This window comes from Adiantum capillus-veneris, chromosome 13 (genome assembly GCF_014529385.1).
Source record: "Adiantum capillus-veneris isolate H3 chromosome 13, ASM1452938v2, whole genome shotgun sequence".
Classification (NCBI taxonomy): Eukaryota; Viridiplantae; Streptophyta; class Polypodiopsida; order Polypodiales; family Pteridaceae; genus Adiantum; species Adiantum capillus-veneris.
The window spans coordinates 102425664-102497569 of record NC_140943.1 but is presented as its reverse complement, the minus strand read 5'-3'; the positions used below and the strand labels follow the sequence as shown (position 1 = coordinate 102497569).

Here is a 71906-nt window from a genome sequence, read left to right as displayed (position 1 = left end):
ATACACTGGGTTTTTATAACCCCCAGCGTCGCTAAAACCGTCGCTACGAGCGTCGCTATGAGAGCGTCGCTATATGCGACGCTATTAGCGTCGCTATATGCGTCGCTATGAGCGTCTCTATATAGAGACGCTCATAGCGACGCTCATAGCGACGGTTATAGCGACGTTTACACTGAAGACTATAGCGACGCTCATAGCGACGCTACAGAGCCATAAATAGCGACGGTTATAGCGACGCCCGAGAGAAATTTTTTTTGGTGGCAGGGCATTGAATGCCCTGCCACCCATCAACCATATTGTACTTGATTCACTTTTTAAAAAAAGTGCAAGGGTAGATAATAGACCCAAAATAGTCACCCACAAGACGCATTGTTTGCAAAATTGACAATTGTACACATCATAGGCAAAATGAATTGATTGGCAAATGTAATAATGACAATTGTACAACATCATAGGCATAAAGAATTGATTGGCAAAAGGAACTGCGGTGACAAATGTAATAATATACATGGTTCAAAAAGACGTATAAAATCCGTCTCATGATACATAAGCTATGAGAAACCCTAAACTATTGCTATCTAGCTACGGCTAAACTGACGTCGTCTAGTCAGACATCTCATCGCGTCCAAGTGGCGTATCTGTCGGATTCTGCAAAAAAAGACAATAAGACAGCTTTCAGTAAGTATAAACATATAACGACATTTATAAAACAATACAAAAAATTAAAAAAAGTAAACCCTAATATTAACCATGCCGCCGCGAGAACTGAGAATGTCCATCAGGGCGTTTAAGCCCTTCCTGCCTGCGTACTCGCGCTCGTTCGGTGTGGGATCACGTCCTGTCATCGACCACTGTCAAAACATACAAAGATTTCATTACGTTAGAATTAAAAAACTCATAAACCCTAAACTATCGAACATAAAGAGCAATGTGAAAACACTTACAAAATCGGCCTCAAATGATGCCCATCCACCGCTCCCCAAGTGGTGCGAGCTCCCTGCCTCTACTCGCGCTCTGGCTGCATCCTTTTGTTGCTTCCACTTGTCGGGATTCTCGCGCGCTGCTTTCTTCGCATTCTTCCAATCTTCTTTGGCCAGCCAATCTGGCTTGTTCCACCCATTCTTGATTGCTTTTTGCACTTCGGAACGCTTGTGTTTGCAATATTCGCGCATTCGAATCTTCATCAGGTCTTCATTGAAGCGTTGATCCCGTGTTGGAACGGGAAACTCATCATGAAGTATGCTGATGACTCTGTTTTTTAAATCACTTGGTACTTCACTCCATTTGTTTAGTATGTAGTGTCTAAACAGCTGAGAGCAAAGACCACGCATGCGCGAGATCACCTTCTTGCCGTCATCATCCATGATGATACCGCCGCTAAAGTCGATGGAGTAAGACAAGCCCTCTGGCCGGTGACGCGTAAACCTGGGTGTCCCGGCAGGGGTCTCTAGTGGCGTGTCGATGGGGGTACGGACGTCAGGTGTCTCCACCGACGTCTGGGCCCCGAAGCGAGGAGTGTCGAGTGGGGTGGCTCTTGGCGGAGTAGGTAGAGGTGTGTAGCTTCTAGGAACAGTCAGCCGTGCAAAACCTGGCGTAGATGGCGATGATGTGGCTGGTGTGGGGGCGGGCAAAGAAGGGGAGGGTAAAGAGCCTCGTCGAACACGAGGCGGTGTGGAGGCATCGGTGGCGGAATCCCCACAACAACCGCCACCGCCACCGCCACCACTAGAGCGCCGGTGTCTAGACGAGTGTGAAGCTCGTCTCGTCGACGCCGAAGCTTCGGAGCGCGCCGAATGCTCCGAAAGAGAGGGAGATGCGGATGGAGTAGGAACGCGCGATGATGCGCCAGAGCGATGACGCTCCACGTACCACTGTCTCTGCTGCGGTGACAAAGAAGAAAGAAACTCCTCATCATCCATACCTGCATTAAACACACGAATATTTAAACTTAATATTGAATGAATAGAGTAGACAATGACGCAAAGACCATTAAATACAATGACGTAATGACGCATATAAATAGAATGACGCAATGAATTGAGTGATAGAAGAGGCAAGTCGAAAACTCAGAATTTTCAATCAAAAGATGTGAGCGCAAGTAGAAAAGAGCGTTATACACCATGGAAGGTACTTAGAGAGCCACAGCTTTTACAACACGGAGCAAAATTGTTCAAATACAATATTTGTGGCTTTAAGAGATCTCTCTCTCATCCTCGCACAACTCAGCATAACTTCCTATATCTATATAGAGCTCTCCGTTTAAACACATATCCTCTGTTTCATTTTGTAGCTCCTCTGCATGCACCCCATATAGAGTAGTAGCATCTTGATGCTCGTCTGGCACCACCGCAGCGGCTTCTGATTGAGCATCTTCTCTGATCTCCTCCATTGATGCCGTTGTGATTGGCACATGGTAGCCTTCATACGTCCTTGCACTACGAGGGGCTACCTCTATGACGTACCACCAGTTTGATGTAGACTTTGTAGGATGAAATATTACCTGCCAGAGCCACATAACTTACATGAGAGCTTTCAAGCACATAACTTGTAAAAGGGGGATGTTAACTATTTACATACTTACTTGTTCACAATGCTCGGGTAGTACGAAAGTGTCTCTTAGGTCAGTCCATTTCTTAGTAGAATCCACCTCAAGAAAACCAGACTCTCCTCTACGCACAGTAGCGTTGCGACCCTCCATGATTATCTTGAACCATTGCACGTCGAACAAGTCGACAAAAAATCCTCTGTAATCGATCCTCAAAATCTCTTGCAGCGTGCCGAAGTAAGTGAGTTCCGCCACCACAGGATCTGCATCAGAGGAACGTCGTCGACTAAACTGTTCAAATTTTGCCATGATTCCACAATCTTGAGTAAAACACTTTTTGTCGATTCGTTCCACCCTAAAATGTTGACCTTTACACCATGCTGCTGTGTATGACTTATACTACAACGAACAAAGATTATGAGTGGCCGTTCAAACGTTTATAAATAAAGTCACTTGCTAGTCGTACATTGCAAACTTACCTTGGTCGCGCAACCCCGAGAGTACTCCCACTCTTCCTCAGTCACTTCGTCACCGCATTGTTGTGCGCTTTTCAATTGGTTGTGCAACCATCTTAAGCTCATGAAGGTTGGTAGGCTCTCCAGAACCGCTGGATAGTGCATCGGTGGTCGTCTTCCCCGTCTCCACTCGATTCGTGCCCTTTGTTGCTCTTGCTTTGCATCCTCATATTGTGAAATCCACTTTTGCATCACTGGATTGTGAAGCATGCAAAATCGGTTGATTTTAGCCTCTAGATCTTCCGTCATCTTCTTCTCAACACCGAGATTGCACATGACAATCCCAGATATGCACTCATCATCTATGGTTCGCCATAGCGTGTCCCGGGCTTTATCAAATCCGTCTAGCCACTCTCCAATGTACACTAGGGACTTTGATACCAACCAACCTTCTGCCATGCTACCCTCCGGACGTGCCTTTTGACGCACATATCCCTTAAGCGTTTTCATGAAACATTCTAAGAAGAACATCCATCTGGAATGAACTGTGCCAGCTATTTCCACCTCATCAACTATGTGAACAAGAAGATGCACCTGAATGGTTAGCATTGTAGTAGGAAAATGTTTCTCAAACATTCACACAAGCTCCGCAGCATTTAGTTTGGCGAATGGTATGGAGTACTCTACGTTGATCTCCTTTTGTGAGATCCATTGCACCAGCTTTGCAAGTTTGTAGATTGTGTTACGGATGTCGAGAGACAAACATCCCTCAATGGCAACCGGTAAAATAAACTGTAAAGTATGTGCAGCAATGATATTAAAGTCCACATTTTATGCAATGATATTAAAGTTCACTATGAACGTACCTGACACATTTTATGCCAATCGTGTGACTTCAAACCGGTAATCTTTCCTTCTTTAGTAAAACACGTTCGGAGCGAGTGCATTACGCCAGTGGGGGTCCGCAAAGATCGAATGGTCTCTTTTACTTTGCGTTCTTGGGCTCCTGTGAAAATCCATGGTGCTTTAGGGAGTTTTATCGATCCATCAGACGCCGTTTGCGGCCAATATTGCTCCATACGATCCACATTTCTAAGGTCAACTCTGGCTCCCAAAGTATCTTTCTTGCCGGTCAGATGGTCCCATAGTAGATTACCAACATTCTTGAATATGTGCATTGGATCGAGCAAGTGATTGATCATGAGTCGGGGCCAGTATGGTAACTCGTACCATAGAGATAGTCTCTTCATCCCTGGAGGCAATCCGTCATCGCACATCTCCTTCTGCTCTAACCATGCTTGTGCAGACATCCTTGGTGGCTCTCTTCCCAAAAAGCCGTCGCGTAACACATGATTCTCTGGAAGATACGCTTGATCACCTTCATAGATTTGCTTCTTTAGTGAGGGTGCCCTACGTGCATTCAGTCTAGGTCCACATGTGACACATGCTCTGTATCCGCTTGTTTGAAGCCCTGCATGTATACACATGATAATAGATCAACTATGGGAAAAAACAAGATTTACAGTGTCTGAGTGAGGAGTGTCAATAGATCACCTGAGCATTCTGTTAGCCCGGGATAGTCATGCGTGGTCCACATTAGAATGCCTCTGATCAAAGCATTCTGTCATCCTGTGTGTCGGCTCATATCCACCACCTCTATGCCAATCCACAATTGTTGTAGCTCTTCCAATAGTGGACGAAGATACACATCCATATTCCCCACTTTATATCGCCCTGGCACAATCAAGCTTAGCCATAGGTGCCCCTTCTTCGTAGTCAACCACGGGGGAATGTTGTAGTTGACGATGACAACGGGCCATACACTGTAAGATGTTGATCTTTGACCAAATGGATTTACGCCATCCATAGCCAGGCCTAAGCGCAAATTTCGAGCTTCCCTGGCAAAATCCGACCATGTTCCATCTATATGTTTCCAGGCTACGCAATCTGCAGGAATTCGTAGCACACCATCCGAAGATTTATTCTCCTCATGCCATGATGCTAGGGCGGCCATGGACTTACATTCAAAGAAATGCTTGATGCAAGGAAGCATAGGGAAATGTCGCAAAACCTTTTGTGGAATTTTTGTCCCGTGGAGATCTACTCGATATCTTTCGGAATCACATTTCGGACACTTCTCCATTTCTATGTATTCCCCTCTGAAAAGAATGCAGTCATTAGGACAAGCGTGGATAGAATTGTGATCCATCCCCAAGTTTCGCAAAATCTTTCTTGCTTCATCTCGGGAATCTGGCATCACATTGTCAGCTGGTAGTATGTGCTCTTTCAGCAACCTACACAACATAAAAATATGATACAGTCGTGTAAAAATCTATCAGATCATTGTACATTTAGAGTTCTATTAAAGTAAACTAATTGTAATAGATCACCTGAAAAGCGCTGTGACGCTAGTGTCACTCCATCCAAACTTTGCCTGCATGTTGAGAAGAACCAGGAGTGCTTTCAATCTAGACATACGTGCTCCATTATACAATGGCGTATCGGCTTCACTTTTCATATCATCATAGATAAGCCTTTCTGAATCCATGATCGTCTCGATCATTTCATCAATCTCGGGCTCAAACATTGCCTCGTTGGGAATGTGCTCTGCATGATCATCCCCCGAGCTGTCAGAGGCTACATCTTGTGGCCTCACATATGCTGCTTGACCAAAGCGCCTGCGAACACGTCTATTGGGTTGCAAGATTGCTGCTTGTTGGCCAGCGTCAGAGTCCGACGAGTTATAATTGGCAACAACTCGATCTATAATAGATGGATCAAACTCGCCAAATTCACGAACGTGCTGCAAAGAAACACGTCTTGTCCGTCGCACAGCATGCTTGCATTGATTACAAGGACATAAGACCCTCGTTGAGAGATAGGTGTTTCGGTTGGACGGTCCCACATCCTCGTCGCTACTCATAATGAGGATAAAAAACTTATAACCTAGACAACAAATTTAATATTCTATTGGCATTCTTCGTCTTATCTCTCTCTCTCTCTCTCTCTCTCTCTCTCTCTCTCTCTCTCTCTCTCTCTCTCTCTCTCTCTTTACCTCACATTCTCTAGTCATGTCCAATCCCCGCACACCTCGGTCTAGAGGTGCACGGAGATCAGAACCACCGGGTTATAATCTCGTCTTTATTGGTCAATACCTATATTTGTGGGTACAAAAAATCTACACACCCACGTCTACATGATACTGCATGTAGTGGACAAAACCCCTTTGCCTCTTCTCTAGCTGTAGCACTTCACTTCATCTTAACATCTTTTCACAGTAGATCTTTTCACTGTTCGTCTAACTCTAAACCCTAAACCGTAAGTAATTCTTGCGTGGACTCGATCTAACGTAAATAAGCGTAAATCTAAATAAACGTAAATCTAACTAAAAATAAAGCTAAATCTAATTTAACGTAAGTCTAATGACTAGAGGTTGTCTAGATGGTCATTGTGTCGGGGATGTAGTGACTCTTGCCGCCCTGAAGATCCACCTTCTTCCCTATCTTCTGAAGACATTTCACCAGTACTTTTGGATCGACGGAGCCCACCATGAGTGAAGGCAGCAATACCCTATATTCCATTGAGGGCTTTCTTCACCCGCTTCATGCAGGCATCGCAGTCTATGGAGACCTAAATCTAATCTAATATAACGTAAATCTAAATCTAGCTTAAATAAACGTAAATCTAGTTAAAAATAAACCTAAATCTAATTTAATGTAAGTCTACATATAACCTAATCTTTAACGTCTTTTAAGATAGTTTCCTACGACGTTATAACTCTCTTCTTCTTGTGTGTGTGCGCGTGTGCCAATAAAAAGAGATAAATGGTATAACCTTTCTATCACCCATGCCAAGTATGATAGATTGATTATGCCATTTCCCTCTTGAATAATAGGTCTTGAGTTCAACTCCTTGTCGGCTAGATCTTTAGGTCTTTTAATTTTAATTAGTTTCCTACGACGTTAAATTAGTTTCTCTCTCTTTCTCTCTCAATGTGTGTGCGTTTTTTTGGATCGTATGCATGTTTTCTCTCTCTTTTCCTCTCTCAATGTGTGCGTTTTTTGTTTATGCATGTTCTCTCTCTCTTTTCCTCTTTCAATGCGTGCGTTTTTTGTTTATGCATGCTCTCTCTCTCTTTTTCTCTCTCAATGTGTGTGTGCATTCTTTGTTTATGTATGTGTGTGTGCGTTTTTGTTTTTGTTTGTACTCTCTCTCTCTCTCTCTCTCTCTCTCTCTCTCTCTCTCTCTCAAAAACACTGTGTGTGTGTGTATGTGTGTGTGTGTGAGAGAGAGAGAGGGAGAGAGAAAGAGGGGAAGGGAACATGAGAATGAGGAGAGGGAAGGAGCATACCTGGCTCTCCTTCCTCTCCTCGTGTGTGTGTGTGTGTGTGTGTGTGTGTGGAGAAGAAAGAGAGAGAGAGAGAGAGAGAGAGAGAGTGAGGGAGAGCGTTACCTGCTCCTTGCTTGAGGGCGCCGAAAAACTCAGATCTGAGATCTGAGTTTTTGGGCGCGCTCGGTTATTTTTTTACCCCAGCCGGCGTCGCTATAGGCGTCGCTATAAGCGTCGCTGTGTGAGCATCGCTAATATGAAGAGCCTCTTGTAGTGAGATTTTGCTGAATGAATGTGAGGAACAATGGTGCGCTTCACAGATAATGCAATCAATGCATGAGCATGCGCATCCTTTACATCCCAACGAGATCGTTCTGCCGTAGGCAAAACAACTCTTATAGCAGCAATTCTTGCAGCAAGACTTGCAACATCCTCAACATCACCTACATCCTCAGAACAAGGACGTACATCAATGCCCTACACAATATTCTAGACGCCCTTTGACACAAGAACATGTTGCGTCATGTAAGCCCACATAGGGTTATTGTCCCCATCCAACCTGTCCTCAGCAGCAAACATCTTGAACACATCTGTGTTGTTGTCAGCCATGGTAAATGCTGCACCTGATGTTAAAATTGCCCAAAAAGAGCGGAAATGAAGTGGGAAGAACATGTGCTATATAGCACAAACCGTAAAAGACTGTAAGGCACCTATTATGCAGAAAACGGCACTGACAGAAATTCTGCACAAAATGACAAAATTGTCTATACAGACCTGCCGGTAGTGGAAACGGAGGCTGAAATGAGCAAGAATCACTATAAACGGAGACAGTGAGCAGGCGTGTGCTGGAGCAGCTGGCGACTAAGCCCGGGAGGACGTAACTTGCTCTGATATCAATTGTTGGAATTAGGGTTGCAGAGAAATGCACACAACTTGGAGAAGATGAAGGAAGCTCAAGACACACAATAGAGAGTGTGTTACTTAGTGTGCAATGGAAAGATAGGTAGCCCTAGAGTGATGGGCGTATATACAATGCTCGGGGAAAAAACCTCCTAAAGGGGGAAAAAATGCCCTGGCGGTCCTTGTGTGTTCACAAACATCACTGCCACATGTATATGGTAACAAAAACATTAAAATATTTTATTGTTTTGATCTTTTTTCCAAGAAACTTACAAAAAATTATAGAGTTTTTTTTGTCAAACTCAAATTGTCAGTAGATGTATTGTATTAAACATTAAAAACTGTACACTAGCCTCAAGCTCATGTCAAGCTTTGAGGGGTCATTTGAGACATCAGAAGTCTTACACAATGCCAAGTAACATTGAACCATTATCCACGCACCCTTACTCGTTGCAAGAGGTCATGATCGTTAGAGATGCCTGGCTCCACTCGTTCAAATTCTTCTTTTTTCCCTTGGCAATAATCAGTTCACTGCTTCCGTGGATAATGTCCTTGAAGCTAGCTGCCATGGTGTCATTCTCAAAAATCCGACGGTTCTTGGCTTTCCACAAGTGCTGAAAATAGCAGAATCTGACAATTTGCGTCCATATCAGCAACGCTTGGCTTTCAATTGCAAGTGAGAGTCTGAGTTTTTACCTTTTTAAAATAGATTTTTAACTCTTATGACCCCTCAATAGTCAAATTTTTACCTTTTGAAGCCCCCCTACGAAGACTTCAACTTGTTTTCACAAATAAGGTTTCTCTACTCGAAGGACCTTCATCAATTTACATATTTTGGACAATCTTAGGCATTCATACTATGATTGTTATTTTACACATGTAAATATTCATTTGATTCTTTGAAACAATTGTAATAGTGTAAGTATGTGATGTACACTCTTCATGCAAGTAGAAACATATTTTAGCTACTATTTTTGGAGTTCAAGTAAAAAACAAGGTACTTTTTCTATTTGGGAAGAAAATCCACAAGGTAAATCACTCATCTTGTACGTGGATTTCTAATGTCAATCCGGCTCCGAGAACTCCATGAGGAAAACTATAAATTCGTCTCTTTTGCAAAGTAAAAACGAGGACACTCTAGGCAGCTTGTCCTTTACAATTAGCACAACTCAATACTACTGCTTGGTACTAACTTTGTTTTTGGTAAAAGTTACATTGAAGAGGTAGCAATGGAGGAGCCTCTTCTCTAGTGAGAAACATACCTAAGACTGGGTTTAGACGAGGCAATGTTAGAGAGAAAGGGAGGCGCATGAGTCCTAACTAGCTCGTGTAGATTGGGCATAAAAATCAAGCATCCTTTCCCAATCCACCTCCCTACCTCGACAGAGAGCCAATGGTGTGCACTTTATCAACGCGAAACGTGAAGTCAGGTTGAAAGGGTTGGACTGGTTCCAACGTTAGGATTTGACAGCCATCCACCATGCCAAAGGCTTTCAAATTTTCATGAGAACGGCAAAGAAGGAACCAAGATGTCCATAGCATGGTGGAATGGAAAATCGCACATCCACGCGGATTGGGAGGATTTTGTGTATATTGTCTACGGAATGGCATCCACAAAAATCACTTGTCCAAAACAAATTTTGATAAATATATTTATATATATGTTAAATAGTTACTACAGACTTCAAATTTTAAGGCTAAAGCTCACTGCTCTAGTGCTCATATGTCCAACCTTGGTCCTTAGTCCCTCAAAGAGTCAAACGCTAAGCTCAATGGGGCCTGGGTCCAAAATGGGGACGAGAAAATCGATTTAGGGGTAAGGAGTCAGGATCAAGGACCGCTCATCGAAAATCAATTTGAATTTTGAAACCCGCTTAAGCCTTACACCCAAATTCCAGAAAATGTCTTGTGAGATGAATGCTTTGAGGCTTGGAAGGGCATGAAGAATAGGAGGAGTGGAGATGTAAAGACAACATGATCTGAAGATGATGTATCTTTTTATTGGGCTTTCTCGTTGTGAGATTATGGTTTTCTCACTTACATGGTGTTGCCAAAGCTGTTCAAGCGCTTTTCTTTAGCTTTTTGTTTTCAAGTTTTGGGTCACATGTGGACTACTTGACTAATGACGCCATATCTAATCAAGTCTTGTCAAATTTTAAAACTTTTTGCTAGTTTGATCTTTTGCAATTAACCCTAGAGTATAATTGTCATGAAAAATTTTGTATCATACAGATTTTTGGAATGGTGTCTTGTGTCTCAAAGAGGCTTTGGAATGGCCTTTTGAAAATTTGTCATGCCATGCGGAATGGCAATCGTAAAATGAGGTTGTCCATTGCAAATAAGGGGTGCTTAGCAAATCCTAACGCTGACTGGTTCCAACCCAATACAAGCCTATTGCATCCCCGCTAAGATGCAGTCCATTGGCCGCAAGCTTATGTTGCCTTATCTTAGGCCCCTATGACACTGGGGCACCTGCCCCTCTCCTGCTTTGACCATGGCCTCAACGATGGCGTCACAATGGACTGATGACCAAGAGAAATGCATAAAATTTTAGCGAGTCTATGACAGTCGAGTGGTTAGGCCTTTGTGTTCTATGCTGGCTATCAGAGATCAATGCCTATAAAATTGTCTCCCGCGTTATCTTTTTGCAGACGGCCATCGTTGGGAAAAGATGGCCGGGGGGGGGGGGGTTTGCCCACCTCTCTGACAAAGGTGCAAGGCCATGTTGCACTTTTTGGTGGGCAAATGGTTGCCCGCCACCTCAGCATGGCCAGCCATTGCCCGCCCCAATGTGTGCCATGCATGGGCTTTAGTGTGAATGAAGGAAGTGGAGGTAGCAATCATTGAGGGCTCGTATGAACCTACCTTAAGGATGGGTTCAGATAGGCTGATGACATGGAGGAAGGAAGGTGCGTGCTGTTTGCATGGCGTGCAATGATTGGGTAAAATGGAAGACATTTCTCTCGGGACCCACCATCTCTTGGGCGAGCCCCCCGAAAGAAACACACTACCGGGCACTTTTTCAGCGTAAAATGCGAAGACATAGAGTCGAGCTCAAGGCGCCAGGACTGTAGCCAATGGTAAATCTGCTGAGCTGCTCAGATCTGATTGACGTAACTCCTGCCATTACCAATATGTTCCAAAATACCGTCCTGTGTGACACCATGAGCGGAGGTAGGAAAAAGCACCTCAACCTGCCACTGTGCTCATCTGAACCCGACCTAAGAGTCGATTTAGTGGTGGGCTCGTGTTGTCAAGGTGGCATAAAGCCATTCGCTCCAAAAAAGAGATGCAATGTTTGGACCCGCCTCATCAACGAGCGGCCTCACACCCTCGAAAGAAGGGAATATCCATGCACTTTGTGGCGCAAGTCACGCACGAGTGTCGATCTCCAGACCTTAAAGGTTTGGAGTGGTTCATCTTAACCAGGAGCTCACTTCCTTTTGGATGCAATCGGCACTGCAGCTTTACAACATATTGAATGTCGATGAATCACAGAGGGATGGACGAACCATGCCCAAGGTTCTGAACCATGGATAGTCTGAATGCACCCTTAGTTTGCTCTCTAGACCAATGTTCTTGCTGGCAAGGACCGCCAGTGCAAAAGGGGCCGAGCCCCGTCTTGTCACTATATGGCACGAATCTGGCTCAAAGGGGATCTAGGGCCCAAATTTGGGAGGGCGAGGCGGCTTTAATCTCAGCCGTCGGGATCATGCAGTGAATTGGGGATGAACTAGGGATGGGTGAACTGGGGTGAACTAAGGGTGGGTGAACTGGCGGTGAACGAGGGGCACGTAAACTAGGGTGTGATTATGTGCCATGCCAACATGGGCATCGACGCACGTTAACGTGATGATAGGGGATTTGTGTGGCAACGGAGACGTCCTGGATTCGACCCACACCCCGCGAGGTGAGTGAACTAGGGGCAAAAATGTTTGCCTCGAGTTCACCCCATAGTTCACCCCTGGTTCACCAAGTCTACGTACAACTGAGATTGCATTGCGATATAGCCGTGCCATATAGGGTAAAGGGGCCAATTAAAAGCCGCCCCCCTTTACAAGGACATGACCACCCCCAAAATAAAACTCAATTTTATCCAGCTGTGGGACATCGAGCGATGGATGATGAGCTGGTTACGTGAGCTTTGCATTGAACCTGGGTCGCACGATCTGCGCTCGATCCTTGCTGGCAGCATTGGCACATAGTACCCCACTGATATGGCTTGCCTCACAAGGCCGATTTTGTTACACAGAAAATCTTCGTCGTTGTTGTGTGTCGCCTTCAGATCTCCGACAACGCTGATCCTTTTACTGCACGTGCGCCTTGCAAAGAGCTTCTGATTGCATTCCTCCAAGACGAAAACAGTGCAACACAAATGCGACACTCCTCGCAGCGCTTAAGGCGCGTGTCACACTGGGACGGGCGATCGAGTGCCAAGCTGAAGTGGCGGTAGATTATTCGTCGCAGACGTGGGAAGAGCGTACACTGGCCTTGAAGTCTGACGCTCAGTGTGGAGTGAGGATGCTTTACCTCTTGGCTATCACCGATTCGCTGCAAACTGCGTTCCACTGAAGCTTCATATTCTAATGTGACATGAAATGGAAGGCCACATCTCAAAAATGGAGATGGGCGCCCGTCCCAGTGTGACAGGGGCCTAAGTGGCCTTAACTTGGCCCTTTACCCTAGCCCGGGAAGGTAGCCGTCACATCTCGATACATGCTCAGTTAAGGAAGGTACATTTTGTCGCGGTGTCTCTCTCTCTCTCTCTCGCGCGCGCGCGCGCGCGCGCTCGACGCACAACCAGCTGCACACATGCACGCACTCAGTCGCGCACACAGGCGTGCAATTGTCACATCTGCTCATGTGTCTCTTATGGTCTGATGGCTGGCCACACTGAGTGGCAGCATCGTTGCTCTTGTTTCGGCTATGGAGGAGGGGAGTTCTAGCAGCCAGGGTAGCCCAGTAGGTGGCTCTGCTGAACAAGATGACACAGATAGAAGTGGAGCCAGAGAACTTCTCCAGAATGTTCCCGCTCGCGAGCCAGAAATGTTCCTACCTATCGCTAACATCAGTCGCATCATGAGGCGGATTCTTCCTGCAAATGCAAAAGTTGCTAAGGAGGCTAAAGAATGTGTACAGGAGTGTGTCACAGAATTTATCAGTTTCATCACAAGCGAGTATCCGTCGTCTATTATTGAATCTTGTGCAGCATACATCATTTACTGTTGGGTCATTTGTTGGATGCTTTCATGCAAATGCTTTTGAAAGGTAGCTCACAAATAACCATAGCCGCATATGGGTTCGGAAGTTTGCCATCTATATCTTAGTTTTTTCAAGGTTTTGTTGGGCATACCTCTTTCTGTTTGTATCTTTTAATGTGGTTTAAGTACTTCCCTAATCCTAGAGGGCCACGTCTAGTTTTTTACTTCTTGTGTTTCATTATATCTTGTGCCTTGAATGCCCACATGAATTATTGTGTTTGATGTTTTTCATGTCCAATTGCGACCAATATGTTGTTTGCATGAGTTCTAAGCAGCTAATACTTGGTTAGATGGCAAGATTAGGTTTAGAAATGCATGCACCGACCAATAACGAAACACAGCCTTGGCAAAAACATTCAAGCCTTACCACAGTGTACTTGCAAGACCATTTGCACGTCTGCAACCTTGTGAGCATATGGGTGTGCTAGATAGATCTTGCAAATTATTTGTTTACTTGACTCCTGATTCTAGAGCTAGCGATAGATGTCTTGAAGAAAAACGTAAAACCATTAATGGCGACGATGTGATTGGTGCTATGACAACCCTTGGTTTTGACAATTATGTTGAGCTTTTGAAGGTGTATCTCCAACGGTACAGAGAGGTATGGAATTTCAATGCTAAGATGTAATATTCGCCCACCAACTTACTGACATATTCTGTTTAATTTGTCATGGATGCTTATTTTGTTGCTTTGGACCCCCTTTGGCAGTTAGAGGTAAACCTTTACATCGCTTCAATTTATTATACAGTGCCTATTTTGCTGTTTTGAAAGCCACGTTTATGACTTTAATTGTCTTGTTTGGGTTAATAAGGGTGACTTTAGAAGTGCACGTGGGACTAGAAGTCTGCTAGAACCTCATAAGGATGATGAAGAAAATTCTGAAAGTATGCCGAAATTGCAGGTAATACTCCATTTGTAGTATCTTATGGTAGTATTCAGATAGTAAAAGATATCGTTTGCTTAGAAGCTACTGAAATTTGGTTGTGCATGGGTTCCTTGAGTTAGCTCAAGTCGTTGGAATTGTGTTCTGTTAGTTTTTGGCAGGCCTTTTAGTAACAACCATAGAATTATGCTAGTCAAATTTATGATAATTTTGTGAAAATATGTATTTGGCATACTGTCCCTTTCTTACCTTGTCTTGGAAGAGGCATTGAGTGTCCACATGCTTTTGGTGGTCTCTTTGAGGGTTAAAGTGGGTGCTAGGGAACCCGGTGGGAAATTGCACCGCAATTTATAGGATGCTGTCACGTGCACAGTGTGCTTTGCGCCACGTGGAAAAGCTTCTGCTTCCGTCTAGTAACAGTCTTATTCTAGCGTAGGATCTAGCCCGCCACTTTGTGAGCCTCTAACAGGACGTGCATGCCCAGGCAGGTCATAGTTGCATACCCTCTCTTGGATAGTACAGTCATTTCAGCATTTAGGCATGTGAGTGTGTGAACAATCTCTTAAGCATTATCAATAAGTGACCCTTTAGTTCATTTTTTTAAATCGATCGTAGAGGCTTAAAGGTCACTGCTCGACCCATCAAAGATTTGCATATATAGGTGGGCTCTGGGCATTTCTCTGAAGGTAAGGAGGAAGATGCAGAAGAACCATAAGAAGTAAGTACCGTAGCACCAGTATCTCAGCTCCTCAGTGTCACAAATCAGTGACGTGGCATAACCCTAGACACATGCAAACTGGACACACACACACACCCTCTTTGGGCTGGCAGCAGTTCCGAAAAACGCGAAAATTCCTTGCAGTGCCACGTGGCAGCAACGTATGGATATCTCCGGATTTTGCGGGATTGATGACATGGCAGCAGCGTACGGAACAAGGTTGTTTCCGTACGTACGTACGGTACGGTTCCGTACCGCACGATACGTCCGTAAGGTATCTGTACGCACCGTACAATTCCGTACGTACCAAAAAAAAAAAAAAACCCCTCTGGAAAAAAAAAATCGCCAACGGTGCCTATTCCCCGTGGTCGGATTAGGTGGGCGAGGCCTTTAATAAGTCCACCTATCCTATACTTGTTATTATCACAACAGAGAATCAGAGAGTAGAACAGAGTCTCTGCACAGAGACAAAGGAAGGATTTGCCGCCACCGATAAGGTTCTTTCTCCCTCCCTCCCTCCCTCTCTTTGTGTTTGGAGTCTGCAAGGAGGCACTCTAGAGTTCTGACCTCGCGAAAGATTGTAAGTTTTGTATTCAACTTGGAAGTGTGCGTTAATTGTGTTGCAGAGTTATCTAGCGGTTACTTAACTTGTGGGGTGATTTTAAGTGTTTTTTGAAAGTTGTGGCTATATTTAAGTATTGTGCAGTGTTTTTAAACTAAATAGGTTGTATATAAATTTGAAATTCTTTGTATTTTTAGCTTTTAAAAAATATACTACGAATTTTACGTACCTTATGGCCCAATCCATACGGTACAACGTACAGTACGTACCGAACACGTACCAAATACTACGTACCTTACAACCTTGGTACGGAATGGGGAGCTTTATTCTACGTAATAGCAAGCTGAATTCTACGCAAAAGAGCGAGAGGGCTTTTTGGGAAAAATTGCTTTAATTTTTGATTTGCTTTATTCCCAAGAGATAACTTGTGAGAGAAAGCTTTTGCTTTATTTTAAAAGCTTTTGATTTTCAGCTTTTGAAGCTTTTGGGAGCTCTGCTTTTTTAGCATCCCTTTGTAACCTTTAAATATGTGAGCAAGCCTCTCACAACTCAGAGCATTTGGATGCAGAGTCTGAGTGTGAGCGCCTGCCCGCACTCTTGTACTTTGAACTCAGATTAATACAAAAAGAAATACCGAAAGGGGCGCCAGTCTTTGGGGCCAATATCTCTAGGCACCGAACTCTGTCGGTCCAGTATCGAATAAATTGTGAACTGTGAAATGTGAACGGTTTTGAAGTGGTTATTTGGTGCTGTCGCAGTAGATTCTTGATTTGGAATCTCCAAGTCTGTTACAGTGGTATCAAAGCACGGCCGATTTCTCTTCTACGCGAAATCCGATCCCAATTTTTTTTCCGCGGCACCTATGGCTTCAGGCAAGGATTAGTCGTCTCTCCCTGCATCCGGAGATGCGAGAAGGGATCACAACGAAGATTCAGGTAAGGAGTATGGCCCGCCTCGGCCTACTTCGGCGGAGCGTTGAGAGATGGAGCGTCAACGATTGATCGGCGACGCAACAAAGATGATGCTTAATTTTTACCAAGGACCCGAAAATGGCAAAATATATGAGCAAGACCTCTTTGGAGGAGGTGCACACGCAGTGGGAGAAAACCACACCACCACCCCCAAAACCCGCTCTCAAGAAACCTCCTACTCCCAAGAAGTATACAGAGAAGGAATTAGAAGAGGTGGTGGATGCACAAATTGCTCAGCTTTTTGACGCGCAAAACAAAGCTGAAAAGCACGGCAAAAAGCAAAAGAAAGGCATTGACTTCCCGGGCTATTTGGGTCGTCAGTCGACACTTGAAAAGGCAAAGAAACAGAAGAAGCGTGTTCGATTTGAAGGAGTACCGAGTTCTTCTTCTTCTTCTTTTGACAGTTCTTCTAGCTCATCTGACTCGAGCGAAGAAGATAGAAAAGGCAAAAAGCGAAGCAAGAAGCAACCCTTCAGAAAGGGCAAGAAAAAGACAAAGAAGTCTAAATCTCGCCTCGTGAGTGACAGTTCTATTGAGGACTTGTCTATAGACAGTTCAGACTCTGATGAGAGCAACTTTTATGCAAAGAAGAAGAATTTTTACAAAGCCAACCAGTATGACTTTCTCGAAGACAAAAGCAAGAAAGTCCGAGAGTTTAAGGAAGGTGGACAGTCAATTATATTTGACACGCTTTCTAGATATAGAGATGCTTCGAAGGCTTTGTCTTTTGTACAGCAGTTTGACGTCGCTTTCGCGAGAGGGCGTTACTCAGAGCACTCTAAGATTCGAAGAGCTGCCTCTTACTCTTAAGGGGAATGCTCGAACTTGGTGGTCCACGCTTCTATTAAGCAAGACTGCGCCAATTAAATGGCTGAAATTCAAAAGGCTTTTTATTTCTTCTTGGTTGACTCGCGAGTATGAACGTGATATATGAACTGCTTGGAACCATCTTCGGATGACCAAGAAAGATGTAAGGTGCAGCGGAATGAATGTTGTATTTTCTCAAGATTAGTGATCTTTATTTGCTCAAGGTTCCTTTTAGTTCTTAGGGAAGGAGAGAGCCTTCTGTCTTTATGTAGAGTGCTATGATCACGAACAAAGTGAGTGGATATTGTGTGTGCAAGTGAATGAGTCTGAGAGAAGGAGAGAGAAGAGATACGACACCCGAGAGGTTGTAAAACCCTCCTCCGAAGGCCCCACTCTCGTCGGCGAGAGTGGTCTAACTTTGATTGACAAAGGTGTACAATGATGATGCATGGACTGATGCAAACGGGGACTATGTCGACGACGACGACGATGACTTTAGGGCTGAATTCGATGCTCTTGTATTTGCTGTCCACAAAGGGGAAAATGCTGAGGATTTGGGTGATCTTGGGGCTGCTTTATATGGCTGAAAATCCCTGGTTTTGGGAAGGGAAGAGGGCTGATAAAAAAGGAATGAGGGCTGATAAAAAACGCAGGTGAAGCTAGGCTTTGGCTGCGTTTTTGCTGTTGCTATCGTAGGCTGCAGACGCTGATGAATTGCAAGTCAAAGCTGCGTTTTAGGGGCTGAATTCCCTGCCGTAAAACACTGTCAAGGGCTGCGTTTTTCAAGGCTGAAGGGCTGATGTAAAACGCTGAGTTCTGCTGAGTGTTGGCGATCTAAAAACGCCAAGGTTTGGGCTGCCTGAAGCGCCAGGGAAAGGAGCTTGATGGCGATGGCTGCCGTGAGGAATTGCCAAGGGGAGAGGGAGGCTTGATGGTGATCCAAACGCTGATGGGCTGAAGGTGGAGTGGCCTCACCAAGGTGGCTTGGGGAGGATCTTGCTGAGAGAGGGAGGGAACACCTGTTGCTTGGAAGCCTGCTGTGCTCCTTGCCCATCTGCCCTATTGTGCTATCTTGGGTTTGCTAATATATTAACTTACCCAATTTACCCTACTGAGTTCCCAACAAAAGTCACTTTATAAATAAGTGAAATGTTAAAAATAGGATAAAGTCACTTGAAAAAATCCCCAAACTGACTCTGATGGAAATGCTAATGCTTATGCAGTGTGCAACCAGAGGATATGCATCTACACTGAGTGACTTGGCATGCACGGTCTACGAATAGACTCACAAAAGTGTCAGATCACTTCTAATCTAAACCGACTGGACTTGACGGAAACCTTGTTATGGTGTAGCTTGTCCACGGACACATAGGGTTGGATGTGTCACGCGACATCCTCTCCTTTTTAAAGTGAGGTATTGGTACCGAACTGTATGGCGTCGAGGGAGATCGCCAACAGCATCGGGAATCCTGGAAGGGACTCTTCGTCGGCCCACTCTGATGTGTGGGTCGTGCGGTACTTGAACTTCATAAAGGTCTGCAACGCTTGCTTCTTTAGGCCGTGCCAAAAGCGACAGTCTTCTGTGGCTCCTTCGATGCTTCAACTTCGTCTAGAGTCCTGCTTCTTCCGTCTTCAAGAATCTCCATGGCTGAAAATTCCTGAAACCATCTCCAAAACCATGAACATACCCGGTCCATGTAAAGTGAAGGAAAAAAATCTTGTCTTCGTTAAAGACTGTGTATGCAATGTAGATGAACATAGAGACGGAGTGACAACCAGTTCATCAAACACATGCAAACAATGAGATCGAATCTTTCTCTTATGATCTAGAGCAATCAACTGTGGCAAAACACAATGGAAATGCCCACACTTGGTGCTCACACTTTCATGTGCTCGTTCGGAAACTGTGTCATTCCAAGAAAGAGACATGGAATGTGACTTCCTGACATACAAACTTTTCAGCTTTTCATGAACAGTCCGCATACATTCGTGCTCATCCATGAGAGAAACGTGCTCAACATACAATATGTCGTGCCTAAGAAAAGGGATCACATAATGATGCTGACTAAAATACAAGAAACGATCACGAATGAAATATTCGAACAATGCGTGCGTATCAATCATGCGAACACATAATACTTCCTGTGAGGGTTCTTTGGACCTAGGCTCGAGAGCCAAGATCGATCCTTCGTGATTGATCGAATCTGCAACGAGGTTAGCTTTGCTAGAAAAAGCATTTACTAATACCTCATCCTTGTGAACAATCACATCATCTTCATGCAACTCAGCATGCTGGTGAGAAATCACATCTTGATCATGCAAATCATCATGCTTGTCATTGTCATCCAAACCATCATGCGAATCATTATCATTCAAATCATCATGCTTCTCATAATCATGCAAGTTCTGTGTGTCATGTTGTGGAGAAAAAGAGACTGAGAGAGTCTCCTTATCTCGAATCCTTTCAATCTTGTCCTGCATATTAGCAATGAGAGATGGAGAATGAGCAATATCCTCTCCATGAATGACAGTAGGAGAATCTCTTTTGGCATTGAGAGTTAAATTGTTAGCCTCAAAATCAATGAGATTGTTAGTCTCACGAAACCATCGAATGCCCAAAATCATATCACATTCTAAGAGAGGAGAAACAACAAATCTTCTAATGAAGGCAGTCTGTTGAATTGCAAAAAACGCATCGAGGCACTCTTCCGTGATGAGAGCAGAGCGTCCATACCGGGACGAAAGCCAGAGACCTCGATAGGAGATCTCGGACTAACTTCGAGGCGGGCTCTCTCAACAAGAGAGGAACTGATCACATCATGCATACTACCTGGGTCAAACAATATGACAAAAGGTGCCCCGACGTATGACCATAACATATAATGAGAGAATCATCAATGGGAGGGTCTTGAGAAACTTGGGGCACACTCCTGTTATCATTCATTGCATTGACACAGGAAGTGGGTGCTGTGGGTTCTTTAGATTCATTCGATTCAAGCTTAGGACATGTTCTTTTTATGTGACCCTTAATGTGACAATGAAAACAACGACCTTCCTTAGAATAAGTGCTTTGTTCTTCCGACGTGATGTATCATCCTACAATTCCTTGTGCTACCTTTTCATATGGAGTAAGCTTAGGTTTAGCAATTGTGTTAGCCTTACCCTTAGATTCATTGGAAGAATTCTTTGATGAGAGACTGTTGGAAGATTGGTTAGAAGAGTTATCATTCTTACCATTCTTACCGTTCTTACTGTTCTGAGGATTCTGAGAAGTCTGTGAGGTACTTGTGGAAGTCTTGTTCTCCTTAGGCTTTCCCTTGTTGTGCTTCATCTCCTGTGCGAGAGCAATTGCTACTGCCTTGTTGAGATCTATTGGATCGAGTACCTCGACATCGTACTTGATATACTCGTCCAATCCAAAGAGAAAAGCCTCTTTGCGCTCATCGTCCGATTTTCGTAATTGAGTGCCTAGCTGCAAAACACGATTAGAAAAAGACATGATTGGCATACCATTTTGCTTGAGAGAGCGCCAATCGTCTTTCAATCGTGCGAGGTACTGAGGTGGAATAAACCGCGCCTTGAGCTTGTCTTGGAAATTAGCCCAATCGAAGGAAAGGGGTGTGAATCCGTCGCCTGCCTCTAGGTGCGCGGCTAGCTGTGCCTCTTGCCATGCGTGGTACCAATTGATGGCATCACCGGCAAGGTACATAGCTCCATAGGTACTTGACCATCATCTCCATAGGAGTTAGAACAACTCGTGGTGTAGATGGCGAAGGGGGAGGGTTGGAAAAATCTCCTGGTGGGGAGAATCCTTCGTCGCTTCTCTCATGCTCATCACCTGTATGCGAAGTATCCATTCCGCTTCGGGTGACGACCATGCACTAGGATCTTTGGTTCTTAAGTTCACGAGGAACTTGGGTTCTTGAGGGTCTTGGTTCTTGGGTTCTTGACGATCTTGAGGTTCTTGAGGTGTTCTTTCGCTTGCAAATCGCGTTGGAGAAGGATCTTCCCTTCACTTGAGTTCTACTCCTTCTGCGGGCGCACCCCTTGGCGGCCTTGCACTCACACCAAGGTTGCTTTTTCCCACCTCACGTCGATTGGCCGGCCGCTAAGTGCACGGTCTGCTCTCAACGAGTGAAAAAAGATACAAGGGGAGGTTGGACAAGCCCTTCTTTCTTGGGATTCTTGTCACTCTTCAACAAAACACGATTAGGAATCGACACGCCCAAGCGAACTTGGGTTCCTACGACCGCAACAAGCAAAAAAAAAATCTTGTGGTTCTTTCCTTGAGTAATGCAGAACCCTTCCAAAGCTCTGATACCAATGTAAGGTGCAGCGGAATGAATGTTGTATTTTCTCAAGGTTAGTGATCTTTATTTGCTCAAGGTTCCTTTTAGTTCTTAGGGAAGGAGAGAGCCTTTCGTCTTTATGTAGAGTGCTATGATCACGAACAAAGTGAGTGGATATTGTGCGTGCAAGTGAATGAGACTGAGAGAAGGAGAGAGAAGAGATACGACACCCGAGAGGTTGTAAAACCCTCCTCCGAAGGCCCCACTCTCGTAGGCGAGAGTGGTCTAACTTTGATTGCACAAAGGTGGACAATGATGATGCATGGACTGATGCAAACGGGGACTATGTCTATGACGACGATGATGACTTTAGGGCTGAATTCGATGCTCTTGTATCTGCTGTCCACAAAGGGGAAAATGCTGAAGATCTGGGTGATCTTGGGGCTGCCTTATATGGCTGAAAATCCCTGGTTTTGGCAAGGGAAGAGGGCTGATAAAAAAGGAACGAGGGCTGATAAAAAGCGCTGGTGAAGCTAGGCTTTGGCTGCGTTTTTACTGTTGCTATCGTAGGCTGCAAACACTAATGAATTGCAAGTCAAAGCTGCGTTTTAGGGGCTGAATTCCCTGCTGTAAAACACTGTCAAGGGCTGCGTTTTTCAAGGCTGAAGGGCTGATGTAAAACGTTGAGTTCTGCTGAGTGTTGGCGATCCAAAAACGCCAGGGTTTGGGCTGCCTGAAGAGGGGAAAAACGACAGGGAAAGGAGCTTGATGGCGATGGCTGCCGTGAGGAAAACGCCAAGGGGAGAGGGAGGCTTGATGGTGATCCAAACGCTGATGGGCTGAAGGTGGAGTGGCCTCACCAAGGTGGCTTGGGGAGGATCTTGCTGAGAGGGAGGGAACACCTGTTGCTTGGAAGCCTGCTGTGCTCCTTGCTCATCTGCCCTAGTGTGCTAACTTGGGTTTGCTTATATATTAACTTACCCAATTTGCCCTACTGAGTTCCCAACAAAAGTCACTTAATAAATAAGTGAAAAATGTTAAAAATAGGGAAAAATAGGATAAAGTCACCTGAAAAATCCCCAAACTGACTCTGATGAAATCTGATGGAAATGCTAATGCTTATGCAATGTGCAACCAGAGGATATGCATCTACACTGAGTGACTGGGCATGCACGGTCTACGAATAGACTCACAAAAGTGTCAGATCACTTCTAATCTAAACCGACTGGATTTGACGGAAACCTTGTTATGGTGTAGCTTGTCCACGGACACATAGGGTTGGATGTGTCACGTGACAAAAGATATAGTGGACGCTTATTGCGAGAGATTCTGGAGCTCTTTTCTACCCGCCTCTTCATTTAAGAAGACCTCGTTGAAGGAACAGATTGAGCGGTTTACCTCGGGTCTTCCTACAGAGATCCGAGATTATTGCTTACAACAAAAGTCAGCTTCCATTTAGGGGTTGATGAGTCATGAGAAACGGGGTTTCGCCATTCACGCTAGCAGTCTGACCTACCCACAGATGAGATCATGACATAAAGAGCCGAACAGACTTCGACAAATGAAAGTAGAAAGAGAACGAGCAACTCAGAAAAGAAAGATGCACGACCCAAGCTTACTCCTCAGGAGCGGGCTCGCTTCATCAGGGAGGGGAAGTGCTTTGGATGCGGGGAAACTGGACATATCTCCGCGAAGTGCTCTAAAAAGGCATAGAAAGAACAAAATGACAAGGATGACGAAAGGCATGAGAGTTCAAGAGCAACCGAGGAACGTGGAAGAAAAAGCAAGATGAAAATTGGACTGGTTCCAGATTGTGTGGGTACCGATCTCAGCACGATGGACGAGAGTACAGAACTTTGCCGATCTGGGGCAAAGTGAAAGACCAAGAAGCCCTAATCTTCTTTGATGGAGGAGCCAAGGCCAACTTCATTTCACTGGAATTGGCAGCGCGGCTCGAGATCACTCCCAATTGGATGTGACCACTTGCGGAGGCAGTTCTAGCGGCACCCGACAGGGACGTAGCCATTACACCTGTCGGTTGCATTGTCAGGGGTATTTGGGGCATGAGGACTTTTACATTATGCCTTTGGACGTAGCCATTACTCCTGTCATTGGCAAACTTCGGTTGCATTGTCAGGGGTATTTGGGGCATGAGGACTTTTACATTATGCCTTTGGAACGTTGTGATGTCCTCTTGAGAATTCCCTGGTACCACAAGAACAACGCCGTGGTCGACTATCGGGCGAGGAAAGCGACATTGACTACAGAGAAGGGCAGAACAATTGTACTTCATATTAAACTTAAGGGCGAGTTTGTCCCTATTGTATCGGCTTCGGCCATTTCAAAGTTGATGAAATCCAATCCATTTGTTTACTCGATCTTTTTGAAAGAATTGAGTGATGAGGATAGGACAAATATGTCTAAACTTGATAAAGAACGTCAAGATTTTCTCCACTCTCATGCCGATTGCTTCTCAGAGGGCCTGCCAGGAGAGTTACCACCTGCTCGTCCTGAAGATCATACCATTGATCTGATTCCTGGAACCTCGCCACCGAAACGGCCACCTTATCGTGTGAGCCGAGCCCAGAACGAAGAGATTATGAACGAAGTGAAAGACCTCTTGGAAAAGGGTCTTGTCCAGCCTAGTACTTCACCGTATTGCTCTCTAGTGTTGTTGGTTTTGAAGAAAGACGGGATCTTGGAGAATGTGCATCGATTATAGAGCTCTCAACAAAATCACTGTCACGAAGTGATGACGTGGTTATGGACAGCAGAAACCCTAAAATTCCTGCAAACCCTAAAATCTGCCAAAAACCCTAATTTTCAGCAAACCCTAATTTCTGGCTGAAACCCTAATTTCAGAAAACCCTAAATTGCCGGGGAGATGACATGTGGCAGTTGGTACGGATTTTCGTGAATTGTGGCGCGTTTTGCGGCTAGTCGTACGGCAACTTGCTTTTTCTTCTCTACGCAATGAGAAAGAGAGAGAGAGAACATCATTGCTTTTTTTTACTCACTGAGAGAGAGAGAGAGAGAGAGAGAGAGAGAGAGAGAGAGAGAGAGAGAGAGAGAGAGAGAGAGAGAGAGAGAGAGAGAGAGAAGCTTTTAGGCTTTTGCTTTCAGGCTTTTGCTTTCAGGCTTTTGGGGCTCTGCTTTTGGGCATCCCTTGTAAACATTTAAATAAGTGGTTTGGGCCTTCACTTCTCAGAGCATCTGGACGCAGAGTCTGAGAGTGAATCCAGACCCACTCTTTTGTACTTTGAACTGATTAATACAAAAAAAAATATCGGAAGGGGCGCCAGTCTTTGGGGCCAGTATGTCTAGGCACGGAACTCTGCCGGGCTAGTGCAAATCTATTGTGTTCTGTGAATTGTTTGAAGTGGTTATTTGGTGTTGTCGCGGTTGATTCTTGACTTGGAGTGTCCAAGTCTATTATAATGGTATCAGAGCACGGCTGATGTCTCTTCTACGGGAAATCCGATCCCCAATTTTTCTTGCGGCACCTATGGCTTCACTCAAGGACCAGTCGACTCCCTTTGCATCTGGAGATGAGGGCAGGGATCACAACGAAGATTTCGGCAGAGTAAGGCCCACCTCGGCCTACTCAGGCGGAGCGGCGAGAGATGGAGCGTCGCCAGTTGATCGGCGATGCAACGAAGATGATGCTCAATTTTGCGAAGGACCCAAAATTTGCAAAATATATGAGGGAGACTTCTTTTCAGGAAGTGCATGAGCAGTGTGGCAGAAAACCACAACACCACCCCCGAAACCCACTCTCAAGAAACCTTCTGCCCACAAGAAATATTCAGAGAAGGAATTAGAAGAGGTGGTTGATGTACGGATCGCCCAGCTTTTTGACGCGCAAAAGAAAGCCAAAAAGCACGGCAAAAAGCAGAAGAAAAGCACTGAATTACCGCGATATCTGGGTCGTCAATCGACTTTTGATAAGGCAAAGAAACAGAAGTAGCGTGTTCGATTTGAAGGAGTACCCAGTTCTTCTTCTTCTTCTGACAGTTCTTCTAGCTCTTCAGATTCGAGCGAAGAAGACAGAAAAGGTAAAAAGCGAAGCAAGAAACAAAGCTTCGGAAAGGGCAAGAAAAAGGCAAAGAAGGCTAAATCTCGTCTAGAGCCTAATAGTTCTACTGAGGACTCGTCTACAAACAGCTCAGATTCTGATGATGGAAACTTCTATGTGAATAAGAAGAATTTTTACAAAGCCAACCAGTATGACTTTCTCGAAGATAAAAGCAAGAAAGTTCGAGAGTTTAAGGAAGGTGGCCACTCGATCAAGTTTGATACCTTTTCAGGATACTCAGATGCTTCGAAGGCTTTGTCGTTTATACAGCAGTTTGACATTGCTTTCCCGGGAGGACACTATTCAAAGCACTCCAAGATTCGGAGAGCTACCTCTTACCTTAAGGGGAATGCTCGTACTTGGTGGTCCACGCTTCTTTTAAACAAGACTGCGCCAGTTAAATGGCTGAAATTCAAAAAGCTTTTTATTTCTTCTTGGTTGACGCAAGACTATGAACGAGATATACGAGCTGCTTGGAACCATCTTCGGATGACCAAGAAAGATACAATCAATGCTTATTGTGAAAGATTCTGGAGCTCTTTCCTACCCGCCTCTTCATTCAAGAAGATCACATGCAGAGAACAGATTGAGCGGTTCACCTTGGGTCTACCTACAGAGATCCGAGATCACTGCTTGGAGTAGAAGTCAGCTTCTATTCAGGAGTTGATGACTCATGCGAAGCGGGGCTTTGCCATTCAATCTGGCAGTCTGACTTACCCCAGAGATGAGAACATGACATAGTGAGCCGAACAGACTTCTGGAAATGAAAGTAGAAAGAAAAAGAGCAACCCAGAGAAAAACGATGCACGACCCAAGCTTACTCCTTAGGAGCGAGCTTGATTCATCAAAGAGGGGAAGTGCTTTGGATGCAGGGAACAAGGACATATCTCCGCGAAGTGCCCTAAAAAGGCACAGAAAGAACAGAATGATAAGGACGACAACAGGCCTGAGAGTTCGAGAGTAGCCGAGGAACGTGGACGAAAAGGCAAGATGAAAACAGGGTTGGTTCCAGATTGTGTGGGTACCGATCCCGACACCATGGATGAGAGTACAGAACTTTACCGAGCTTGGGGCAAAGTGAAAGATCAAGAGGCCTTGATTTTCTTTGATGGAGGAGCCAAGGCCTAACTTCATTTCACCGGAATTGGCGGCACGGCTCGAGATTACTCCCGATCGGATGGGACCTGAGGCGTTTTCCCCACTTGCAACCATCGCCAGAAAGGTCAGCATCGTTGGCGTTTTACACACCTGCAGCAGCCTCAACCTTCAGCGTTTTTGGTCACCAGCAAAGCAGCATGTCCAGCGTTTTGTACTTCAGTTTTCAGCCTTGAAAAACGCAGCACAACAGCGTTTTTGTAGCAGATACAGCAGTGCTCAATTGCAGCCCTAAACCCTGCAAAGCTTCAGCGTTTTCAGCCTACGACAGCAGCATAAAAACGCAGCCCTGACCCCTTCCCTTGTCTTCAGCGTTTTTATCAAGCCCTAATACCCTCGACAAAACCAGGGATTTTCAGCCATATGAAGCAGCCCCAAGATCACCCAGATTCTCAGCCATTATCCCCTTGTGGACAACAGATAGAAGAGAACCAAATTCAGCCCTAAAGTCATCATCGTCGTCATGGACATAGTCCCCGTTTGCATCAGTCCATGCATGATCATTGTACACCTTTGTGCAATCAAAAGTAGACCACTCTCGCCGACGAGAGTGGGGCCTTCGGAGAAGGGTTTTACAACCTCTCGGGTGTCGTATCTCTTTTCTCTCCTTTCTCTCAGTCTCATACACTTGCACGCACAATATCCACTCACTTTGTTCGTGATCATAGCACTCTCCATAAGACGGAAGGCTCTCTCCGTCCCTAAGAACTAAAAGGAACCTTGAGCAAATATAGATCACTAATCTTGAGAAAATATAACATTCATTCCGCTTTTTAGTCGTATAGCGGACATGCAGACTTCACATTGTGAAGTTTTCGTCCGAGTTACGACCAATTGATATTGTGCTAATTCTTTCTATCTTTTGTGGTGCGTATGCCCTATCAACTTCCTCATTTTTGTGCTAATTTTTTCGATTTAATGCTTCTTTAGTGCTAGGCTTCATTATGGCTGAGTCTGCCCTTGATCTCCGGAGTCATGACAGAAACTCAGTACGTTGAACTTTGTGTTGATGTATGCTCATGTGTGTGTGTGTGTGTGGTGTTGTGTTTGGGAGCATGTGTTAGTACCTAGTTCTACACCCACTATTGGGCACTGACGACGTTAGTGGGGATGTCATGGTATTTAGTCAATACTATGCTTGATGAAGCTGATGGTTATATTGTCTTGTGGGTGACTACCATGGGTCTATACCTTACACTTTCCTTTATGGGTGAATCTGGGCTTATCCTGGATTCATCTAGGTATATTACATTGGTATCAGAGCTTTGGAAGTGTTCTGTACTACTCAAGGGAAGAACCACAAAGAACCACAAGAAATTTTTTTGTTTGTTGCGGTCGCACGAACCCAAGTTTGCTTGGACGTGTCGATTCCTAATTGTGTGTTGTTGAAGAGTGAGAGGAATCCCAAGAAAGAAGGGCTTGTCCAGCCTACCCTTGTGTCTCTTTTCACTCATTGAGAGCGGACCGTGCACTTAGCGACCGGCCAATTGACGTGAGGTGGGAAAAAGCAACCTTGGTGTGAGCGCAAGGTCGCCAAGGGGTGCGCCCGTAGAAAGGAGTAGAACTCGGGTGAAGAGAAGATCCTTCTCCAACGTGATTTGCAAGCAAAAGAAAACCTCAAGAACCTCAAGAACCAAGTTCCTCTTGAACTTAAGAACCAAAATTCCTAGTGCATGGTCGTCATCCGAAGCAGCATGGATACTTCGCATTCAGGTGATGAGCATGAGAGAGGCGACGAAGAATTCTCCCCACCAGGAGATTTTTCCAACTCTCCCCCTTCGCCATCTATGCCACGAGTTGTCCTAACTCCTATGGAGATGATGGTCAAGTCGATGTTGGACATGATGGCACAACAACAAGAAACGAATCGAGTTGCATTGGCACAACTCGCAAGCAAAGCTGAACAACAAGAATTGCAAGAATTGCTGCAGAACAAGCAGCTAAGGACCGTGAACAAGAAGCCAAGGACCGCGAGTGCAACCACAGAATTGCAAGAATTGCTGCAGAACAAGCAGCTAAGGACCGTGAACAAGAAGCCAAGGACCGCGAGCGCGACGAAAGAAACGCCGGACTTGCCGCACAACAAGAAGACAAGCGCCTTGCTTTAGAACGTGAACGCGACGCAAGAAAAGAAAGAAAAGAACTAAGAAAGGAGGAAGCGGCAGCACGAAGCGCGGCCTTGGAGGCCGAGCGTGAAGCTCAAAGGAAGCTACGCACTCAAGAATTTATTTCTCAAGTGCTAGCCTCCAAGACCGAACCACCCAAAGATCGTGGGAGTTCCTCAAGTGGTGCAAGCCACGACGCGGATTCCAACCATCCATTCACTGAGAAGTTGACTTTCAGTAAGTATGACGGTAAGATGGATGCTACTGTTATTCATTCTTGCTTGTATCAATTTAATGCTTATTTTGCGACAACTAAGAAGACAGGAAATAGCAAAGTTTTGACGGCAGCTATGTGCCTTGCCGGTGATGCCATCAATTGGTACCATGCATGGCAAGAGGCACAGCTAGCCGCGCACCTAGAGGAAGCCGACGAACTCAGGTCCCTTTCCTTCAATTGGGTTGATTTCCAAGCCAAACTCAAAGGCGCGGTTTATGTCACCTCAGTACCTCGCACGATTGAAGGACGATTGGCGCTCTCTTAAGCAAAATGGTATGCCGGTTGTCTTTTTCTAATCGTGTTCTACAGCTAGGTACTCAATTACGCAAATCGGATTCGGAGCGCAAGGAGGCATTTCTTTACGGATTGGACGAGTATATCAAGTATGATGTCGAGGTACTAGATCCAATCGATCTCAACAAAGCGGTAGCGATTGCTCTCGTACACGAGATGAAGCACAACAAAGGAAAGCCTAAGGAAAACAAGACTTCTCAAGGAAACCCGCAGAATTCTCAGAACACACAGAATGGTAAGAACGATAAGAATGGTAAGAATGGTAATTCTTCTAGCCCTTCTTCCTCTAATTCTCTAACAATGAATCTAAAGGTAAAGCTAAAGCACACTCCAAACCTAAGCTAACCCCTCATGAAAAAGCTTCACAAGGAATTATAGGAGAATACATCACGGCTGAAGAACAAGTGATTTATGCTAAAGAAGGTAGATGTTTTCAATGTCACGTCAAGGGTCACATTAAGAAGGCCTGTCCTAAGACAGTCCCACCTAAAGAACCAAAGGCACCCACAGCTACCACAAGCACTGTCACAACACAACCCGCATCTTCTCCCGACTCTGACACACACATTGATGAATCTCTCTTGAAGTGTTATGGTCATGTAAAGGGGCAACGTTTTATCATATTGTTTGATCCAAGCAATATGCATGATGTGATTAGTCCCCTTCTTGTTGACAGAGCCCGCCTAGAGGTTAGTTAGAAAACTCCTCTCGAGGTTTTTGGCTTTGTCCTGGTATGGACTCTCATATCACGAAGAAGTGCCTTGATGTGATGTTTACCGTTCAACAAGCTTCTTTTCGTAGGAAATTTCTTGTATCTCCTCTCTCAGGATGTGATATGATTTTGGGCATTAAATGGTTTCGTGAACTTGACGCTCACATTAAATTTGGTGCTAACACGATCACTTTACATTCCGACATTGATTCCCCCCTCATCATTCGTGCTGAGGAGGGCTTGCATTCTTTGTCTCTCATCTCGCGTGTACAGGGAAAGAGTGAATTACGAAGAGGAGCACAAGTGGCATTCATCTATTTTGCTCCAGTTTCCCAGAGCATTCAGGCTCCAGGTAAGTATTCGGAGTTGTTTACGAAGTTTAAACATCTCTTTTTGCAGAATGATCTTCCACCTCGTCTCCCATCCGAGCGGCCGGAGGACCATCGCATCGAACTTATGGAGGGAGCGCAGCCTGTCAGTAAGGCTCCCTACCGTTTGAATAAGTCACAGGAGGAAGAGTTAGAGCGGCAACTCACGGAGTTGGTGGCTAGAGGATTCATATGTCCTAGTGTAAGTCCTTTTGCTGCTCCTATTTTGTTCGTTCGCAAGAAGGATGGTTCGTCTCGTTTGTGTGTTGATTACAAGGCCTTAAACAAAATAACCGTCAATAACAAATTTTCGATGCCTCGCATTGAGTATATCGTTGATAGGCTCAATGGGGCAAAGGTTTTCAATAAAGTCGATCTCAAAAGTGGATACCATCAGGTACGGGTATTCAAAGGCGACATTTTCAAGACCGCCTTTCGCACCGAGCGAGGGCAATGGGAGTATATTGTTATTCCTTTTGGATTGACAGGAGCCGTGGGTACGTTCAATCGTCTCATGGTAGGTCGTTTCGGCGATATGGTAGGTGTATGTGTGTTCATCTTTTTAGATGATATTCTCATTTTTTCTGCATCGTGGGAATAACATGAAAGAGATGTTGAAAGGGTACTAACTCGTTTGGATGAGCGTCAGTTGTACATTGCAGCTTAGAAGTCTGAATTTTTTCTTACTGAAGTCACTCATCTGGGTTATATCATTTCTGCAGAAGGCGTTGAGCTAGACCCCGCGAAGGTGGAACAGGTTCGTAATTGGGATTTGCCCAAATCTGCATATGATGTGCGTTCTTTTCTTGGTCTATGTCAAGCATATAGTTCACACATAAAGAATTTTGCACGCATTGCTGCACCTATGACTGATGTTTTGAAAGGGATAAAGACTCGCCATCAGTGCGTAGACTTGGCAGAGGCAGCCATTGAGGCTTTCGTAGCTCTCAAGGTTGTAGTCACAGAAGCACCGTGTCTTATCCTTGCCTCTTGGGATGATCCCTTTGAGGTATGGACGGATGTGAGCAATGTCGCCATAGGCGTTGTGCTCCAGCAGCATGGTCGCCCAGTAGCTTTCCTTAGCCGAAAGCTCAATAGTGCGGAAAAGAATTATTTAGTTTATGATAAAGAACTGTTGTCTGTCATTCCCTCTTTTAAGCATTGGAAGCATTCTTTGTATGGTAGAGAGTTTACAGTGCGCACAGACCATCAAGCCCTCAAGTGGCTCCAGTCTATGCCTAGTGCACATTGGAGTGATCGCCAAGCGCGGTGGTCACAATTTTTTGAGCAATTTGACGGTTTGATTGAGTTAAGTTCACGTCCAACTTTTGGCGTGCACTTCTTGAAAATTTTGGCACAAAGTTGAATTTTTTATCCGCTTTTCATCCACAGTCAGATGGTCAAACCGAAATTTATAATCACTTGGCTTTTGATCTGTTAAAATCTTATGTTCATGATCAACAGTCTCAATGGGAGCTCTATCTCCCATTGGTTCAGGCTATTCTAAATGATTCCTTTTCTTCTGCTATTGGTCGAACTCCGTATTAGGCAGCTTTTGGCCGTCCGTTCCAGTCACTTTTGACTAGATCGGTCAGTCAAATGCCTGATGCTTGTTGAGAGTCAGTCATTTGATGAGATTTCTGAGAGTGTGAAGCTTCGGCTAAGCAAGGCTCAGGAATCTTATTCTCGACAGGCTAACAAGCATCGTCAGGAGGTCTCGATCAAGGAAGGAGGTTGGGTGTATCTACGAATCATGAAACAATGTCTTAAGCAAGTTGGAAAGAAATGTTCTAAGTTGTCTTTTCGTATGTATGGTCCATTTCCAGTCATCAAAAAGATTAACGAGGTTTCAATGAAATTGCAGTTGCCTAACTCATGGTCAATGTACAACGTTTTCCATGTTTCTTGGTTGAAAGTGTTTCAGGGAACACCTCCAAAGGACGTTTGGGAAGAAGAAGAACCGGAGATCATCGATGAAGCAGAAGTCATGTCTTGTTGCATCGGTTTCGCCATGGTTCAAAGAAACAAGTACGACAATATTTTTTGAAGTTCAAAGATCGATAATCCATGAAGCGTTGTGGATAGACGAAGAGTTCTTCAAGGATTATCCACAGTTGTTGGCAGACTACAAGGAAGCCATGTAGCTCGGTACCAGTACCTCACTTTAAAAAGGAGGGGATGTCACGTGACACATCCAACCCTAGACAAGCTACACCATAGCAGGGTTCCCGTGAGTCCAGTCAATTTAGATTAGAATTGATCTGGCACTTTTGTGAGTCTATTCGTAGACCGTGCATACCCAGTCACTTAGTGTAGATGCATATCCTCTGGTTGCACATCGCATAAGCATAAGCATTTCCGTCAGATTCCATCAGATTCCATCAGAGTCAGTTTGGGGATTTTTCAAGTGACTTTATCCTATTTTCCCTATTTTTAACATTTTTCACTTATTTATTAAGTGACTTTTGTTGGGAACTAAGTAGGGCAAATTGGGTAAGTTAATATATAAGCAAACCCAAGTTAGCACAATAGGGCAGATGAGCAAGGAGCACAGCAGGCTTTCCAAGCAACAGGTGTTCCCTCCCTCTCTCAGCAAGAACCTCGTCAAGCTCGCTTGGTGAGGCCACCTCCCTTCAGCCCTAGCGTTTTCTGGGATCGCCATCAAGCCTCGCTCCCCCTTGGCGTTTTCCCCACTTGCAACCATCGCCAGAAAGGTCAGCATCGTTGGCGTTTTACACACCTGCAGCAGCCTCAACCTTCAGCGTTTTTGGTCGCCAGCAAAGCAGCATATCCAGTGTTTTGTACTTAAGTTTTCAGCCTTGAAAAACGCAGCACAACAGTGTTTTTGTAGCAGATACAGCAGTGCTCAATTGCAGCCCTAAACCCTGCAAAGCTTCAGTGTTTTCAGCCTACGACAGCAGCATAAAAACGCAGCCCTGACCCCTTCCCTTATCTTCAACGTTTTCATCAAGCCCTAATACCTCGACAAAACCAGGGATTTTCAGCCATATGAAGCAGCCCCAAGATCACCCAGATCCTCAGCATTTTCCCCTTTGTGGACAGCAGATACAAGAGCATCGAATTCAGCCCTAAAGTCATCATCGTCGTCATCGACATAGTCCCCGTTTGCATCAGTCCATGCATCATCATTGTCCACCTTTGTGCAATCAAAGTTAGACCACTCTCGCCTATGAGAGTGGGGCCTTCGGAGGAGGGTTTTACAACCTCTCGGGTGTCGTATCTCTTCTCTCTCCTTCTCTCAGTCTCATTCACTTGCACGCACAATATCCACTCACTTTGTTCGTGATCATAGCACTCTACATAAAGACGAAAGGCTCTCTCCTTCCCTAAGAACTAAAAGGAACCTTGAGAAAATATAGATCACTAATCTTGAGAAAATACAACATTCATTCCGCTGCACCTTACAAGATTCAGCCGTCGGGATGGGTGTCTTGTGTCCGGGTGGACGTAGTGTGAAACCGGCCAATGTGGCCGGCCATTATTATAAAAGGGAGGCCAAGGCCTCATTTGTAGTTATCTGCCAGTGCCAGTGTTTAGCCCGTGAGGCTAGGAGTGCACGAGGTCACCTTGAGGAGGTGACCTCGGGTGGTATGAGACGCTCGGTCTTACATGTGCACGCCTACGTCCTTGGACACTGGCCCAACACGAGGGTGCTACCGGATGGTGGGTAAGGTTGGGTGGTTCGTCAGACGTGTGTCTATAGGCGGTCCGTGTAGCCGGGAGATCCTCTCCTCATGTTCATTTCAGACGCCAAACTTTGGGGCCAATACCTCTAGGCACGGAACTATGCGGGGCCGTGTCGACTCTATTTTTTTTTCTCTTTTTTTTTTTGGGGAATCAGAACCGTGTCGACTCTATTAATTGTGATAAAGTTTGTAAAGTGTTTTTACTGATTCTCTTGTGTGTCGTATCAGATTAACGACTTGGGGTGCCCAAGTCTGTTTGTTTAGTACGCCAGAAGGTCGAATTTGGCAGGATTAAGACACTAGGTCTTTTACAACCTGGGGCCAATACCTCTAGGCACGGAACTATGCCGGGCCGTGTCGACTCTATTTAACTGTGATAAAGTTTGTAAAGTGTTTTTACTGATTCTCTTGTGTGTCGTATCAGATTAATGACTTGGGGTGCCCAAGTCTGTTACATTATCCGTAGTTGTTTAGTATGCCAGAAGGTCGAATTTGATAAGATTAAGACACCAGGTCTTTTACAACCTTTACCTATACCAACCGACCTTGGGAAAGTGTAGCGATGGATTTTATTTTTGATCTTCCCAAGACTCAGAGTGGGCACGATGACATCTGGATCATAGTTACCCGGAACGCGGAACGGGAACGGCGACGGGATCCCCACGGAACGGGGGAACGGCTGGGGGTTCGGAACGGGAACGGCGCGGAACGGGAGGTATAAAAAACACCCAAATAGTGCATTTTTTAGCTTCTTGTGTTTAAATACAAGGAGTATTAGAGTGCTTTGACTCTAATACTCACAAAAAACTGGTTTCGAAGACCATTCAATCTTGCTATGACTAGATGATGTGAGAGAGAGAGAGAGAGAGAGAGAGAGAGAGAGAGAGAGAGTGAGAGGGAGAGGGAGAGATTTGAGAGAGTGGGAGGGAGAGGAAGAGAGCTTGAAGGCTTAAAGCCTTGAGCCTTGAGAGAGTGAGTCTTGAGAGGGAGAGATCTTGAGAGTGTGAGAGGGAGAGAGCTTGAGCCTTGAGGATTAGCTTGTGGAGAGAAAGGGGGAGGGGGGTGCATTTTATGAGTCCTTGAGGCCTTGCACACTTCAAAAAGAAGCCCAAACATTTACTTCAATTTTTTCAATTTTTGCTAAATTTGTTTGTAGCCGTTGGCCGTTCCAGGGGCATTCCGGAACGTTTTGGGGGCGTTCGGAACGTTCTGGAACGGCCGTTCCGGTTTGCACTGGCCACCCGGAACGTCAAACGTTTCGGGACGTTTCGGAACGTTCGGGAAGGGAACTGCCCCCCCGGAACGCCGGAACGGGGGCTAGGGGGCGTTCCCCGGTAAGTATGATCTGGATAGTCATTGACAGATTTAGGAAGCAGGCTCATTTTGTTTTGGTCAAGAAGATGGTTAAGCCAAATCATTTGGCTAGACTGTTTGTTTCACAAATATATCAACTACATTGTATGCCTCAAATCTTACATTTTTGATCAAAAGGCTCAGTAGGAGAAGTATTTTTCCTTGGTGGAGTTTGCCTATAGCAACACAATACATACGTCTACGGAGAAGGCTGTCACGTGCATATCTAACTCTATGTGCATTTGGACTTCAAGTCCAGGGTTTAGGTCAACTTAGGAAGTGTTCTGGCACCTTTGTGAGCCTGTGCGCAGGCCGTGCATGTTCAGGCACTTAGAGTAGTTGCATATCCTCTAGTTGCACAGAGCATGATCATCAGCATGAAAATCAGTACCCATCATGAGCATTTTACAGTGCGCAGAACCCATTTTCCCTACTTTATCCATTTCCACTTATTATTAATAAGTGACTTTGTTGGGAAACTGAGTAGGGCAAATTTGTTAAGCTGGTATAAATAAAACCTAGCGCTAGCATTTTTGGCAGAAGAGGCAGCAAAATTTCCAGCAACTTGCAGTGCACCTTCTTAGCAAGACCGGCAGGTGGCCTAGCGTTTCCAGCCAACAGCAGAGCAGATAGCGTTTTTGGCTACAGTTTCAGCCTAGTGTTTTCAGCAGTACCAGATCACCCATGGGGCTAGCAGATAGTAGATCAAGACCAACGTTTTTGCTACAGTGCCTTTGGCGTTGTCGGTTGCAGCTCTTGACCGAGCGTTTTGCAGATTTCTGGCGTCAGATCAGCCCCTAGCATCAGTGTTTTCAGTTTTCAGCACTTAGACGCGCCGTAGAATCAGCCCCTAGCCTCGTAGATCTCACCCACCCGCAGTAGATCCTCACCGGATCGTCAGATCAACTAGCGTTTTCAGATTCAGCCCGATGTCCGCAGATTTCAGCATCTGCATTTTCAGCGCATCATCGTCGCGTCGTCACCATCGCCGTCCTCGCCGACAGAGTGTCAGAAGTCAGCGTTTTGCAGATTTCAGCCCGTCTTCGTCATTGTCATCATTGTGGTCGACATTGTCGGCAAGTCCATTGCATCTAGACCATTGTACCAGATTTGTGCGATCAATAGCATAGACCTCTCTCACCATAGAGAGGGGGGTCCTTGGAGGAGGGTTTGAGAACCGTCTGGTGTCGTCGTCTTCTCTCTCTCTCTCTCTCTCTCTCTCTCTTTCTCTCTCTCAGTCTTAGCACCTTCATTCACTGTGTCGTTCACTTTGTTTGTGATCATTGCACTCTCTCACTAAAGAACGGAAGGCTCTCCCTTCCGCAAGTAAAAGGAAGCCTTGAGCACAGTTCGGAGCACTCATCTTGAGCAAAGTTCAACATTTACTTCCACTGCACCTTACATTGGTATCAGAGCTTTGATATTGTTCTGTATCACTCAAGAAAAGAACCACAAGAAATCTTTTGCTTCTTGAGGCCGCACGTAACCCAAGTCCAGTTGGGCGTGTCGATTTCTAATCGTGTTTTTGAAGAGTGACTGGTAACCCAAGAAAGAAGGGCTATAGTCCGGCCTCCCCTTGTTCCTTTTTCACTCATTGAGAGCAGACCGTGCACTTAGCGGCCGGCCAATTGACGTGAGGTGGGAAAAAGCAACTTTGGTGTGAGCGCAAGGCTGCCAAAGGGTGCGCCCTCAGGGAAGAGTCGAGCTCGGGTAAGAGAAAAGCCTTCTCTAACAAAGATTGCTAGCTAAAGAAAGAACTCAAGAACCTCAAGAACCCAAGAACCCAAGAACCTCAAGAACCCAAGTTCCTTGCAAACTTAAGTACCCAAGATCTCAGTGTATGGTCATCACCCGGAGCGGAATGGATACTTTGCGTAAAAGTGATGAGCATGAAGGTGGTGAAGAAGAATTTTCCCCACCAGGAGGTTTTTCCGACCCTCCCCCTTTCCTATCTACGCCACGGGTTGTACCAAATCGTATGGAGGCTTTGGTCAAGACGATGATGAACATGATGCTACAACAAGAGGCGCAACGCGCCACCTTTGATCGCGAGCCCGAGCAAGCGCGCTTGGCGATCGAAGAAAAAATGGTAGCCTTGGAGTGTGAGCGTAAGCACGCACACATGGCGGCCGAAGAAAGACAAGCGGCCTTGGAATTAGAACGTGAGGCGCAGAGAGACCAACGCATGCAAGAGTTTGTCCTACAGGTACTCACCTCGATGTCCGAGCCACACTCTCAGAAATCTCATCCAACGACTAACTTTCAGCATTGGCATCAGGCATTCGACTGACCGAGCGAGTCAAAAATGACTAGAACGGACGTCCAAAAGATGCCTCATACGGAGTTCGACCAATGGCAGAGGAATAAGAGTCATTCAAAATAGCCTGAACCAATGGGAGATAGAGCTCCCAATGAGATTGCTAATCATGCACGTAGGACTTCAAAACATCAAAAGCCAATTGATTGTAAATTTATGTTTGACCATTTGACTGTGGATGAAAAGCCGATGAAAAATTAAACTTCGTGCCAAATTTTCCAAAGAGTGTGTACCAAAAATTGGACGTGAACTCGCTACTGCTGCTCGCCCCCCCCTTGCTGCTCCATCGCCACCCTCCCCCCCCCCCCCCCCCCCCCCCCACACACACACACACCCGCTGCCCCTGCATTGTCCCCCCACCCCCTTCAGCCCCTGCGCGTTGCCCCTCAGCCCACCCGCTGCCCCCCCCTATCTGCGCGTTGCCCCAAAGGCTGCCCGCAGCCCTTTGCCCTCCTCTCGCTTTGCCTTCCCCTCTCCTTCCTCCGCTCGCTGCTGCTTGTGCACCTGCACATTGCACGGCTGCCCTCTTCGTCCTCGCCGTCCCCCCATCCCCCCCCCTCCTCCCCTCCTATCCTCTTCGCTCCCGAAGGCCCTCTGCACCTGGCTCGACAGCACTTTCTCTTCTGAAAAAGTGCCTGGCTGACTTGTTTGCAGGTTTTTTCTTCACCGCCCGCTTCTTCGACTCAGAAGTAGACACAGATGGAGGCTCCAGCTTCACCACAGAGGGACTCGCCTGAAGCCCCCTCGCCCGACCCCGTTGAGCCCACCATTCGACTTGCTCTTTCGCCGACAGAGCAAGCGAGCCTTGCCGCAGAGGTAGAACGCTTGCAGGCGACTTCTGTCATTTGCAAGGTTCTCGGCACTCGTCTTAGCAGAGGAGAGCTGCGAGATCTTCTCCTGGCCCGCCTCCTCGCAGAGGTGGGTAAGATCTTGGATGTCCAGATTCTCGGGCGGGGGTACTACCAGATTGAGTTCGAGACTTCCGAGATGGCCTCCAAGGTTATAGCTATGAGTCCATTGGCCATCCGAGCATCACGCGCCCACTTTTGACGGTGGCGACATGGTTTTGACCCGACTTCGGATGTGCTAGTAGAGGAGGCGGACATCCCCATCTCAGTCTGCTTTCCGGGTGTACGGAGGGAGCACCTTCCTCTTCTCTCCAGGATTGGCTCCACCATCGGGATTGTCCTGGAGACACCTCGTACGGCAACCTCAGTAGCTGCCAAGGCGGCTGGCATCCCTTCAGTTCGAGTTTTGGTCAAAGATACCCACACGCTCACGAAGGTCATCCTTCTGCCTCGGGTGAGTGGGGGTTGGTTTAGACAGAGTGTGGAGTACTCGGGTCTCCCGAACCAGTGCTTCATTTGCAGACAGATGGGCCACCTAGCGAAGGCCTGTCCACGAAGGAGACCACGACCCGCACCTCAGCCTCAACCCCAGCCTGCCAAGGCTGGGCCGCAGCCAGAGCCAGCGACAGCGCACAGATTCAGCGCCACCCTCCGAGCCTGGGGCTCCAGCGGAGGAGGGGTGGCAGCAGGCCCGTGGCCGTCGACGCCAGGGGCCACAACGACAGCCTGGCACTCAGAGTGGCCCTCAGGTGCCTACTCAGCAGCAGTGGGTTCCCACGGGGAACCGCTTTGGTTCTCTTGAGCAGGAGGAGCCCCCTACGCTAGCCTCCACCTCCGCTTCACCCTCGCCAGCCGCTTCGCCTTTCGATCTCCCCTCCTCCTCCTCATCCCCTCCCCCGCCCTCTGCTCCCGTCCACTCCCCACCTCGCCCCCCCCATGTCTCTGTCGCCCCACCCCGTTTCTCTTCTCCATTGCCCCCCCCCCCCCCCCCCCCCCCCCCTTCTCCCCCTCCTCTTGCTTCAGTACCACAGTCGGCTCAGGAGACTGGTCCCTCGTCGGCGGCTAGGAGATCTCTTGGCAGCGCCTTTGCCACGAGTCGCCTAGCGAGAGAGGGTCAGCCCTTCATGCGGCCCCCTCTGCAGATTCAGACATCTTCTCTTGCAGCTATCCCTCGTGGTTTGACGAGCATTGACCTCCGACGCCGCTGAAATTTCTTCGATTACGGGTTCACTCGCTTTCTCGGCGATTCCGCAGCAGACCACGAGGCAGCCTGCTTCAGAGTCCACACTTTGTTCCTCGCCGCTAGGGGGACAGAGGCCTTGGACTAAGCAGTTGGTTTCTCCTTCCCCCTCTGTGGTAGGACTGAGACAGAGTGGTCCCTCGACTTAGTGGTGGGATGGTTGCATACACAGGTTCTTGAGTTCTCTCACCACATGGGAGAACTTGGCGTTACAGACTTACTGCAGACTTTGTGGCCACTGGCCAAGTTTGCGGTGACACCCCCAGACTCAGCAGGATGTAGACACATTGTGGTGTACATTTTTGCTGATACGCAGTGTTTGCATTGCTATGTATACATCCATGAGGACTCCTGGACAGAGGAGGTTGCTTTACGCACGGCTCGCTTTGCTTGGGCTTGGACCAGGCACTCACTGCAGTCTCGCCTATCTAGAGGACGCTCGGATGCGGATTACTCCCCATCCAAGCCAGCCTCGAAGATAGCTCGTCTTGCTGCTGCGGTAGCATCTGTTCGCTCTCGCTCCCCATGAGGATCGTCTCGTGGAACGTGCAGGGACTAGGTGGGCCCCAGTTTCAGCGACAGCGGGGCCGATTGCGTCAGGAGCTTCAGCGTTGCCTTGTGGGAGGAGAGATTGATCTCCTTATGCTTCAGGAGCACCATTTGTCTGAGAGCCGCATTCGGCGATGTGGTCAGATTTTGCGTGGACGCTATGATACCTTTTGGTCAGTTGCTTTTGGACCTGGAGGCATCCAGGGAGGGGTATGTATGACTATTGCGGACTCATTGCAGCAGGCCATTGTGGGCAGAGGGATTATTGTGCCAGGCAGGGCTCAGTGGATTACTATGCAGGTTTAGGGTGGCCATGTGGGTTTCCTGAACATCTATGCGCCCAATGTGGCGAGTGCTCGTGCAGAGTTTTGGTCACAGATTGTTGAGTCTTTGCCACAGGCTGACCAGTGGTGTGTAGGAGGGGACTTCAACATGTTGGAGGACCCTTCTGACAGGATCGGAGGCAGCCATGCTACTGTGCATGGAGTCGAGTTAGCAACTTGGGAGAGGTTGTGTATGACTTTGAGGGTCTCGGATACATGGCAACATTCTGGCTTTGTGAGGCCTCCAGAGAGTCTTGCCTTCTCTAGATCGGACCGCAGAGTGGGAGGAGTGAATCTATCGCGCATAGATCGCTTCTACACTAGTGACCACTTCAGTGACTTGGGGGGATCAGTGGGCATCCTGGCAGGGACATCCCTCTCGGACCATGCACCAGTGATCCTCACAGTGGGAGACAGGCAGAGGAGTGGGAGCACGATGCTTCGCATCCCAGAGCGGGTCTTGTTGGACTCAGCACTCAGAGAGAGGGTCGAGGCTCTATGGACAGAGGGCAAGGACAGCCAGGCTCCACGTGCAGACAGAGTGGCCTCAGGCCTAGCTCGGCTTAGCCACTTCTTTCTCCAGGAGTCTCTGGCTCGACGGGCTACAGCGAGAGAGGAGGAGCAGTGTCTCAGACGAGGCATTGCTTCACTACAGAGGATGCAGGAGCAGCATCCAGACAGTCCATGGTTGGAGGAGCAGTTACAGCAGGCTTGACAGGAGCTTGCTTGCATGGAGGAGAGGCGCTATGAGTTTGCCTTTCACCGACAGGCATCTCAGTGGACTCAGGTGGGTGACAGAGTGACAGGTGCTTTTTTTGAGACAGTGGGACCTCGGCTCTCGCATGTCAAGGTCAATCAGTTGAGGAGACCAGATGGATCAGTTGTTTGAGCCAGAGGATATGCGTGCAGTTGCTATTGACTTTTACCGTGAGCTACTGTCGGCTGAGCCCGAGTCAGATAGACAGGTTGCATGCAGGGAGCAGGTTTGGGCACAAATGCCTTGTCTTGTGACTGAGGAGATGCGCCAGAGGCTAGAGATACCTCTTCAGCTTGAGGAGCTGCACACGGCTCTTAGGGCCCTCCCTCGCGGTAGCTGTCCAGGTGAGGATGGGCTGACTCCCAGCTTCTTCTTAGGGTACTGGGACCTGCTTGGCCCAGATCTTTGTAGTGCCTTTCAGTACATTCTGCACACAGGAGTGATGCCGGATAGCATGAGTGAGGGTTTGATTTACCTCATTCCAAAGGAGGGTGGCTCCTTGGATGAGATTCGACAGTGGTGCCCCATCACCATTCTCAACTCAGCCTACAAAATTCTTGCCAAGGCTCTGAGTTTGAGGATTCAGCCACTTTTGGAGAGCCTTATACATGGGACTCAGACATGTTTTGTCAAGGAACGCAGTATCCTTGACAACATCTTCACTTTTTGGGAGGCTTCTGCCCTTGCACGGCTCCGTGGGGAGGACCTTGTGATTCTTCTTCTTGATTTTGAGAAGGCATACGACAGAGTTGACTGGGACTTTCTAGAGGGCACTCTACGCAGGATGGGCTTCTCAGATGCTTGGATCAGAGGGGTGTCAGCTTTGTACAGACAGGCTCACAGTCAGGTGCTGTTGGCAGGAGCGCTTCATGCTCACACGTTCGGTCAGACAGGGCTGTCCTCTTGTCCGAACGTGTGAGCGCTTCATGCTCACACGTTCAGTCAGACAGGGCTGTCCTCTTGCCCCTTTTCTCTTTCTGTTCTATGCGGAGGCGATGAGCAGATTTTTGGTGTCACAACAGGTTGGTTTGAGAGGCTTAGCACTCCCTATACGGGGAGATGAGCTTCTGGACGCTGAGTTTGCCGACGACTCAGCCTTGTACTTAGAGGGCCAGGAGGCCAATCTACACATATGTGATCAGGCTTTGGAGACCACCTGCTGTGCATCGGGCGCATTGATCAACTGGAGAAAGACAGTGGCTTTCTCGGTTGGCAGTGCTCCTGTGCCAGATTGGATGCCAGGAGTGGGTTTCAGGTGGATTCCTCCAGGGACTGCAGTTCGGTACTTGGGTTGTCAGGTTGGTCTGGACTTGTCCCCCGAGCAGCAGATTGCTCCTCTTCTCCTCTCCATCAGGAGAAAGCTGTCACATTGGAGCTCAGCACGACTTTCGCTGGCTGGTAGAGTAGTAGTTGCCAACCAGGTGTTGTTGGCGACTATGTGGTACATCACTTCTTGCTGGATCTTCTCGAGTTCTTGTATCAGCCAGGTAGAGAGGCTGATCAGGAACTTCCTTTGGTCAGGTCGCGATACTCAGATTGCCCGAGCCAAGGTGGCTTGGTCGGTCATCACACTTCCTTGTTCTCAGGGAGGGCTTGGGATCATTGATCCTGCACAGCAGAGCAGAGCCCTTCTTGGGAAGTTTGTCGTCAGAGGACTTCTTCCAGGCGAGGAGCCGTGGAGAGAATTCTTGTTGCAGAGGCTTCGTGCCAGGGTGCCTCAGTCAGGAGGTCCTTGGCAATCTTCGACCAGATGGATCTTTTCAGAGCTGCGCCGAGTTGGTTTGAGCAGGAGACTGGAGGACAGATTCGCTGTGAGTTTACTTCGATCTTGGGAGCTCTTACGGCGTGGCCTAGAGCAGAGACAGTCGACGTGCACGGAGGAGCGCCTACTGCAGCCCCTTGTCTGGAACCCCATGGTTAGCACTCAGAGAGGCCACTTGGTTGGGAGTCGGCCTCATGTTTCTTGGGGTCCCATGGCGGCAGGTCCAGCGCGCTCTCTAGGTGACTGGCTAGAGTTCACAGGTTTGTCAGAGGAGGTACAGGCTGTCCAGCTGCAGGGCATGAGAGGGGTGCAGAGCATGTGTCAGGACATCTCAGAGTCAGTTCCAGCTGAGTGGCTCACGCCTCTCGAGCCAGTAGCACCGCGGTGGATGGGAGCCTTCACACGACTGGAGGTTCTCATTTCAGTCAGGGCTTGCTCAGAGACTGTCCCAGCCCTGTTCTTCGAGCTTCAGGGTAGGGGACGATTACAACGAGTTGCAGTAGATGCCCCGCAGGTAGCAGAGTGTTGTTTTCAGAGGATCCGAGTTGTGGGCTTCTGTGGGAGGACTTGCGTCATAGACCCTGACCCAGCAGCTCTTGAGACTGGACACTGGAGGCTATGGGCTTGGGAGTGTTGTCCATTGGCATGAGTACAGTGGGATCCTGGTGAGTGGCTATGGAGGGACCCCTTCTCTTTTGCCGACCGCCCAGGAGTCCCCTTCTTTCAGTACACTATTCAGCTTGGACGTCATATACTTGCAGCTCAGAGAGAGGCCCGCCCCGCTGCAGCACGTCATTGGCAGGAGGAGGGCCTCACAGTCGAGTTCTTGGCAGCTTTTTGACAGAGGCTGTGGGACTCCAGACAGCTGAGGCGAGTCACCTTGTTCTAGTGGCTGGTTGCACACAGAGCCACAACAGTAGGGAGCTGGCTGGTGCATAGTGGTCTCTCGGCCGCATGTGCAGCCTGTGACCAGTTGGTGGAGAGTCAACGTCACTGTCTTTGGGACTGTCCCTCGGCCCAACAGGTGTGGCTACGTGTTCTTCGGCTGATGCCTGCCCTCTCCACGGCTCGACAGTACACTTGGGGGGCAGCGGCCTGGTCCACCCTCACGGGCCCAGCACTTCAGTTTGAGCTATCTTCCACCAGCAGGATGATAGTGATACAGGGGGGGCGACCTACACTACAGCCTGCTACAGAGATTACTCCACAGGAGTGGTGCAGTGAGAGAGAGGAGTGTTGGGAGCTCATCAGCGGCCTAGCTCTCTGGTTCATCTGGCGGACCCACTGTTTCCGCATCTTTGAGGCTCGTCCTGTGCCACCAGCAGAGACTATTCGTGACTTTTGGCTAAAGCTGATCCATACTCTCAGAGGACAGTTTGAGGGACTACAGGGCAGCTCCGACCGCATGCGGGAGCGCCGCGAGGCTTTTCTTCGATTGTGGCGCCCTGGGCCTTTCTACACCATAGTCTAGGGGGTGCTCAGATGGCACTACTGTCCACCTGTGTGGCTCTTCCCTCCTCCCATCTCTTGATTTAGGCTCATTGTATATACGCTGTTTTTTCATTGGGAGAGTCTCCCCATCATGCTTGTTGTAGCCCTCTCTTGCAGAGGTGGATGTAGCCCTATGGGTAGTTTTCATTAACTCATAGAAGGATCTTTTTCTCGAAAAAAAAATTAAAATGGACGTGAACTTAACATCCCTATCTGAAACAATCGACTTTGGCAAACCACAGAGAGGATACCAATGCTTTATGAACAATCGTGCTACATCTTGTGCGTTTGCTTTGGCCTTACAAGGAATCAACATGCAAAACTTGCTAAAACGGTTAACAATTGTCAAACATTGGGTGTTTCTTGAATGCAAACTAGGTGAAGATTAGTCACAAAATCCATGGAAATATCTGGAAAAGGTCCATCAGGAATAGGCAACGGAAGCAAGATGCCTTGCTGCTTACCCCGAGGAGCTTTTACCTTTGACAAATGGTGCATTGTGTGACATAACGAAACACATCCTTTCGCATTTTGGCCAATAAAAGAATCCTTCTATTTTTCACTGAGTGGTGTTTATTTCCCTGTGGCCACCCGTGAGAGAGTCATGTGCATCATGCAATATGGTTGTCCTGAGAGAGGGCAACACACATAGAAGGTGACAAAAATACAACAAATCTTCACGAATGTGATAGATGCTAGGCCCTTGGGAAGCAAGAGCCTGCAACCATTGCTTACCAAACTCGGAATCTGCGTACTGGTTCTTCATGCTGTCGAAAGACACACCTTGAAGAGAAACTGTGGATCTTGACTTTAGAGCCAAGATTTGTCCTTTGCGACTTAACACATCTGCAACAGGGTTAGCTTTTCTAGGCACATACTCAATGAAACTTCCAAATTGCTCAAAAAATTGTGACTACCGTGCTTGGCGATCACTCCAATGTGCAGTAGGCATAGACTGGAGCCACTTGAGGGCTTGGTGATCTGTGCGAACTATGAACTCTCTACCATACAGAAAATGCTTCTAATGCTTGAGAGAGTGAATGACAGACATTCAGTTCTTTTCTGCACTATTGAGCTTCCGACTAAGGAAGGCAACTAGACGGCCATGCTGCTAAAGCACAGCGCCTATGGCGACATTGCTCGCATCTGTCCATATCTCAAAGGGGTCATCCCGAGAGGCAAGGATAAGACACAGTGCTTTTGTCACCAAGCTGCGAAAGCCTTAATGATTGCCTCGAGCAAATCCACACGTTGTCGGCAAGTCTTTACCGCTTTCAAAACATCTAACATGGGTGCGGCAATGCATGCAAAATTTTCTATGTGCGAACTATATGCTTGACATAAACCAAGAAAAGAACGCACATCATATGCGGTTTTGGGAAAATCCTAATTACGTACTTGTTCCACCTTTGTGGGATCTAGCTTGACGCCTTCTGCAAAAATGATATAACCCAGATAAGTAACTTCAGTGAGAAAAAACTCTGATTTCTTAGTTGCAATGTACAACTGACACTCATCCAAACAGGTTAATACCTTTCTACATCCTTTTCATGTTGTTCCCACGATGCAGAAAAAATGAGAATATCATCAAGAAAGATGAACAGACATACACCAACCATATCGAGACTGTTAAATGTACCCACGACACCTGTCAATCCAAAAGGCATGATCACATACTCCCATTGCCCTTCCTCTGTGCGAAAAGCGGTCTTGTAGATGTCGCCTTTGAATACCCTTACTTGATGGTATTCACTTTTGAGATCGGCCTTACTCAAAACCTTTGCCCCATTGAGCCTATCGAGGATATACTCAATGCGAGGCATCGGAAACTTGTTCTTCGGTCATCTTGCTCAATGTCCTATAATCAACACACAAACGAGACGAACCATTCTTCTTGCAAACAAATAAAATAGGAGCAGCAAAAGGACTTATACTAGGACGTATGAATCCTTTTTGGCTACCAACTCCGTGGGTTGCCGCTCTAACTCTTCTTCGTGAGTCTTGTTCAAACTGTAGGGAGCTTTACTGACTGGCTGTGCCCCCTTCGTGAGTTCGATGCGATGGTCCTTCGGCCGCTCGAGAGGGAGACGGGGTGGAAGATTATCCTGCAAAAAGAGGCGCTTAAACTTGGTAAACAAAGCTGAATACCTATCTGGAGCCTGAATGCTCTGGGTAACTGGAGAGGCATAAATGAATGGTGATTGTGCTCCTCGTTGTAATTCACGCTTCGCCTGCACATGAGAATTGAGAGGCAAAGAATGCAGACCCTCACCACGAATGATCATGGGAGGATCACTTTTGGCATTTAGACTCTAGAGTGAGAGTATTGTCCGCCCAATCAATTAGAGGGTTATGCTCACGAAACCATCTAATGCTCTAAATCATATCACATCCTGAGAGAGGAAACATGACAAATTTTCTACGGAAGGCAGCTTGTTGAACAATGAAAAACACATCAAGGCACTCTTGCGTAATGAGAGAGTCCATACCGCGAGCGAAGCCTGACACCTCGAGAGGAGTTGTCTAGCTAACCTCTAGGCAGGCCCTCTCTACAAGAGGGGCACCAATCACATCATGCATACTGCTTGAATCAAACAATATGACAAAACGTTGACCCTTCACATGACCATAACATTTAAAGAGACTCATCAATGTGTGTGCCAGAAACATGTGGAGAATTTGATTGGTTCATTAAAGTGCTTGTGGTAGCTGTTGATGCTTTGAGTTCTTTAGGTGGTGCTGTCTTAGGACAAGCCTTCTTAATGTGACCCTTGACGTGACATTGATAACATCTACCTTTCTTAGCATAAATGACTTGTTCTTTAGCCGTTATGTATCCACCTATAATTCCTTGTGCGGCTTTTTTATCCAGGCTTAGCTTAGGTTTAGTAGGTGCTTTAGCTTTACCCTTAGATTCATTTTGAGAATTCTTTTGCGAAGGATTAGAGGAAGATTGGCTAGAAGAGTTACCATTCTTACCGTTCTTACCGTTACGTGGGTTCTGAGGAGTCTGAGAGGTACTGTGAGAAGACTTGTTCTCCTTAGGCTTTCCCTTGTTGTGCTTCATCTCCTGTGCGAGAGCAATTGCTACTGCCTTGTTGAGATCAATGGAGTCGAAGACTTCGACATCAAACCTGATATAGTCGTCCAACCCGAAAATAAAACCCTCTTTGCGCTCGCATCCGATTTGCGTAATTGGGTGCCAAGTTGCAAAACACGATTAGAAAAACACATAATTGGGTATCATTTTTCTTGAGATTCCGCCAATCTTTCTTTAACTACGCTAGGTACTGAGGTGGCAAGAACCATGCCTTCCTCGGCTTCCTCTAGGTGCACGACCAACCCTGCCTTTTGCCACGCTTGATACCAATTAATGGCATCATCGGCAAGATACATGGCTGTTGTCTAAACTTTGCTATTTCATGTCTTCTTAGTTGTGGCAAAATTGATGCAACCAAGAATGAATAACATTAGCATCCATCTTACCGTCATTCTTACTGAATGTCAACCTCTCAGTGACCGGGTTGTTGGAATTTGCTCCTCGACTTGTGCTACGCTTCGGCTAAGCAAGGCTCAGGAATCTTACTCACAACAGGCAAACAAGCATCGTCAGACTGTTTCTATCAAGGAAGGGGATTGGGTTTATTTAAGAATCATGAAGCAATGTCGTAAACAAGTTGGAAAGAAATGTCCTAAGTTGTCTTTCAGGAATGTATGGTCCATTTCCAGTCATTAAAAAGATCAATGAGGTTTTGATGAAATTGCAATTGCCTAACTCATGGTCAATGCACAACGTTTTTCATGTTTCTTGCTCGAAAGCGTTTCAGGGAACACCTCCGAAGGACATTCCCGAAGAAGAAGAAGAGCCCGAGATCATCGATGAAGCTGAAGTCATGGAGCCGGAGCAAGTGTTGTTGCATCGGTTTCGCCATGGCTCAAAGAAGCAAGTCCGATAGTACTTTTTGAAGTTCAAGGATCGAGGAACCCACGAGGCAATGTGGTTCGATGAAGAGTTTTTCAAAGATTACCCAGAGCGTTTTCAACCAGCAGCGTTTTTGCTCATCGTTGGCGTACCGCCGCTGCACCTCATCAGATCAGCCTTGCCTCGCCGCGGTCAGTCTTCCCATCGCAACAAGGCCAGCATTTCTAGTTTTCAGCCAGCTTTTTTCAGTTTTCAGCCATCATCGGCGTCACCGGCGACAGATCAGTCCATTAGCTTCACCGCATGATTGAGATCCCATTAGCATCCTTAGCATTTTCAAGTTTCAACAGAATCAGCCCTTAGCCTCGACCTCGTCATCGTCATCGACATCATCACTAAGGTACCATGCAGCTATCAGCGCTAGAGAGGCTAAATAAGCTAATAGTGCAGCTTGCAGCAGTAGAATCTGAGGCTGCTGCAACGGATGAGAGTTCTGTAGTGGGTGACACTTCTGCACCAGGTATACCTTCCCCCATGGCGACACCGCGTAAGGCAAAGGAGAAAGCTATGCCGAAGATGGGAATTGCAGTCGCATTTGCGACGCAGTAGTCATAGATGTAGAAGGAGGTGGTGATGAAGCACATGGTAGCCTGGTGGAGTCGCAAATTGACGCAGCTAACCCTAGTACGGCTGCTTGGTTGAAGCGTATTGGCCTATGAGAGTTTGCAATTAAACCATGGAAAGCTTGGGGGGTAGCAGACAATGCAGTAGATATTTTGGGTTTGTTGCAGCAAGGAGAAGGGGTACATTAGAAGTGTGAAAATAACGCCTGAGGTAGTGTCCAATGTGTTTGGCTTGCCTTTGGTGGAAGACACCCCGATGATGAAGGTGACAAATCAGATAATGCGCGTAGAGTTTGGGGCACCCACAGGGTCAAAGAATTACTATATGGTGCAGCATTCGGTTTGCTGCGAAGGAGGCACATTAAGTGGTATCTTGACCGAGTGTGCTTGATGGTGAAGAATACATACATGAGCAAGGATGTTTTTCAACCATTGTTCACAGCAGAGGAATGTGCCAGTGGATTGGGCCACTTGGGTTTTTCGGAGATTACTAGTGTATAATCAGATGGATAAGCGACGGAATACGCACTTGGATTGGCTAACTCCTTATTTAGTAGGTTAACATGCTTTTGTTTCAGAAAATGCAGAAGATCGGAGTGGAGTCTAGTGCTGAGAAGAAAAGGAGATTTAGCGGGTAGGGAAAACACCGCCGAGCAAGGTGCTACTTACTAAGATAGAGAATATTCCACCAAAAATGGAATATCCCATTCCAGATGTAGAAAATACTTAGGGAAAGAAGTCGGGAAAGAAAATTAAGTTTGTGAAGAAGAAGCAACCTGAGGTTGTTCAAGCTCATGTGCAGGAACTGGATGTCTCTAAGGGTGGATTGTCTACCCCGATGTGGGTCATAACAGACGTAGAGGATGTTGCTAATTGGACTATTCTCTTATTTTTTTTAAAATGATTAATTTCTTTTTCTAGGATATTTTATTGTGTACACTAAGAACTGTTAAAAGATTGTAGCTACAAGAAGTGCCATCAAGAACGGACAACTCTACGTGTCACTTGATGGGTGACGGTAAACATCGCGAAGGAGTTTCCGTAAGTTCGGTGGAAAGGGCCGGGTTACGAGTGCCCCTGATGCGTCACATGATGGGTGACGGGTCTATCAATAAGGGGGCATTTCGTAGGCTAAGGAGGAAATCTGAACTGAGTAAGAAAATACGCGTAACAACGCAAGCACAAGAATAAAGATGGGTTCAATGAAGTTTTTTTTACGAAAAGCAGGAACATTCGCGGGAGGCCAAATGTTTTCCCGCGAGGAGTCTGTGTCTGCATTGCATCTGTGCCGTGTTCTGCACCTGGGGACGCCTGGAATGTGTTTGTGTAGCATTGTTTTCACTAACTGAGTGAGTTTTTTAAAGTTTGAACAGGTTCACACTTTATTTTATAAAGTGGCCGGTCACTTTTAAGTGACCAGCCCTCTTATAATAAAATAAAGAAAGGCTCTTCTAAAAAAGCCTACGTTAAAAAAAAAACTCAGCGCTAATAAGCTACGCAAGGCTGTACGGCAGCAGCGTTCTCTCTCTCTCTCCTCTCTCTAGGGCGCCAGTTCTTGCTTTTTGGGGATCGCAACAATCCAGAAGTACAAGCGTTGGAGAATCTGGTAGCAAGTGCCGGCGACGGATTTCGCGAGAGTTCGTGTCACCAGCATGTGACTACTATCTATCCTTTTTGTTGATTTCTTTCTTATTATCTATTTACTTTCACTTTTTGGAAACACCCCTCGGGAAATCTAACTGCCCTGCATTGCATAGCTAGTGTGGAACTGTCCAGAGGGAGTCCAGGCCTGAGGGCAAGAGAGCACTAAGGTTGGACAAGGACTATGGTTAGCCAAGTGGGGTCATTGACTAGCCAAAGTGGAATCCTTTGCTACAGAGGCTACATTTCAGTTCTGGACGTGGCCGCAGTGTACAAAGAGGGTCGGATGACCTAGAAAGATACAATGGTAGCATCTCCTAAAATTTAGGGAACTGCTATTTTGGGACTTGAAAATGTGTTGGCGTCATTACCTCCGGAATGACAAAGGGAACATTTTCTTACTCTGCCGTGAAGTCAACTGGGCCACCGGTTGGGATATTTTTAGGCGGCAACCCCGAAACGGGAAAATGCTTGTAAAAGTGCCAAGTGGCACCTTCTGGTGCACTTGCCTTATGCAACAAGAAGTGGCGCTGAATTTGAAGAGGAGAGAGTCTCATTTTCAGATTTTGTCACAGGTTAAGAGCTATGGAGTGCTTGCTTTCCCTCTTATGCACAGTGCGGTGCCAGGAGTGATGCCCTGCACGCTACGCACTGCCCTCTCTCTCCCCTTTGGCAGTATGTTATGCCCCTCTAGTGGGCTCTTCATTTGACCAATGTACAGTTGTGTGGGTTCATGCGCGATTGCCGAGGCAAGAGCCTCTTGCACAGGTACTGGATTAGCTAGCGGCTAATCCCCCCGCAGGTACAGGTGAATTCGGAGAGGTTTCACGCCAGAAATCTCGTCCGATTCAAAGGGCAAGTAGCCCTACAGGTGCGGGAGCTCGAGGACTTGCTAGGGATGCGACCGGCACGCGGAACGGAGCCCGAAACAGTGAATTACAGCCTGCTGTGTATTTTTGCAGGTTTAGGGTTTTGGCCCTAAACGGACCCTAATACCCCCAGGAGGTTCGGGGACGCAAGGGGACCGCTGTACAGGCGATCTGGCGTATTTTCAGGGCTGAAAACAGAGAATTCAGCGTGCTGCAGATTCTCGCCAGGTTTTGCAAAGTGCCCGTATGCGTCGGGAAAGTCAGTCAATGCGTGGGAATACTGACCGTGAAGGGTTCTAGTACAGTTATGTTGCCGAAATCGGGCTGGAACAGTGGAAATTCAGCCGAGTTTGTGCGGGGCAGCTTGTAGGAACCACAGCGTTTATTCCCTCTTTTGAACAATAAAGAAATACCGAAAGGGGCGCCTAAGTTAGGGGCCAATCTGGTGTCTGTCTACTCATACAGGTGCAATCTAGCAGCCTGTATCCCTCTCCCCTTTGTTGTGTCTTGAAAATACAAGTAAAATAGACGACTAATAATGGGTGAAAGCTAAATCAAGGTTTAAAGTAAAGTCTACCGCCCTTTTTGGATCATACAGGCCGGTTTCAGTTCGTGTGCCGACGGAGTGCAAAAGTCGCTTTCTTGAGCGAGGAGCAACAGGTATAATTTGTCGTTTACACATCGCGAGTATTGCTTTGTGTGGTTGTTTTGCAAGAATCCTCCCTCACGGGAAGCCCTCTCGGGAAGTACGGCTTCACGCCTAAGTCCCTTACGGGAAAGTACGGCTTCGCGTCCAAGCCCTTTTACGGAAAAGAACGACCTTCGGGTCTAAGATTATAGACGGAGGGGTTTCCTCGGGTTCTCGTGCTTGTATGTGAATTCTCCCTGAATAAAGAATACTCTTGACGGGGGGGACCAGCCCATCTTCTGGTCCCCAATACTGTGTCGATCTTCTCCCTTCTCTCACATTTGCAAAGTATTTTATTTTTTCAGATTTCCAAGTGCTCGCGTACGCTCCCGTTTTGTGACAGAGGATGCAATGGGTTGTGTTCAATCTATTCAGAATTTCATTTTAAAGCAAAAGGATGACCTGGAGGCTGCAAAAGATAGAGCAGAACATAATACAGATACATTGTAAGCCTTGTAGATGGCGAATCTACAATATAGGGAATTGTAGAAGTATGTGGCAAAATTGGAAGGCGAGATAAAAAACTATAATTGAGCGGAAAAGAAAAAACAAATTAAATTATGACACGATCTATACGTATGGAACACTAGATTATTTTTACAAGTAGATGAAGATGTTCAAGATTGAGCAGTTATTAGAATTCTAGGTTACCTTGGATGAGTTCAAGGCATGGACAAATGTTGTGGCGACGGGTGTGATGGTGCAGATGACTGAGTTGCAAACGAAAATCGGAAAGGTTCAAGCGGAAAATAAACTTCTGCAGGATCGGGTATAGGCTTTAAGTGCTTTGGAGAAGGAAGTATTATAGGACAGTGCAGAGATGCAAGGGGTAGTCCTGACTAGAGATGAGGTAGAAGAACTAAAGCATCGGTTGCAGGAGAAATCGGAATAGCCATGGGATGATGTGAAAAAGATGCTTGGTGATTGGATGCAGAAATCGATTAAAGATCTGCAGAACCTGTTTCTCAAAGCAAAGAACAAGGAGTTGATGCTGGAGGCAAAGGAATTGCGTGCTCAGAACAGGATCTTGAAGGAGCAAGTTGCGAGTATGGAGGCGAAACATGCAATGTTGGTGGATCAAATAGCGGTTTTAACCACTAAGGCAGTACAAGAAAGCATGAAAATGGGTAGTCCAATGGTATTTGTGGAGAAAAAGATTGAGTCGCTGGTGGTGAAGATAGTAGAGAGTACTCCAATCATGGGTGGCAGTCCTATAGCGGCAAATGCTTTGGTCAGACTCAGCGCTTATAATCCGAATTTGCAGGGGCGCAGTCCGTCGAATATGATTTTGGATCAAGGGATTGTCGGAGCCAGGCCAAAATTTTGGGAAAATTTTTCATGCCACCGGGTAGTGCCTGTGTAAAGGCATATCTAGTCATTACTTATGTTAGCCCTTGCTTATTTATACTATATTATAAAAGGGGAAGGGATTCCACCCCCCGACACGTGGTGAGAGCTCCTTCATCCGGCATGTGCTCCCTACAGCCCCCGGCCGCAGAGAGAGAGAGAGAGAGAGAGAGAGAGAGAGAGAGAGAGAGAGAGAGAGAGAGAGAGAGTGTCAAAAGTTGAGTTGTTGGATAAGTCAAGTTACCTGAATGCATAGCAAGGGTGTCAAAAGTTGAGTTGATGGATAAGTCAAGTTACCTGAATGCATAGCAAACCCTTGCTTAGCATGTCCCATCAGTTGCTGTACGGACTCAGATTTTTGTAATAAGCAGTAATCTGGTATCTATTTGGGAAGTCCACAACAAAATTGCTGTTGCTTAAAATTGAAAAACATCCCAGAATCTTTCGCAATAAATATCAAGAATATCTCCCTTGGCCGTCGGAAAAAGATTCCAAGCGGTAATCACATCACGTTCGTACTCTTGAGTGAGCCAAGAGGAAATAAAATGTCGCTTGTACTTTAGCCACTTTATAGAGGACCACCATGTTCGTGCATTTTCTTTCAAATAGGATGCTGCCCTCCTAATCTTGGAGTGCTCTGAGTAGCGGCCTCTAGAAAAAGCTATGTCAAACTGTTGAATAAAAGCGAGGGCCTAGTGAGCATCTCGAAAGCCTGAAAAAGGTATCAAATTTTAGTGCTTGTTCACCCTCCTCGAATTCTTTGGTCGTCTTGCTCTTATCCTCGAGAAAGTCGTCTTGATTGGCTCTATAAAAGTGCTTTCTCTTTGTATAAAACATATGGTCATTAGAGTTCGAACACTCAGAAGAGGATGAATTCTCCTTAGAACTGTCAAATTTTTTTCGAGATCTTCGGTGGGATCTGCTCTTCTTGGCCTTCTACTTGTTCTTACCGTGTCTCTAAGTCTTTCCTCGCTTCGTGCTCTTTCGGTCCTCATCACTTGAATTAGAGGAGCTTTTTGAACTGTCAAAAGAGGATGAGGATGAGCTTGAAGCACCCTCAAAACGTACGTTCTTCTTTGGCTTTCATGTGTTTGCAAAAGAAGACTGACATGCCAAGTAACCGGGGTAGTCTGCTCCTTGCTGCGTCTCTTCGAATGCGTCGTGGTCCTCAATATTTAATTGACTCGTCATCCTATGACATTGTCAAGTTCATCTTCAGTGTACACCCTTGGGGTAGGTGGTTTCTTCAATGCCGACTTTAAAGGTGAGCTGATAGCTGTACGCCACCGAGTATGCATTTTGTTGATCGGATGCTTGGTCAAAAAAATTGCATATTGGGATTCTTTGAATACGGGAGCATCTGCTTAGCACGAGCATCAACCTGCTGTTGACGCTGCATCTGCATGCGTTCATACTTTGTGGGCCGTGGTGGTCTGTTCTGAATCGTTAGGATCCGCTCATCGTCCATTACGATTTTTTCTACTTTGTACCCCGATCCGGAGCTGTCGGGTGGGTTTGTCTGATTCTTGCGGGATTCGTCACTTGAATCCATTTGTGTCGCGATAGAAAGGATCGGATTTCCCGGTGGAATGAGTGAAAACATTTCACAAACTTTAATATCACACTTAAATAGAGTCGACACGGCCTGGCGTAGTTCCGTGCCCAAAGGTATTGGCCCCAAAGTCTGGCGGCCCTTTTGGTATTTATTTTTATATTAATGCTTGAGCAAAATACAAAGCCCGTGGGTCTTCTCTGCTCAGTTGCTCGTTAGCAAGTCTGAGTTCAGGAGGCCCTCTCAATACATATTTAAAGGCCCCAAGGGCTCTCAAAAGCAGTACAAGAAAAAGCTTCAAACTCAAAATTTTCTAGCCCAAAAGTTGCCATCGAAAAACACGGTAATCTGTACGCTACCACATTAGCACCAGTCAGCACGTTCTGTTCGATTCCGTAGTGCCTGCCACGTCAGCATGGCAGTGCGTTTTTCGTGCGTCTGTACAACTGTCCATGTAAGCAGTCCCCTAGCTCATCGAACCTAGTGTCCTCTGGGCCCTGTCAGAAGGGACCCATAAGTTGGAACATTGGAGGCTGTGGGCTTGGGAGAGCTGTCCACTGACACAAGTGCAATGGGATCTTGGAGAGTGGTTTTGGAGGGACCCTTTTGCCTCAGTTGACCATCCAGGTGTCCATTTCTTTCAGCACGCTGTTCGACTGGACGTCACATACTGGCAGCACGGAGAGAGGCTCGTCCTAGTGCAACACCTCATTGGTAGGAGGAGGGTCTCACAACTGAGTTCTTGTAAGCTTTTTGGGCGAGGTGGTGGGACTCCAGACAGCCGTGGCGAGTCACTTTGTTCCATGGGCTGGCTGCACATAAAGCTACAGTAGTGGGGAGTTGGCTTGTACATAGTGGTCTCTCGGCAGCATGTGCAGCTTGTGACCATCCTGTGGAGAGTCAGCGTCATTGTCTTTGGGACTGTCCTTCGGTTGATGCCAGCTCTTTTCACAACACGGCAATACACTTGGGGGGCAGCTGCTTGGTCCACTCTCACGGGCCCGGCACTACAATTTGAGCTATCCTCCACCAGCAGGATGATAGTGATACAGGGGGGTCGACCTACACTCCAGCCTGCTACAAAGCGTACTCCATAGGAGTGGTGCAGTGAGAGAAAGGAGTGTTCGGAGCTCGTCTGCGGCCTGACACTCTGGTTCATGTGGCGGGCTCGTTGCTTTAGCATCTTTGAGGCTCGCCTTGTACCACCTGCAGAGACAGTTTGAGATCTTTGGCTAGAGCTGATCCATACTCTTAGGGGACAGTTCGAGAGACTCCAGGGCAGCTCTAACCGCATGCAGGAGCGTAGAGAGGCTTTCCTTCAACTCTGGCGCCCTGGGTCTTTCTTCACCATGGTCGAGGGTGTACTCAGATGGCACTACCGTCCTCCTGTGTGGCTCTTCACTCCTCCCATCTCTTGATTTAGCCTCATTGTACATATGTTGTTTTTTCATTGGGAGAGTCTCCCCTTATGATTGTTGTAGCCCTCTCTAGTAGAGGTGGTTGTAGCCCTATGGGCAGTTTCATTAACTAATAGAAGGATCTTTTTCTTGGAAAAACAAGTGATAAAATCACAAGGCTTGCCTACAAGATAAAAAATAAGAAAATACATGAGAAGTGCATAAGGTAAAACATGAGCAAGTACATGAAGTGTATGTGAAGTAGAGCCCATGGCTAAGAAATTTGTATAGAAAATAGAGTTTACCGAAAAGTAATAAGGTTTAACACATCATGGCCCACAAAATAAAACAAAAAAATCACACGTTGACTATATCAATGCAAATTACATACCTTTGTAACAAGGTGGAAAATCACAATGGTGCAATCACATTATGTACCTTCTAAGGCCGCAACTTGCTGTACAGTAGTTATAATCCAACTCCTACCTCCACCAACGGCCATTGGATCCCTCCGTCTACGTAATCCAGAAGCTTCCCTCCTTGACATTTCACAATTATCTTTTTCTCACCATCTTTGCTCATTCAGCGGTCAACGCCCTCATGTGCTCTTTACATTCATAGAGTTCAACTAGTAAGAAAGAAGCTTCCTCTGCTTGCCAACTTTTTTTTCATGTGCTAAGGCTATCTTAAGTGGTTCCAACCCTTTGTGTTCATAAAAATCAAACACAAAAGCTTCCATGCAAAACTCAGCATAGAACTACTTAGGACTTACATGACAAGAAACTCTGGGCAGAACTCTGTGTAGAAACACTGCAGAACACCAGCAGGAAGAAACATGGGACATGAAACCATGACACATGAGAAATAAGCTGGTGACGAGCCTGTTGGTAGCCATAGAGTCAATTTCCTACCATGAGTAAGCACATCTATGTACAAATGGAACCAAAGAGTACAGATAAGCTATATACTTTGATTTTGCTTCAGTCCGTCGGCTCATGCAGCTAGCATGCACATAACAGGTAACATTACTACAACCCTCTTAGTGGAGAACAAGCCATTCAATACAAACATGCAAAATCTGAAAAGGGCAGCAAGACCACAATTGTAACCCAATTGCTATCATTAAGAAGATCGCTCATTACCATGACACAGTACAGAAAGCTACATACAATCGCACGACAGCAAAAGGGCATCCTTGACCACCCCAGCAATTAAAAGCAGAAGCACCCAGAACATCCTTGGACTCTAACCTGCATAAATTTATTTTCGTAATGCCTCATATTTTACATACTCTCCTTTGAGAAGGGGAAAGTTTTACATCCAAGAGTCCAATTCCACATATACCAATGGATACATGTAGGGATAAAAAGTCTCCTAACAATTGATAATGAGCATCAATGATTCTAGGCAGAGAATTTACAAAACTTAACAAGGCACTACCATCACCATGCGCTCACAAGAAGGCCAAAACCAAACAGACCACTTGAGATTGCGTCAAAGAGCCCACTCTGTAAATGCCGAAAACCATCAAGGGAAGGCTAAAACCATCTGTATATGAGGGTGTTCCTACACACATTAACAATTCTGCCATCCAAATGACTTGCTACATGTGCCCAAAGAGAGGCCTACTCTCCAAGTGAAATGCAATTTTGTGTATCTTCATTGCCAAAGAGACGCAAATAGGCTTTAGGCTTGACTGTAGATATCAAGAAGGGCTACTCTGATTGCAAGAGGGTGGCTCATGAATATATTGGCACTACCTTTGAATGAAGACGAAAAGCTCTAGCGCCATTTGAAACTGGTATGCATCCAGGCTGGGCCAGATAGAAGCCACAACATCATAGCAAGACTCATCCAAATGACCCAACAAATGCAAGAGGTACCATGCACACAAGCACGCCCTCTGCACTCTCGTCGTCCTGCAGCTGCCTCAGGTTTCCCACCAACTTCCTCCCCGTCCTCAGCAGTGGCATTTCCTCCCCTTTCTTCAGACTATACTGATAGTGTAGGACTACCATCCTCACATACATCAGTGACCCTGAGCTCTTCTCATCCACATGCTCTGCTAGCCTTTCCAGCAATGGCACACCGCTGCTCATCCTTGTCTCCGCCAGAACTCTCGAATCCCTCCTCGCTATGCCGCCGAAGCTGTTCACCGCCGCCCAACCCACTTGCCCTGACTCCACATTGTCTCCCATCCCCCTCAGCACCTTCTTTGCTAGCTTCAGCTCTTCCACCCCACCTTCTTGCTTGGATCTGCCCAAAACCCACCATATTCACCGCAGCCTGCGATAAACACAACAGAAAACCGTTGGAATGCTACATCACCACATGAAGAAGATTTGGTCTTGTGTATTTACCTATTGGACAAATACAACATCATCTTGCAAAAAGATTAGCAACAAGCGTGGAGAGAAGATGAAACCACTTGCACGTGGGTATGATGTTGTTCTCCACATCACGTGACCACAAAGACCACTCTAGTTGGACTGCACTAACGGGGTGAATTGCATCGACCCGGTGTATGGTCGATGCCGAAGCCTCGGATAGCCCTATATATTTCACCTTTCCTTCCTCCACTAGCTTCTTCATTTCCCCCACCTGTAGAGCATAGCACATAAAAGCTCCAGCTCTTATGCTTACCTCGACTGGTTATCGGCGAGGGACTTTGGCTATGTTACTACAGATTGCTTGGCAGGGGGATCCTCAGACACATGATGAAATCTTTTCAGTCATCACTAGCATTGCACTATGGAATGTTTGGAGAGCTCGTTGTCTTCACATTCTCAGTGCGGCTCCACAGCTCCTTCCGGATACCCTCACTGCCATTTGGCTGGACATCATTCACACCCTCATTTGGCAGTGGGATTCTTCTTGAGGTACATCTAGAGCAGCCGAGGCTCGTCGATTTGACTTCCTTCGGCGTTGGGCCCGATCTCCACTCTTCTTCACACTTACAGGTGGACAGATTACATGGCATTATGCACCCCCTCGGTGGTTTCTCCTCCACTCATCACACAGACCACCATGAGATTGTTCTTGTCGAGTTGTCACTATAGTGGCTCTCACCCTTACATTCAGCTTGTACACCCCACGTGATGGGCTATTTTGGCATCCGCTGGGGATTATATTGTACTCAGTAATATAAAGCCCTGATTTCCCCCCCCCCCCCCCCCCCCCCCCCCCCCCCCCCCCCCCCCAAAAAAAAAGGAGACTCTACAAAAACTCACACAGAAAAACTTGCACCAGGAAAATGTGCATACACCACCAATTTCCTCTCAAGGTCGACAACTTTCATGTCCATGGGAGTGGTGACCTATCCGTGGACCCTCGAGTTCTGATCCCTTTGCTTGTTGAGCTCTGAAAACAATTTTGACACTTCCTTAACCTCGAGGCAGCCCACTGCCTCACCTCTGAACATCAGCAGGCCTTGAGAGCTCCGAACCTGAATGAACTACAACATAGAGATGTTAGGGAAACCTCTCTGTTCAGTACATCAATGATTGTTTCATGCAAGTCCATCCTCCTATCCATGGCCTCAACAAGGAGGATTGGAAGCCACAGAATGACATGGTTGTGCTGGCACATCATGTCCTGTTGCAGAGTGCGCAGAACTGGCTCACAATTCAGTGAAGGGCGACATTTACAGCTATGGTGTGGTGCTATTGTGCATGCTGACAGGGAGGCAGCCAACGAGTGAGGTGTTCTACGGGCAAGGCATAGAGATGCCCAACTAGCCTTGGCAACCACTGTAGTGTCGGGCAGAGGCTGCATAGAACATCTCGGAAAAAAAACAGAGAGAGAGAGAGAGAGAGAGAGAGAGAGAGAGAGAGAGAGAGAGAGAGAGTCGGTCCTGAAGGAGGACGCCGAGAACCATTCTGGTGCTGCACGAGCTGCGCAAGGCACTACTTGTCTATTGAGCGGACGGCCAAGCCCTCTACGCAGGTTGTGTGGTTGAACAGCAGTGCAGGATGAGATCTGGGCGAGGGGGTCAGGCCGCCCATCCTGGAGCTCGAAATGGTCATGATCAAGCATGCCATAGAGAGGCAGAAGTGCGTAGGCAGGCAGATGTGTGTGGTGACAACAGAAAACGCAGGCAACTACTGTGATTTGTCCAGCTAAGCTAGAGAGATGTCTTGTCTGACAGGGGCATTAGTAAGAGAACAAGCAAAAGTTTGAGAGAGAGAGAGAGAGAGAGAGAGAGAGAGAGAGAGAGAGAGAGAGAGAGAGAGAGAGAGAGAGCGCACGCGCCTCAAAAGTGCTCCACTATCAAACTACCAAGAGAGTGAATAAAACAAATCCATCATTAGATTTACACACTAGTCATCTAAATGAGTGCCCACTATCTTATTTCAACCAATCAACATTTTTGATCTATCAAAAAGTTCTTAAAACTACAACCCGATTTTTTTTCTATTTTAGTCAGCAAAAAGAGAAGTGATCTCTATAGCCTTTGCCCTTTGGGCAGGCCAAAAAAGTTGGAACAACTTATTATAAAAAAATGATTTTCATCCGCTAGGAGGTGTCCGGGTGGTCATGCCACGTCACGTCATCACTTTGTGACAAACCAACTTGTCCACGTCCTTTTGAGCCTCGGCCAATGGAAAAACCGTTCCACACCTTTCAAGGTGGTTTCTATGCTGCAATGGCCCGAAAAAGGTGGACAGTGGCACTCTGTTAAAAGCTTATTCCGCAATGCTTTAACACACAAGTTTTTCTGCATCAAATAGCCTTCCTTAAGAGAATAGCCCGCAACCACTTCCCCACTCTGTAGTCAGTCAAAGATGTCCGCAAGATCCTGATCTATGGCGTACTGATCTACCATATCCTTGAAGCTGTGGTGATGAACTGCCGAAATAGCCAAAACCAAAGGCTTACGAGACAGTGCATCCGCCACCACATTCTTTTGTCCTTGAACATGCCAAATCATCATTTTGTGATAGACACCATTGATAAGTTTTGAGAATTGTCAGAGCTTGGGGCCAAGTCAAAGGAGGAAAAGCCTTAGTTTTCTTTGATTGTGGAGCTTTAGAGAATTTCCTTTGTGACCACTTTGTAGAAAACTTTGGTATCTCTTACTCAGAACTCGGAAATAACATTTATGTGAAATGGCTTCAGGACTCCAGGGACTTCTCTCACTGGTTGTCTCCATGTTGAAGTTCAAGATTTCTTTGGACCTTTTGATTTTCACATCATGAAGCTACTTCAATCTAATGTCCTGCTGGGCATGCTTGGTTCTATAAGAAATGGGCTATGTTTGATCCTAGATAAAAGACTGTGTTCCCTCTTGAACAATGAATGTAATATTCTCTTCTTTTCAATAATAAATTGAAGCTGATACAAACCAGGTGTTGATTGATTTATTGCCTCAAGCAGCAGGAAGACATAGCCTGACAGGGTAAATGCTCTGGATATACTGTGGGCTATGTAAGGGAGAAGGTAGAAACCATCATTGGATTGATCTACTGGGTTTAATGGCGTGATCAGACATGTTTGATATGATTTGGTGGGTATGCTAGGGAACCAACACTCGATTGATATGTCATGTGAGGTCACATCACTCCTAGCAGTACGCACTAGATTCTTGATACAAACCATCACTATATTGATGTATCAACCCCCCTACCTATGTTTTGTGGTTTACTAGATGTGAGTTCACGTGTCGGAGATGAATGACAGTGGCATTCTTTCTTAGTCATGTGAATGTGTTCAACGATATGAGTTGATTTTGCTTGCATGATTGCATGGGGCAGTAAATTGTTAACAATGTGAGTTGAGTTTCTCTTTCTGCAGGTGTAATCGCGGACCATTACTCTTCTTTAAGAGGGGTATGTGACAACTTGATGACATGGCAGCACAGACCAAAGTCACAGCAAAGCAGCCCATGTTTTCTACCATCTTTTCTGCGACACATTCTGGGCCTGATGAAGTGGCATATTGTACGAAAATGCTGACGTGGCAATTTTAACGCGCTTGACTTTTTCTGGGCGCCAAGTTTTATTAAAGCATTCGCTTTTTGAGCAGAGCTTTCACAAGCTATTTTTAGAGTTGCTTGTTGAGGCCAAGTGCCTAGAAAAGAGAGCCTAAGCCTCAGTTGTAAACACACAGTTTTGGGAGTGATCGCACAGTTGCAAAATCTCTTCTCAATTTAAAAGAGATACCGACTAGGGAGTGCCTCTTTTTAATTGGGATATTAAGGTTTTCCCTAATTTCAGTCTCATGTATTAATATTATGTGGAGGGCAGGATCTTTGCATTTTTTAACTAAGTATTTAAAAGCTGCTTTCTTTAAAGTTGTGCTTGAGTTTGTTGTCCAAATTGGCTCTGAGATTCCTCTGTTGTGTATCCTCAGCTTTAGTACTCTCCTCTGGTCAGAGTGGCCTCTTCCCAATCATGAACAGAGTTCTGTTCACAAGGCAGGGTCTGTCAGCTCCAGGCCAGCTTTAGGTATTAGCAGGTATGGCTTTGGGTTTTGTTGTATAACGAAGATGATGTTTCTATTTTTTCATTTTTATTCAAATGTTCCATCTGTACAAGATTTGAATCTCATGAGGCTGTTATAACCACCCTTGTTTGAAAGACAACACGCAAAATGGTTCGGGCATAATTCAGGGGATCCCTTACTTGTAACCTTCATCATCTCCCCTCTGGCATGAATGATTTTAGGGATCACAGCGCTTTTTGACAATGTCAAAATTGTTTATTGCAAGGGGCTAATGTCTTCTCTCGTTGAAGCGATTATATTTTATATTTTTCCCCTAGGATAAGAAACAGTGAGCTAACCGGTTAACCGGTAGTCACAAACTCCGACCATGTTTGCGAAAAGTCGAACTTGTTGAGAATGCCCTTGAAGCAAGATTATGTCAAACTGTATTTTCTAAATGGCAGAAGACTTGCAAGATCTGCACATGCAATATAAGTTTTTCTCACATTCTCGATGCAGCATCAATCCTTTATATTGGCTGCTATTATTTGTTTGATCTTAATGAAAAATGTGATCGAGGATTGCAGTGTTCATGTTTTGAAGCATGTGCAAAATGCATGTATCGTGTTTGTCGTAATGCAGGAAGTCCAGATAAAGCATTTGGTTGTGTGGAATTTTTTCCTTATAAAGCTAATTAATTTGTAAGGTGCAGAATTATGACACTTTGTTTTGTTCAGTTCTTTATTTGTTGCAGGATTGTGGTTTCTAACCATGATTCACATTTTGCTTACTTAGTTTGAGGTATGTTCAATGTTTAATTATCTTTAAATAGTGGTGGATGTTTTGTGAAGCAATTCATTTCTGAACGTAGGGACTGATGCTCTGCTTTTTTGTTTGATTTAGTAAAGAGAAGTGTGTCATTTCTCTTACCTAGCATTTTTTTCAACATAAGAAATAGTTAAAAGTAGTGGTCATGCTAGGTGGTACCCTTTCTAGCTAGTCTATCGTGTAATATCGTCGTGAATGGTAAGCTTGCAAGGCTAGATGAGGCTGCCTGCCTACTAACCTCTTGAGAAATTCCCATCCCCTCAAAGGCCTGCTGCAAAAGGATCCCAACAGGGCCTAGGAGATCAAAATGGATCCTTAGTTCAGAAGGGTCTTTTTGGAAAAGTTGGATCAATGCACAATTTGTTGATCAGGATGTTAGGGGATTATATGCTTTCATATTAGAGTCCAACTTCTTCGGGGGGTAGTAGATCCTGATCGTCCATCTACTGCACATCACTGGCCGTAATAACTGAACTAGGTTGTCAGATTTCTGACAACTCAGCAAGGGTCAGGAAAAAGGTCAGCTGATCATTGCTCGTTCAAACCAGTGCTGCCACAACAGCATGGGTTAGAATTTCTGCTCATCAAGCGTGCATGGAAATTGTGTTCAGCCTTGGCACTCTGTTGCTACAATGCTGTATGCTCAGGCCTGTCAGGGTGTCACTGTTGGCCCCCCGACCCTTGAAGGCCAGGAATGGCCGCTTAGTGACCATTTCCGTAATCAGTGCTCCCGGCCTCTGCCAGTCGCCTTGATTACAAAGAATGTCCACTAAGCGACCGTTCTCTACACCATAATAGATGAGAGGTTCTACATAGGCTCACAAGCAGATTGGCAACAATAGTATGTTGTATCTACATTAGCTAGCTATGGTTATCATATGGAGATGTAAGCTGTAATTTAATTGTTAGACAGTATAGTCATGTAGGGAGGGCAGGAGTACCTTGAATAGTGTTTGTTGTGGCAATCGCCTTGCAAGCTACTCTTTATGGAGCTAAATCACCCACACATTTTAATGGCAAAGCAGGGCACCTTAGTTCATGCCAATATGCATGTTTTTGTGCCAGTGCTGCCTGTTGACAATGTAGCCACACCACCTCCACCATTCACGCGCTTGTCCACAACTCCCCACATTACAACAATGATTATATCATCACATCTGGTAGTATGTTGATATAACGATCATAGCACTAGATGCGATATATTGTTGTTCGCAGTTGCATATGATCCTACTTACCTCAACGTGTTCATGTGTTATGGAGTTGGGTTGTAGTATGTGACAATTTGATCTCTTAATATGGTTGATGCTAGCAGCTTGATGTCGGAGATAGTATGGAGGCGCTTGTTTGGGTCATTACACAGCATGTCTTGGATGAGGGAATGCCAAACTCTAGAATTTAGGACATGCTTTGTGAATGACTTTGGTTCTCTTGCCTACATAAGTATGCGTGTAATTAAATCCATATGGCAACAAACGATGCTGCTTCTTTAATTTCAGGATGTATATAATCATTTGAGAGTGAGGTGACTTGTTTATTATCCTCTTCTTGATTTTTATGTATATAAGATCAATTTATTTGAGGAGTTGTTCAAAATGAATGAAACAAGGCAAAAAGATTTACCTATGTCCTTGTGGGTGTTGTTTACAATTGTGCAAGTCTTAAACCTCAGTGCATCTGCATTTGAGGATCTGCTTAAACTTTGATGATGAATTATATACTTTTGAAGAGTGACCATAGAGAGAAACTATGCAGTTTACAATTGGTTATATGCAGAAAATCTCATGTGAAATTGTTGAATTGCTACTAGGGAGAAGGGCATTGGTGCACAATGGGAATTCACAAAAAAAGAGGAAGGTTGATAATTTTGTCGATAGTGTCGCAATGCAGAATGCATAAGACAAAGGCAAGAAACAAGGAAACGTGTGGACCCATTAATTGTTAATGATGGGACATAAAATTATAGTTTGCATAAGAACACCTTTGTTATGAACCTTGTCAGTTTTGTAATGCCTAATGACGGTTTATGCGAGGCAAGGGACAACTCCATGCTCATAACCACACAACCATGCCATATATAGGCCCTTGGTCTGCTAAATATAGGCTCCCATTATCGCAAGTAATTTGGCCCTTGGTCGGGTCCATCGTACCCTAGGCTTTACATTATTCTCTCCTTGGAGAAGTGTTTTTGTTCTCAAAAAAGCAAAGGTGATGATATCTTTGTGAGAACACTAGTGTTGGACAAGAACACTAACGTTGTCCACATTAGCATCCCTCATGGGTCCATTTGTTCATTTTCACAACACAATTCAAGAAAAATATCTTGATTTTTCACAATGTTGTCTCTTTGCAACCATTTTGTGTAACCGGCCTATATCCGACCTAGTGTGTAGACTCAATGTATAACTCACTTGAGTATTATAAACGAGTTACTACAACTAAGAAGTCTCCATATGAATGACAAGGTTTTAAACTTTTTGAAGATACTGGAACATGCAAGAGTACCTTGGTCAACTTTCTATGAAAGTGACATGTTGACATAACTCATCAGCATAGATTAAGTCCTTGACTCGTTATCATTTCTTATCAATAAACAACCTTACCATAACTAGTGATCAAGGTTGAGAAGCTAATCTAAACATGAAGGAACAAAACCTAGTTGCAACATGCTTTGGCTCATGGTAAACAAACTCCATATAGAGAGAACCTTTCTAATTGGATAGCTTTTTGCTAACGTATGCTCTTAGGATATCCTATAGCACGAGATAAAAACTTGTAAATTGTTTATATGTCTTTGGATAACTGACAATACTAAATTGAGTTATTTCTTCCTAATTGATTAAGACAGTCTTCCAAAAATGATTGGTAAATGTGGGTGACAATGACTGAATATTTTTTAGCAATGTATATAACCCATACAAATTATAAATAACCAACTTGGTTAACTTTCAAGAATAAACTTTACAAAGTTTAGTCAACGTATCTACAAGCACCAAAACCGAGCCATGACCTTTGATGGTGATTGGTAGACCCACAAGTAATCTTATAGAGATATTGCACATAGAATGCGAAATGCTTCATAAGCTATCAATTTCATAAATTTGTATGCCTCTCCGAATCTATTTTTGCTAAACACCAAGACCATAGCACCTAGTGTGCATGCATTTAGGAAAAACGAAATTGAATCTGCATTTTGATGACTATAGGTGCCAATGCTTCTGGCTAATGTTATACTCAGCACATGTGGAATATGACGATAAAGAGCTCTATAAAAGAAACTAAATACTTTCATTGCAATCACTTTAAAGCTTTGTTGAAACATTTGAACCATAATAGAATGTGAAAAATAAATCACATCTAGGCACAAAGTATGAAACAATTTCATTAACAATATATAACCTTGTTATATTAATAAAAAACCATCCGTTAATGTTGTTTAATAGTACTTGTAACCTTAACAAGTCTTACTAGTTATTCAATAATTTTTTGCCATTAAAATTGTTTCTAATATGATGTGCTCAAAATACTCTATCAAATGGATTTGACCATCAATTAAGGACTTTGTTGCGACACATAATTGAAATAAAAACATGTATCAATGTCAGTCTCAGACTCATATTCGTCACATGTGGAATTTGTCTCAGATAATAATGTCTAAAATTATGGCACCCATCAAGTACAAGATGTACTAGTATGTGGAGGTAATTGTAAACACTGAGCAACATGAGTGAGAGGGACCCTCATAAACCTTGTTCCACACTAGCTAACCCAAACTCTATGAGTTCTTAGACCATGCTACATACCTTGTGACTAACAACATGTGCAATGAAACTTCATAATATAGGCTTATAATTGAAAGGTGTAGAAATGTACTTGGATACTACTTTCTCAAAATGCATTGCTTCAACATGACCTTGTCATATGTTTGAAGGGTTGAATGGATGAAAGCAGTCTAGCATATTCATCCCACTTGGAAATGCAATCAAAGCATATCGCAAAATGAAATTAAACCAAATCTTATGCTTACTAGGAGGTGAAAATAGCTTATACCTAAGTGGAGTCAAGTGCAATTTCCAAACCCAAAAGGTACACTACCAAAAGTGTGACCCCACTGTTTCTTTGATCTGTAAAACACTAAAGTATAACTTAGTGAGAAAAAACTGACATTGAACTGATGATTGTGGGTATTGCCTTGACAATCCAAACCCCTTGGTTAGATTCTGCAAAAAAATTGCTTAAAGGACTAGGTAACTCTGGCCAGCATGGTCTACTATGTCCAATAGTGATCGTAAGCAACTTGGTGAGGTGAACTTATCCACTATCCCTTGGCAGATTAACCATGGGTGAAGAGCTCAATCAGTTACTCTCAACACTTATGGAGTGATTTGACATTAGCTGGTCATACGTCTGGAAATTCCACTCCTATAGTCACAATCAATGCTATAGACTAAACATGAGGTCCTCTCAAATTAGAATATTATTCACAACTAGAACAAGCTAAGCAACAAATCCTCTCTGGGTGGAATCGTATTCACAACCGGATTTTAAAACAATCATATCTCTCAATGAAACACGGAGAAAGGTTTCCGACATAAAAAAGAAGGTAGTCATATTAGATGTTCTTCGGTTATAATAAAACAATAGATTACTTGTCCGGAGGCTCTCTTTGTGGATTCATGTCATCCCATGAATTATTTGCTTGATAGTGAGGCCTTGCCTACTTGCTACCGATAGAAAGCACCATTTGTCATGCATGCACCTTTTGCATATAATCAATGATATAAAGTGTCCGCTGCTGTAATTATATGCAACGAACACAAGCAAATATACTAGCCATAACTGTAATCGATTAAAAGGTTACAACTATGGATAACCCCTGCAAAAAGTCTAACATGAGAAGCATTAAAAACAAATAAGATCTTATCTCGTCTTTGATAGAGTAGCAAGTGTTGTAGGGAAAGAGTAAACAACAATAGGGTGGAAGTTATTCCACCTTACTAGCACGCCATGCATGCAAATGAGAAAATAAACACCGTATGAACCTTGACTAGCTCGATACACCTGCTTGCCAATATGTCCCATATCACATGATAATAGACTTCTATGTGTTTTCACTCGAAGTGAAACACGGGATTTTTCACTAATGCAATTGCACTCTGACTATCACAATGCAACACTGGAGTCTGAGTAATGCCAAGATCTCCTCAGATCTAACTTTGTGATGACGTCTTTGATGGGCTCTCTAAGCATCTTTGATTCATTAGAAATCACTTGTGAGATGCGAATAAATCTCCAAGATTTTTGATGTCAGAGACGATAAACCATCTCTACATTTGCACCATAGCCAATGAAAATGAATTTTTGTGACTTGGATTTGAGCTTCTTTATAGGATCTTTAGTGATAAGCCCTTGGCTACAATGATGGCCTCAATAGTTTGAGTCGACACCATAGGTGCCTTGCACAATCTATACTAGCATGGATACATCACATGCGACGTTGCCAAACGTAAAATGTGATCTTATATCCTCTTAGTGCCAATGCTCAAAAATTGTGTGCCACTGTCCTTGATCCAAAATCAATGGGCAATACCTTGGCACGAGTTAGAAGCGTTGCTTCTCGTTAATTTGTTCAAAGCACTTTGCTTTGCATGGCATGAAATCTTTTCCACATGAAAGGAACACAAAGAAGAACTTGAAATCGTCTAACCTTGTCGCCCCTCGGTGGCTAGTTGTCTTGTAAGTCAAACTTAAATGCTCACTTGAGAGTGAATTTCAGTCTTCTTTTGTTGTCCTTGCTTGAAACTGGCTCATAGCCATGTATGCTGCTAGGGTGTGAGCTGTCATGAGTACCATGTATGCCCTTTTGGATTGGTGCATACTGCCACCCATTAAAATACCATTTAGACATGTTGCAAAGTCCCCCCAAGTTCATATGTTGATGACATATTCCAAGATTTTGAAGCCTCTATGCAAGATGTCAAAAATTGAAGCCTTGCTTCACATAAAACATGATGGAACCTTTGCGCTCATAGCCAACGGGTGAGCCTGTCGATATATAGATATCATGGAAAAATGAAATGGACCTAGTTGATCGTGTACAGATAATAGACCTTGCAAATTGTACATCTTTGAAAACCATAAAAGGACCTAAGATTGCCCAATGTTGAAAAGAAATAGCTCAGGAAACTTAGCTATCAAACTTCATATGGCTGCAAAACCCTTCTCGATCGAAACAATTTTTGCTTGCCAAGCTGGCTTTGTAGAACATTTTTGCAAAACTTAATATGTTCATGATTGTAAATTTAAAATTTAACGTGCTTATCGGCTTTCTTGAATCACGGTCATTGGCCCCAAAATTTGTATTACCCCTTGGTGTGGTTTGCTTATACAAGATGCCTTGTATGTGTAGTCCTAATCAAACTCATAAGATTGAAATCCTGCTTGTGGTGGGTACTGATCATAATCAATCCCAACTACATCTATCTCAAAAAACTTGCCAAGGAGTCACGCCCAAGAAAAATATCAAATCAAAAACTCCAAAATAGAGAGAGAGACTCCTTCCAGCTTCTTGAATTGTAACAAATGGTTGGCCATGTTGAGCATCGAGCACCTTTTTCCCCTTTGTCAAACAAAGGCATGATAGAAAGAAACAACAGACGTGCCTTACCATGTCTTACTGCAATTAGACGAGTCAACAATTTTTGTCAATTATGTTTGACCGCCTTGGAGCGAGATCTTTCCCCTGAAAATTCTAAAGCCTTGCCAGTTGTTGTTGCCTTTGCATGATACAACTCATTATAAGCTCCAACCTTGTAGCCCAACTTTGGGTATCCATGCGTGTAAGCTTGAGCCTTGCTTTTGTTGCTTGTCAACATGGTAGTACTTTCTTTGTAGGGCTTTTGCTTTTCATTGAGTTCATGCATATTCAAACTCCAAATCAAACAAGCACACTTTTAAAGCCATAAAATTTCATGTAGCAAGAATATCTTTCTTGCTGATAATTTTTTGCAGCTTTGCGTATAGAGTTAGAAGTGTCGATTCCCCATCTTGCAAGTCTATGACCATAACTTACTGCTTCTTGCCAAGGACCTTGCCTAAACCACAACCCATTTTGAGGCTTACACAAGTAAACCATGTTGATCTTGATCTTGGAGACTGCGAACTCTGCAAATCTATAGCTTTACTACAATTGATTGCTTTGTCTGCAGATCTACAACTCTACTACAATTGATTAATTTGACCTTGCCATGGCCGAGTAGAGAGGGTGTGAGAAGAAACCCCAACTACCCAAGGTCAACCTTGGGAGGTTTAAATTGCCTTTGAGTGTAAACTCAAAGCTCCAGGACTTAGCAATGGTGCAAGATACAGAGTCGCGGGTCACAAACAAGTGCTCTACTAGCAGTGCCACAATGACAAAAAATTGCCCCACCTCAATGCGCATCCATCAAGGTGCACTTTGGTGTAGGTCCCGTAAAGTCCTCCTATGTGCAGGCAAGTATTCCCATGGCCTCTTCATTTTGCCTCAGCTCTGCAAGGGGCAGTTTCCCACGACGAGAGAGAGAGA

The 71906-nt window shown here is 45.5% G+C and overlaps 2 protein-coding genes across 2 annotated transcripts; one reads left to right on the top strand and one right to left on the bottom strand.

Annotated features, from left to right (window-relative positions):
* Positions 1–12934: 12934 nt before the first annotated feature.
* LOC147444545 (transcriptional activator hap3-like) lies at positions 12935–63327 on the top strand. Its single transcript, XM_086527125.1, has 6 exons — positions 12935–13407; positions 13963–14092; positions 14201–14206; positions 14304–14393; positions 62443–62600; positions 62888–63327. The coding sequence occupies exons 1-5, from the start codon at positions 13157–13159 to the stop codon at positions 62494–62496; spliced, it is 531 nt and encodes a 176-aa protein (XP_086383251.1). The 5' UTR covers positions 12935–13156; the 3' UTR covers positions 62497–62600; positions 62888–63327.
* LOC147444546 (uncharacterized) lies at positions 60326–62027 on the bottom strand. The gene is made up of 2 exons (XM_086527652.1): positions 61917–62027; positions 60326–61234 (listed from the first exon to the last, which is right to left on the bottom strand). Exons 1-2 carry the CDS (start codon positions 62025–62027, stop codon positions 60515–60517), a joined length of 831 nt encoding a protein of 276 aa, XP_086383778.1. The 3' UTR covers positions 60326–60514.
* Positions 63328–71906: the final 8579 nt, after the last annotated feature.

Excerpts from the sequence above, each read along its gene's own strand:
- LOC147444545 (XM_086527125.1), top strand. The coding sequence starts at position 13,157 with ATGGAGGAGGGGAGTTCTAGCAGCCAGGGTAGCCCAGTAGGTGGCTCT. Across the intron at positions 13,408-13,962 it reads ATCAGTTTCATCACAAGCGA|AGCTAGCGATAGATGTCTTG; the intron begins GTATCCGTCGTC and ends TCCTGATTCTAG. Across the intron at positions 14,394-62,442 it reads AAAGTATGCCGAAATTGCAG|GTGTTGATTGATTTATTGCC; the intron begins GTAATACTCCAT and ends GATACAAACCAG.
- LOC147444546 (XM_086527652.1), bottom strand. The coding sequence starts at position 62,027 with ATGATGATTTGGCATGTTCAAGGACAAAAGAATGTGGTGGCGGATGCA. Across the intron at positions 61,235-61,916 it reads ACCACAGCTTCAAGGATATG|ACAAGACATCTCTCTAGCTT; the intron begins GTAGATCAGTAC and ends TGCCCCTGTCAG.